This window comes from Erythrolamprus reginae, chromosome 6, assembly GCF_031021105.1.
Source record: "Erythrolamprus reginae isolate rEryReg1 chromosome 6, rEryReg1.hap1, whole genome shotgun sequence".
Classification (NCBI taxonomy): domain Eukaryota; kingdom Metazoa; phylum Chordata; class Lepidosauria; order Squamata; family Dipsadidae; genus Erythrolamprus; species Erythrolamprus reginae.
In genome coordinates, this window is record NC_091955.1 from 91,252,294 (window position 1) to 91,324,382 (window position 72,089).

Sequence of the window (72,089 nt, forward strand, 5' to 3'; positions counted from 1 at the left end):
AATTACCACAGCCCCACCCAACCACATGTGGCCTCATTTTCTTTGATAATAATCTCTCAGTTGTTGTTGCCTATGCATCGCTCTCTGCATGCGTGGCTGTATCATTAACTCTTGTTCTGAATCCAAGGAGGAGCTAGATCATTGATCTCCTTCTGAGCTGTCTGCCACACTCTCCTCCTCCCTGTCACTCATGTCTTCTTGGTCATAGGAACCTTCATCAGCAGATTCCACCGGGGGGCAAAACAGGCCTGCAGCATGTGGATGTCTCCCCCACATCCACAGTCCTTGGGGCAGGAGCTGGGCCAGAGCTAACCACAACAGACATGTCCTAAAGCCAAAATATACTGGAATATGATTGAGAAATTACTAAAAGAAATTGCAAAATGTGAAATAAAAATGACTCCAGAATTTTTCTTATGGGGTGTATTTTCCAAAAACTATACAAAAGAAATTCGACATTTGATAATACATATCCTAACGGCAGCTAGAATAATTTTTGCACAAAAATTGAAAGAAATCCCACAAGAAGAAGAATTAATTAAGAAAATTGTAGAATGTGCCAAAATGGACATGATGACGAGAAGGTTAAAAGATCCAGAAGAAACTGAATATTTTAAAGTCTGGGACAAGGTTTACAACTGGTTAGAACAAACGATTAAGGGAAAAATAAATAATGGTTAATCAATAGATAATTACAGAGAATATTCAAATAAATCGAACGTTTGTAAAAGAAGTAGTAGGTAAATAAGAGGATAGATTGTTTCTAGAAATTTTTTGTATGATAAAATTTTACTCTAAACAACTTCTAAAAAGAGCGGAGAGGATAAAAGCCCTTGTCTATGTTTTATGTTTGTTTTGTTTTGTGTATGTTTAATAATAATTTTTAAAAAGGTAAAATACTTTTTTCTGTGCCGTTGTAACTTCTAGCAGTCGTTACACAAAATTGCTGTAAATCGAGGATTATCTGTGCTTTGGGGGAGGGGGGGCTCCCACAATAATTTATTGGATTTGTTATTATGTATTGTTTTTATCTTGTTGTGAGCCGCCCCGAGTTTGCGGAGAGGGGCGGCATATAAATCCAATAAATCTAATCTAATCTAAATACTAAAGTGGAGATAACAACCGCAACAACAACAGCTTTGGAATTTGCAAATTGAAGTTTTTATTTATTTATTTTGTCCAATACACAATGAGGGTTTTAGTGGGTATATAGTTGAAGGACTTTAGAAGACAAATTTAGCAATCAAAGTTATGGAGGTCACACTAAAGAGATTCACAAATATTTTGACATGTTAAATGCGCTGAGCTTAACACTAGGGATTTAACAAAAACATGTTTTGTTTGGAGCTTTAGATATACTATGAAAACACCTCCACTGATCCTTGGTACAAATGTCAGAAAATACTTAAGAAAATGTCTAGACTAGTGTTCTTTGGATTGATAGACAATCATCATAGCATCCATAAGTAAAATAGCAAAATTGTCATTTAAAAACTATCTGGGTATTTGCAGATAGAAATGACATAGAAATGGCATTTGAATTGGATCAAGGAAAGGCACTGGCAATCAGAAACAGGGAAAGTGAGATAAAAGGTGTAAATTGTTCCGGTCAGTGTTTTCTCAACCTTGGTCCCTTTAATATGTGTGGACTTCAAATCCCCCATTCAACCATACCGTTAAATGGTATGATGACTTGTTACAGGAATTAGGTACATTTTAGCCTATTGAAGAGACGGGTTAGAAGGGACATGATAACTGTCATGTAGGGTTGGTGCAATGGTTAGAGTACAGCACTGCAGGCTACTTCAGCTAACTGTTACCGTGTTTCCCCGAAAATAAGACACTGTCTTATATTAATTTTTGCTCCAAAAGTTGTGCTACGTCTTATTTTTTGGGGGTGCCTTATAATTTCTCAAATAAGACAAATTCACAGGCAGAAAGACAAGGGGGGTGGGGGCCATTCTAATCTCCGGGGGGAGCTGATTCCAGAGGGCTGGGGCCGCCACAGAGAAGGCTCTTCCTTTGGGACCCGCCAGATGACATTGCTTAATCGACGGGACCCGGAGAAGGCCAACTCTGTGGGACCTTAATGGTCGTTGGGATTCGTGCGGCAGAAGGCAGTTCCGAAGGTATTCTGGTCCAATGCCATGTAGAGCTTTATAGGTCATTACCAACACTTTGAATTGTGACCAGAAACTGATCGGCAGCCAGTACAGGCCGCAGAGTGTTGACGAAACTTGGGCAAATGTGGGAAGTCCCACGATAGCTCTCGCAGCTGCATTCTGCACGATCTGAAGTTTCCGAACACTTTTCAAAGGTAGCCCCATGTAGAGAGCTATGTATACCAATAGTGTACATAGCAATGTTTATATACATGATACTAGTATGAGTCAAACATTAGGACAGGGGACGGAAGGGGACCAATACATACTTGACAAAAAATAAATAAAATAAGTAAATAAAACCATCTTGGCCACTTTAAGACGTGTGGACTTCAACTCCCAGAATTCCCCAGCTTCGAATGGTCACTAAGTGAATGGTTTTAAGTCTAGGGCTACCTATAGCTCAGGACAAAATGCTCCTGGAGATTTGTTTTGCTCACCTGCTGGTCTTCGCCAAACGACATGAACAGTGTCAGGTAAATTATTCAGCAACTTGTAGTGCCACATTTTTGTCACTCTGACTAAGAAACACGGGCCCTTTGTGTTTCGGGCCGAAGTTGAGAAGAAGGAATGCTTTGATATGATTCAATCTATCAGCAGCCATCGACTGCCAGGAGAAAGATTCGAAGCCGGAAGGTAGGAGCAGCTTGATCATGGGGGAAAATAACTGTAGAATTGTTCTTTCTTTTCTAACATACGTGATTGCCAAAACAGATTTCCCATTCATAAGGTCTTTGATTTCTTCAATTTCTCTCTGGCGGGGGAATACAATGGCATTTTGCTATCTCATAGGCCGTGCTCGGTTTCCAAATTGAAAAGCCAGCTCTTTTGCAGGACAAAATGAACGGTCCGAAAATTCTTCGTTCGTAAATCCACACCGTAACCTTAAGTGACCTCATATTTTTAGTTCCCTTTCTCCTAAATCCTGGAAGGATTATAACGATGACCAGTCCCCGAACACATGTATCCAAAATGCATGGGACAAATGACTTAGTTTTATGTTTAGTAAATACCTCGGTAAGTTCTTACACAAACTTCCTTTGCATGGGACATTCCATCTGGATCTAATGTATGGTTACATGGATAATGTAATTCCATGCTTAGGTCACTAGATGGCACTGTGTCTCAGTGCTGTCAGGCATTGTTTGTGCAGTCTAATGCTCTTTTTCAAGACCGTCAAAAATGTTTTCAATTACTTTCTTGACCAGTGTGCCTCCTCAAAGCCAGTTATAAGAAGAGGTCTGCAAAATTTGGGTTCATCATGCTAAACACACTTTAACTTAGGCATGAAAGCCAGCTGGGTGTCATTGAACCAATCACCAGGAGACTGTGAGTTCTAGTCCCGCCTTAGGCACGGAAGCCAGCTGGGTGTCATTGAACCAATCACCAGGAGACTGTGAGTTCTAGTCCCGCCTTAGGCACGGAAGCCAGCTGGGTGTCATTGAACCAATCACCAGGAGACTGTGAGTTCTAGTCCCGCCTTAGGCACGGAAGCCAGCTGGGTGTCATTGAACCAATCACCAGGAGACTGTGAGTTCTAGTCCCGCCTTAGGCACGGAAGCCAGCTGGGTGTCATTGAACCAGTCACCAGAAGCCTGTGAGTTCTAGCCCTGCCTTAGGCATGAAAGTTGGCTGGGTGTCATTGAACCAATCACCAGGAGACTGTGAGTTCTAGTCCTGCCTTAGGCATGAGAATTGGCTGGGTGTCATTGAACCAATCACCAGGAGACTGTGAGTTCTAGTCCCGCCTTAGGCATGAAAGTTGGCTGGGTGACTTTGGACCAATCACGTCACAGGATGATTGTCATTGTGTGGAATATAGGAGGAGGAAGAATTATTGTGTGTTTGCTGTTATTTGAGTTATTTATAAAAATAATATCGGAATAAAAAGAAAAGAAAAAAGAAAAGAGGGAGGGAGGGAGGGAGGGAGGGAAGGAAGGAGGGAGGGAAGGAGGATGGGAGGGAAGGAGGGAAGGAAGAAAGGAAAGAAGAAAGGAGGGAGGGGAGGAAGGAAGGAGGGAGGGAAGGAGGAAAGGAATAAAAGAAAGAAGAAAGGAGGGAGGGGAGGAAGGAAGGAGGGAGGGAAGGTAGGAAGGAAGGGAAGAAGAAAGGAGGGAGGGGAGGAAGGAAGGAGGGAAGGAAGGAAGGAAAATAGGAAGGAAGGAAGAAAGGAAAGAAGGAACTCTTGAAAGAATGTGGATTTTATTATATTTCTACCTTGCTGAATAAACTGGTATCTCAATTTCCTCTGGATGGGAGTGGGACAATCAGACAAATGTGTTGCTGAGGACAATTTGGGGAATTTGATTTTCACCAGAATCCCCACCAAATTTCCCAAAGGCTGTGAGAAAACCCATGTCCCCTCTCAAGCAGTCACAGCTGGAGCGTTAGGCTAGCACAAAACTGGGAAGCCATCAGTGCCAATGGCCCCATCTTCTCTTAGCTCTGCCTTTCTGGACGAACGCAGCTCAGACGAAAGGCAAAGAATATTGTTGCTCAAACAAAGCCTACTTAGAAGATAGGAAACGTCCTTTAATTTAATGAGTTTAAGGGACAGCCAAGCGGAAGGATTATGTTGGTGGCTCAATTTTCAAGCTCTAGTCTAACTTTTTCTGCCGGAAATTAGACCATGTTGCTAAATGTTTCCTCATGAAAGCTTTTAAATATAATCCAATTATATCATTTCCTTTGGGCTGAAATGGAAATGTCTCCCTGCCCCACCTTTCATCAAATTAATTCTCTTCTCTGTAAAAGTGTGGATGTTGATATTGGCAGTGTAGAATGTTAGCACCCGTCCCATTCCTAGAAGAATGAAATATTTTGAGAAATATTTTTAGAAAGGCCTCTTAACTCTGCCCACACAGGAACTGGTCATAGAAATACCAGCGTCAGTGGTGGGCTGCTGCCGGAACCGCTAAATGAGATCATTCAGGGGCATGGGGTGAGGTATCATCAGTATGCGGATGATACCCAGTTATACATCTCCACCCCATGTCCAGTCAATGAAGCAGTGGAAGTGATGTGCCGGTGCCTGGAGGCTGTTGGGGTCTGGATGGGTGTCAACAGACTCAAAATCAACCCAGATAAGACGGAGTGGCTGTGGGTTCTGCCTCCCAGGGACAATTCCATCTGTCCGTCCATAACCCTGGGGGGGGGGAATTATTGACCCCCTCAGAGAGGGTCCGCAACTTGGGCGTCCTCCTCGATCCACAGCTCACATTAGAGAAACATCTTTCAGCTGTGGCGAGGGGGGCGTTTGCCCAGGTTCGCCTGGTGCACCAGTTGCGGCCCTATCTGGATCGGGAGTCACTGCTCACAGTCACTCATGCCCTTATCACCTCGAGGCTCGACCTCTACATGGGGCTACCTTTGAAAAGTGTTCGGAAACTTCAGATCGTGCAGAATGCAGCTGCAAGAGCAATCATGGGCTTCTCTAAATATGCCCATGTTACTCCAACACTCTGCAGTCTGCATTGGTTGCCGATCAGTTTCCGGTCACAATTCAAAGTGTTGGTTATGACCTATAAAGCCCTTCATGGCATCGGGCCAGAATATCTCCGGGATCGCCTTCTGCCGCATGAATCCCAGCGACCGGTTAGGTCCCACAGAGTTGGCCTTCTCCGGGTCCCGTCGACTAAACAATGTCGTCTGGCGGGACCCAGGGGAAGAGCCTTCTCTGTGGTGGCTCCGACCCTCTGGAACCAGCTCCCCCCAGAGATTAGGATTGCCCCCACCCTCCTTGCCTTTCGGAAACTCCTTAAAACCCACCTCTGCCGTCAGGCATGGGGGAATTGAAACATCTCCCCCTTGCCCATGTAGTTTTTGTGTATGATTCGATTGTGTGCTTGTTTTTTTAATATATATTGGAGCTCTTTTGGATTTTTTAAATTTAAAACTGTAATTTAGATTGCGAAATATTATATTTGTTACTATGTTTTGTTTACCATTGTTGTGAGCCGCCCCGAGTCTACGGAGAGGGGCGGCATATAAATCCAATAAATCTAAATCTAAATCTTCATGTTTTAGCCTCCAGTCCACTAATCATCTTTGTGGCTCTTCTCTGCACTTTTTCTAGAGTCTCAACATCCTTTTTACATCATGGCGACCAAAACTGAATGCAGTCTTCCAAGTGTGGCCTTACCAAGTGGTTTTAACATTTCACGTGATCTTGATTCTATCCCTCTGTTAATGCGGCCTAGAACTGTGTTGGCTTTTTTGGCAGTTGGTATGTGTGTTTGTATGTATGTATATTGCTAAAAAAAAATAAAGGGAACACTTAAACAACAGAATATAACTCCAAGTAAACCAAACTTCTGTGGAATCAAACTGTCCACTTAGGAAGCAACACTGACCATCAATTTCACATGCTGTTGTGCCTAAACGTTTTCACCATTGAATTTCAATTTGTTAGATAGCGCCCTAGGATATAGTTCATAAAGGCAGTTTTCCAAACTCCCCAACAGAAAACATCACAAGACAATTCTGGCAACAGAAAGATGTTTATTCTACTGAAATCACAGGCGATGCTATTGCTTCAGCGTGAGATCAACTAGCTTACTTCTGGATTCGCAGGCCACCATACCACGTCGACTCAAGAGGGTTTGAGGCGAAACAAGAATTCACAGCATTGTCGCTACAATACAGGTAAAGGAGGGGACCGGGTCCCAGGAGAGGCTCTATTTCTTATCACGCAGGACAATTTCTGGGCTTCCTACCTTCCAGGGCTACTCACTGGAGTAAGAGTGTTGTGACCGCATCTCCAAGTTCCATAACGTCAGAACTGCCACCTCACATCTGTCATTTGGTACCAATCTGCCATGAACCCAGTTTGTATATGCAGAACCATAGTTCCCTCTAAGCTGAGCAGTGAGCAATCGCTCACTTAAAAATCATCATCAACTCAGAGTTTTCCAAACCTGCCCAGAAGCCGAGAGGGAAAGAGTGAGAGGGAAGGGGAGAGAGAGGAAGAGAGAGAAACAGATAGAAAAAAGAGAGGAAGGAAAAGAGAAAGAAAAAGAATGGGAGTAAGGAAGAGAGAAAGAAAATCAAAATCTAGTTTGAAACTAGCTCAACTATTTAAGTGGCATTTTGATATTGATAGAGTTGCCCTATTATGAGCTCACATAAACACACAGTACAGTATGCAAAACAAGGTGGGTTTTTTTATTTGTTTGTTTGTTTGTTTATTTATTTGTTTATTTGTTTGTTTATTTATTTATTTATTATTTCTGTGCCTCCCAGTCCCGAAGGGACTGCCGCTCAGACACTATACTTTTCCGCCCACCCCAAAAAAATATTAGAGGGAACATTGCTCTGGGTATGTTTTTCCTATGGCAGTAAATGAGATTGAATGTGTATAATTTTAGAAGAGCTGTGCGTGTGTGTAAACATACAGTTCATTATATAGTAGATAATGTATATTTTTGTGTGCCTGTGTGTAGTATGTATGTACACATATGGCATATATACCTAGAATTAAATAGTACATTTTGGATGTTCAGGAATAGTAAATAGAGAGGGAAATTGTATCTCTTTGAGGCGAGGAGAGGCCAGGCGCCCTTGACATGAGTGACGTCAAGTTGGCCATCTTTAAGCCAGTCACATGACCTTTAACCCACCTCCGGTCACATGATCGTCAAGCCACTCCCACATGATCACATGGACAGCAAGCCACACCCACAGTGTGGTAGTAAATTTTTTTACAGCCGTTCACTGCTGTGTGTGTGAGAGAGAAAGGAGGGGGGAGGGAGGCGGGAATGTGTCAATATTGGGTTCCTACCGGTGCACTTGACGCCATAGCACCGGTAGGGAAAATGGGGCTGCGTGCGCAGCTCCGCATGGCCGGTTGGCGTGCATGTATATGCGCAGGAATCCAAATCTCGCACTGGGACGCTCTCGAGTGCGAGATTCTGCCGATTTCCAGTGGGTTTTTTGCTTCCGAAATCACCAAAAATCGGCAAAATCTCTTGCACACATGCATCTTCATGTGAGATTTGGCTTCCTGCGCATGCTCAGAAGCCAAATCTCACGCGGGCGTGGGTGCCCGCCTGCTAGTCACGTGGAGATGCGCACGCAATCACATTGGTAGCAGTGGTGACAGGTACAAAAAAGAGAGCGTGCTTCTCCAATACATCGGTTCATCACCTCAAAGATGACCTACAATCAGAATTTTGAAAACTAACTTTTGGGAGATTGATTTGAGGATGGGTTGAGGCAGCAATGGGGATTGGCCAAGGGGGAAAAGTTTTCCCCTTGGGGAGTTGGCAGGTGAATTTACCGTGCACCTAGTTCCTAGGAATTACGTGAACCTTACCTGGACTTTAGCTCCCAGGGCATCTGGAACAGGTGGGGGTCCCTACTTACTGCCACTACCGGAACGATGCATGCACAGCTCTGCATCACGGTCATGTACATATGCGCGCCCCAGCGGGATTTTGCTTCTGCGCATGCGCAGGAATCAAAATCTCATGAGAGGATGCACGGGCACGTGACATTTCACGGTTTTTTTGCTTCCACGCATGCTGAAATCTCTCTCGTGCGCATGCGTTGTATCGCGAGATTTGGCTTCCTGTGCATGCACAGAACCAAAATCTCGCAGGGTCACGTGCGTGTGGGTGCCGAAATCTCTCACACACATGCGTCGCATCGCGAGATTTTGCTTCTTGTGCATGCGCAGAACCGAAATCTCACTGGGTCATGTGAATGTGGTTGCCAAAATCTCTCTCTCTCTCGAACGCGTTGTATCGTGAGATTTTGCTTCCTGTGCATGCGCAGAACCGAAATCTCGCTGGGTCCCATGCATGTGGGCGCGCACACCGGCGACACGGAACTGCACCCGCAACTCCATTTTCGCTACCGGTACACAATGTGGCCGTTACCGGCTAGCGCCCAATACTGATCTGGAAGGCACTCAGATTGGGACACGCTATTTAATACAGGTGGTAAAGGAATGAGTAGGACCTCATACCTTAACGTGAAGCCTAGGGAGTCAGAAAACTGGGGCGCCCAAGATTGCAATCCAGACTTATGATGTACTGGGGTCCCCCATCGTTTTTATACAACTGATTTTCAACAGCACAGGGGCCGGGTAGCTACAGGAAACGGAACAGTGGGCGCAATGGAGCCTTTTGTCAAATCCAGCAGGCCCGATAATTTTTTTTAAGCTATCAACCAAGCAGAAAAAGTTTGTTTCAAAAGCAATGATCTCCAGCCTGTGTGCGGTGTTAAATACTTCAGAGACAATCAGAGGTAGCAGGCTGATTACAGATTTTGAGCTGTCCAATAGGTGAGGGATATATACATTTATCCTTACAGAATTCCTTTGATACAGTCCTCTTGGGATCTTCTGGGTTTTATCCAAGAGATTCCGATGTACAGTGGTACCTCTACTTACGCACTTAATTCGTTCCGCGACCAGGTTCTTAAGTAGAAAAGTTTGTAAGAAGAAGCAATTTTTCCCATAGGAATCAATGTAAAAGCAAATAATGCATGCAATTGGGGAAACCGCAGGGAGCATGGAGGCCCTGTTTCCTCCCAGGAGATTCCTAGAGAGGACCCACGGAGGCTTCCCCCCGCCTTTTCTGGTTCTGTTTCCTCCCAGGAGATTACTAGAGAGGCCCCACAGAGGCTTCCCCCCGCCTTTTCCGGCCCTGTTTCCTCTCAGGAGATTCCTAGAGAGGCCCCACGGAGGCTTCTCCCTGCTTTTTCCGGTTACAGTTTCGGAGGCTTGGGTTTATAAATGGAAAATGGTTCTTGAGAAGAGGCAAAAAAATCTTGAACACCTGGTTCTTATCTAGAAAATTTGTAAGTAGAGGCGTTCTTAGGTAGAGGTACCACTGTATTTGGCCAGTGACACACACACACACACACACACGTCCTTCACACAGACTGCCCGTTGACCTTCATTTAGCTTGAAACTCTCACACGGGCTTTTATGAACTGAGTTTGAAGTCTTCGAGAAGCTCAGTGAGTTCACATCAAGGAATTCCATCCCGAATGCCAGCAGAGAACCGCGGAGTTCTAAAAAACTTAATATTTCCTTAAGCCTGCATGATAAATAAAGAATGGATGTCATTGGGAATCTGTCCTCGGGCACATAATGTTCTTTAGATGTTCTCCTCATTCTTTCAGAAGCCCCAGTTTTCGCAGAGCCTCTCTCCGGGCTTCTTCGGTTGATCCACGTCCGGAAAATTGTACCGTTACCCCCTTGGATTGGAGTCCCACAGGTCTGGGCAATGAGCTCAACTTTTTCTGTAGGTCCAGGATGTGGTCTTGTTGGGGTGGTCCAGAAATATTTGGCCAAGCGGACTTGCCGTCCACAAAGTCAGCATCTGGCTTGATAGTCCCGGTTTTGTTCAGGGTGGGGAACAAATTAGAATCTCTTTTCACGATTTCACGGATGCTGTGACAGTCATTTGGTGCGCCGCATCCTTCTTCGGGCCTCTCGTCCTTTATGGAAAGCACGTGGAGAGGGTGGATGAGATGGGCCCGAGCAAGAGTTTTCTCCACCAGGCTTAAACTATTCAAGGGTTCATGGCCGGTGGCTTCAGAAGGCAAACTTGGGCTGGGACCCAGAAGGCCACGTTTCTGCAGCCTCTCTTCCAACTCATTGATCAGCAAGGCCGAAGCGTTGACGTTGGCCAACACTTGAGCCTTGCGCTCTTGAACGTTGACAGCTGCCTTGGAGATGATTTTGCTGAATTCCCGCTCGCTGGCATTGGTGAAGCTGATGTTGCTCGGGAACCTCTGGGGCTTGGGAGCCGTTGGAGGCGGGGCACAAAGCTTGACCGGATCCCTACTGCACAGGGTAGAGGAAGTGGAAATGGTCCTCCTCTCGTTGGGTTGCCTTTCCTTCGGAGAGGGAAGCGCAGAAGAACTGCCTTGTGCCTGCTGCTCAGATAATTTCTCGGCAATCAGAAGCGGGGTAGGGATGGAGTGAAGGAACCTTGGATGCAGTACAGCGGGCTGAACCGGATACATCTCACAGACCGGCAACGGGGGTGGTGAAGGCGGCGTTGGCTGAAGAGAAGCTGGAACGACCTCTGATGGTTCAACATCTTCCAGCTTTGGCTCATCCAGCTTCCAAGTTTCCTCCGATGCTAGGAAGAAAAAAAGAAAAGGACCCATTAGATCTGAGTTCTGCCCCTAGTTACCAATGTAACCAACACACCGTTTGAACAAACTTAATTTAATCAATGAACCAATGCTAATAACTGGCTTATTTATTTATTGGATTTATATCCTTCCCCTCTCCGAGGACTCGAGGCGGCTTATAACATATAAAAACATTTTCCATTTTCTTCTCAGGTCTGTTTGATTGGCAGTAGAGAAGCACACACAAATCAAAAAGCAATTCTTTCTTGCAAAAAGGTCAGCTGCTAATTAATCTTCATTAGCAGTTGGCGTAAGTTCAGACAACCTTAACTCAAAGCAATACAATTACCCTATTTTTCTGAGTACAAGACACACTTTTTTCCTCCCTAAAATAGGCTGATAATTTGGGTGCGTCTTATACTCTGAATGTAGCTTTTTCTCCCCCCAGCCCTAACTAGCTGCTAACGATCTTCCCAACTCTTATCTTGCAGGCTCTTTCATTGTTTCTCTCTATAAAGAATGTTTTCCAAGCCCTAAGTCTGTCTTTAACTTGCTCTGAATACGTTTCTTTTCAGCCGTAACCAGGTGCTAACAATATTCCCAGCTCTTACCAGTTTGCAACCTCTTTCATTGTTACTCTCTGCAAATAATGTTTTCCAAGCCCTAAGTCTTTGCAGGGTTTCCCCCCCCCCCCATTGATCTAACTTGCTCCAAATGTTTGTTTCCAGCACTAACTAGGTGCTAATGATGTTCCCAGCTCTTACCAGCGTGCAAGCTCTTTCACTGTTACTCTCTGCGAATAATGTTTTTCAAGCCCTAAGTCTTTGCAGGGTTTTTTCCATTGCTCTACTTGTTCCAAATGTTTCTTTCCAGCCCTAACCAGGAGCTAACAATGTTCCCAGCTCTTACTGGCTTGCAAGCTCTTTCACTGTTACTCTCTGCAAAGAATGTTTTTTCAAGTCCTAAGCCTTTGCAGGGTTTTTCCCATTGCTTTACCTGCTCTGAATGTTTCTTTCCAGGTGCTAATGATGTTCCCAGCTCTTACTGGCTTGCAAGCTCTTTCATTGTTACTCTCTCCGAGTAAAGTTTTTTAAAGCCCTAACCAAGGGACAAAATAATGTGCTGGCTAAGGATGCCAGCCAGATGAATACCTGGTAAGCAGATTCTTTTCCCTATTTTCCTCCCCCAAAACTAAGGTGCGTCTTATACTCCGGTGCACCTTATACTGTATTCCCAAAATGTGGTAATCAAACTTGCGACACTTACTTTTAATTCAGTTTCAAACTAAAGCAAAGAAAATGTTGCCTTACCCTGATCTACCTTGGTCAATGCACCCCAGAACTAGGAGTATGTCATAACAAAGTCATAACAGTGTCAAAAGAATGAGTTATGAGTTAGCAGTCTCCAAATTGGCCCCTCTAAGACTTGTGGACTTCAACCCCCAGAATTCCTCAGTCAGCATGGAGAGTTGAATTCTGGGAGTTGAAGTCCACAAGTCTTAAGAGTCACCATATTTGGAGAGCTCTGATTTATGATATAAAAGCTTCACTTACGCAGTTGTAGGATATTTAGTTGTAGGACCGGGACTCACTGCTCACAGTCACTCACGCCCTCATCACCTCGAGGTTCGACTACTGTAACGCTCTCTACATGGGGCTACCTTTGAAAAGTGTTCGGAAATTTCAGATCGTGCAGAATGCAGCTGCGAGAGCAGTCATGGGCTTCCCCAGGTATGCCCATGTCACACCAACACTCAGCAGTCTGCATTGGTTGCCGATCAATTTCCGGTCACAATTCAAAGTGTTGGTTATGAACTTTAAAGCCCTTCATGGCATCGGACCAGAATATCTCCGGGACCGCCTTCTGCCGCACGAATCCCAGCGACTGATTAGGTCCCACAGAGTTGGCCTTCTCCGGGTCCCATCAACTAAACAATGTCGGTTGGCGGGCCCCAGGGGAAGAGCCTTCTCTGTGGCAGCCCCGACTCTCTGGAACCAGCTCCCCCCAGAGATTAGAACTGCCCCTATCCTCCTTGCCTTTCGTAAGCTCCTTAAAACCCACCTTTGTCGTCAGGCATGGGGGAACTGAGATATCTCCCCCGGGCCTATACAATTTATATATGGTATGCTTGTATGTATGTCTGCTTAATAATGGGGTTTTTTAAATACTTCAAATTGTAAATTATTAGATTTGTCATGAACTGTTTTATTGTGTTGTGAGCCGCCCCGAGTCTATGGAGAGGGGCGGCATACAAATCTAATAAATAAATAAATAAATAAAATATTTATACTCAGGACTGAAATGAGTGGTCCTTGGTAGTCATTTTTTTTGCAGACGTTTCATTAACAAACTTGGTAACATCATCAGTGCTAGGAAAGGAATAGGATTTGCTGAGCACTTACTAGCACTGTCTGAGTAATGAAATCTCTGCAAGAAAACAGCTAAGCTCAAAGACCCCCAAGAACCTATTTAACTGGGCAATCTTATTCCTTGGGAAGAATATTTTCCTGAACACAAATTCACACCTGTGCAAATAATTTCATTTTACCTGGTTCTGTGCTGTTCTCTGGTGCTGACGGGACCAATTCTATGAGCTCTTCAGACCCTGAGTGGTCAGGTGTGTTTTCTTCGACCAGCTTTGGAGAATTGCAGAAGACACCACTGTCGTGCAAGCCTTCTTCCTCCACATCATCCTCCAAAGAATCAATAGTTTCTTCGAAAAACAGTAGGACATCCTTTTCTTCGTGAGTCAGGTCTTTCAAACGTTCATCTTCCTCCTAAGATTTAATCGCAAAGGCAAACTCAGGATTTTGTTTATGAAAAGCTACAGATACGGGTCCAATGGTAACAAAGTCAGCCAATGAATAGACACAGCAACTAAGTCAGCCAATGGGAGCTTAACACACCTGAGTCTGTGCAGAGAATCGAAACTGGAGCTAGAAGGCTGGGTGTGCTCTGAACTTTGAAATGACACTAACTGTTCTCTCCTGCCTGTGTGTTTGCTTGTAACTGCTTGAAGAAGAATCTATGTTGGTATTGTACGAGAGTCGCCCAGAAAGTAATGCAGCACATTTTTTTCTTCAACAATTATTTATTGAACACAATGAAACTTACACACAAGAAAGATGTTTCTTCTACACTCTCTACACATATGCACCAAAGACAAATTCCTTGTGTGTCCGATCACACTTGGCCAATAAAGAATTCTATTCTATTGTATTCTATTCTATTCTACTCATCCATCCATCCATCCATCTATCTACAGTGTTCCCTTGACTTTCGCGGGTCCGACATTCGCAAAGAGTCTATGCCACGGTTTTTCAAAAAATATTAATTAAAAAATACTTCGTGGGTTTTTTTCTACACCACGTTTTTTCCTGCCCTTGACATCATACGTCATCGCCAAATTATTGTTAATAAATGATTAGGTTAATAAATATCAGGATCACTAAGTACCTTCTTCCATGGTGAGTACCAGTAATAATGGTGAGTAATAATCTAAAAGTTGTTAAGGGAATGGGAAATTGTAACTTAGGGGTTTAAAGGGTTAGGGGATGTCCTGCGATACTGTTCATAGCCAAAAATAGTGTATTTACTTCCGCATCTCTACTTCGCGGAAATTTGACTTTCGCGGGCGGTCTTGAAACGCATCCCCTGCGAAAGTCAAGGGAACACTGTACCTGTCTAGCTATCTAGTGGTGCTCATTTCTGTTAAGTGTCAAGCTCCATAAAACCAAGAAAGACATGCTGTTGATTCCTCCAAGGTTTTATTGTTTCTGACCCATAGACGGAATCTTGCCACACTAAAGCATGTGAACACTCCCCATAAACCATATACTCTGGGAACTATTTGGGAGGAGCTCTCGTCACCCTCATTCTCTCACACAAACTACCACAGCCCTTCCCTTTTGGGAATCCAGACTACATTCCATCACAGTTTCTGGGCATCTCGGAAGGATTCGCTTAATGATTGTGAAACTAGAAAGCGGGTTAAAATACTCCTAGATCACTCATGCCTGTAGGTCGTCGAATGCATGCTGCAACGTTTTTTTCCCACTAGTCTATTAGGTCGTTCAGATCCCCCCCCCCCCAAAGTAGCTATTCTCCAAAAACTTCAATTTCCAGAAATTCTCCCCCGTCACGGCCATTCTAAACATTTTGAAATCCAAAGGCCACGTATCGGGAAGGCATTCAAACTGGGAAATATTGATTTGACCTCCTAGTAGAGACATCCCATTGGCTGCGACTGAAAGGAAACTGCAATTCATTTGAATTTGTACTGTAATTTTATTTTATTTATCTTATTATTTATTTTTATCTTTATTTTAATAATAATATAATTTAATAATAACAATAATAATATAACATAATGTAATATAATATAATATAATATATAATATTATATTATAATATAATTTATTTTAGTAATAATATTTTAAATATTATTATTTATCTTAGAAACATAGAAACATAGAAGACTGACGGCAGAAAAAGACCTCATGGTCCATCTAGTCTGCCCTTATACTATTTTCTGTATTTTATCTTAGGATGGATATATGTTTATCCCAGGCATGTTTAAATTCAGTTACTGTGGATTTATCTACCACGTCTGCTGGAAGTTTGTTCCAAGGATCTACTACTCTTTCAGTAAAATAATATTTTCTCATGTTGCTTTTGATCTTTCCCCCAAGTAACTTCAGATTGTGTCCCCTTGTTCTTGTGTTCACTTTCCTATTAAAAACACTTCCCTCCTGGACCTTATTTAACCCTTTAACATATTTAAATGTTTCGATCATGTCCCCCCTTTTCCTTCTGTCCTCCAGACTACTGTATACCGATGGAGTTCATTAAGTCTTTCCTGATACGTTTTATGCTTAAGACCTTCCACCATTCTTGTAGCCCGTCTTTGGACCCGTTCAATTTTGTCAATATCTTTTTGTAGGTGAGGTCTCCAGAACTGAACACAGTATTCCAAATGTGGTCTCACCAGCGCTCTATATAAGGGGATCACAATCTCCCTCTTCCTGCTTGTTATACCTCTAGCTATGCAGCCAAGCATTCTGCTTGCCTTTCCTACCGCCCGACCACACTGCTCACCCATTTTGAGACTGTCAGAAATCACTACCCCTAAATCCTTTTGTTCTGAAGTTTTTGCTAACACAGAACTGCCAATACAATATCTTTATTATTTATTTTGTCCCCTGCTACAATGTCCTTCCTGTCAACGACTACTTCAGCTTCAACCACAGCAACACACAAGCACACAACAGATACAAACTTAAAGTAAACCGCTCCAAACTCGACTGCAGGAAATACGACTTTAGTAACCGAGTAGTTGATGCATGGAACTCACTACCAGACTCTGTAGTATTATCACCTAACCCCCCAAACTTTAGACTATCCACTGTTGACCTCTCCCGATTCCTAAGAGGTCAGTAAGGGGCGTGCATAAGTGCACCAGCGTGCCTTCCGTCCCCTGTCCTAATGTTTCTGTTTTACTAGTATGTAAATATTATATCTTTGTATACCACCAATACGTACTTGACAAAACAAACAAATAAAACAAATAAAATATTTTATTTTTTAGAGAGGAATGGAGAAGGCAACTTCTTTACCTGTCTCAGTCAAATTACTGGGCCAATTTACCACCAGAAATGGCTTAATTGCTGCTGAAACAGTACACCCCAGCAACTTGCTAAGCGCTGCTCCCTATTATATTGCTTCCACCCTGCCTTAAAACTCATAAAGCCCTTAACACAATTTATCCAAGCACAACTTCCAAAAGAGCAACTTAATTATAGAATTACAAGACTGGATGAACCAGCTTTTTCATCTTGGCAAGAGGCGACAGCTTTCATTTGGCAGTAGCGATTCGAGACAAAGCATCTCAAAATAACCATTCACATCCCAAGCAAAGGCTTAAAAAGCAATTTGAAGAAGATTGCAACAAGAAGAGTATAGAGGAAGGCAGCTTAGATTAGAACCACCTCCTGTTTTGCAGAGGAATAAGGATATTGAAAACCTAGAACCGCCCAATTTAGACAGCAGCAGTCCAGAACCACTCCTACCTAGAGTACTGCATTCAATTTTGGGCTCCACACTACAAAAAACATAGAAACATAGAAGACTGACAGCAGAAAAAGACCTCATGGTCCATCTAGTCTGCCCTTATACTATTTCCTGTATTTTATCTTACAATATTTTCTCACGTTGCTTTTGATCTTTCCCCCCAACTAACTTCAGATTGTGTCCCCTTGTTCTTGTGTTCACTTTCCTATTAAAAACACTTCCCTCCTGGACCTTATTTAACCCTTTAACATATTTAAATGTTTCGATCATGTCCCCCCTTCCTTCTGTCCTCCAGACTATACAGATTGAGTTCATTAAGTCTTTCCTGATACGTTTTATGCTTACGACCTCCCACCATTCTTGTGGCCCGTCTTTGGACCCGTTCAATTTTGTCAATATCTTTTTGTAGGTGAGGTCTCCAGAACTGAACACAGTATTCCAAATGTGGTCTCACCAGCATTCTATATAGCGGGATCATAATCTCCCTCTTCCTGCTTGTTATACCTCTAGCTATGCAGCCAAGCATCCTACTTGCTTTTCCTACTGCCCGACCACACTGCTCACCCATTATGAGACTGTCAGAAGTCACTACCCCTAAATCCTTCTCTTCTGAAGTTTTTGCTAACACAGAACTACCAATGCAATACTCAGATTGAGGATTCCTTTTCCCCAAGTGCATTATTTTACATTTGGAAACATTAAACTGCAGTTTCCATTGCTTTGACCATTTATCTAGTAAAGCTAAATCATTTACCATATTACAGACTCCTCCAGGAATATCAACCCTATTGCACGGCAAAAAGACATTGAAACTTTGGAAAAAGTACAGAAGAGAGCAACCAGACTGATAAAGGGACAGGAAACCAAAACATACAAGGAAAGGTTGCAGGAACTGGGCGCATCTATAGTCTAGTGAAGAGGAACTCCAGGGGGGACATGATAGCAGTCTTCAGATACTTGAGGGGCTGCCACAGTGGGGACGTGGGGGTTACACTGTTTTCCAAAGCACCAGAAGGCCAGACAAGGAGCAACAGATGGAAACTGACCAAGGAGAGATTCAACCTGGAAATAAGGAGGAACTTTCTGACGGTGAGAGCGATCAACCAGTAGAATGGCCTGTCAGCAGAGGTTGTGAATGCTCCAACATTGGAGACCTTCAAAAAGAGGCTGGATTGCTACATGTCTGGGATGGCATAGGGCAGTGATGGCAAACCTTTTTTTCCTTGGGTGCCAAAAGAGCTTGTGTGTATGGTTGCCCACACCCCTAATTCAATCCCTGGGGTGGGCAAAAACAGCTTCCACCTGCCCTCGGAAGCCCTCTGGAGGCCAGAAATGGTCTGTTTCCCAACTTCTGGTGGGCCCAGAAGGCTCATGTTTAGAACATAAGAACATAAGAAGAGCCCTGCTGAATCAGGCCAAAGCCCTTCGAGGCCAGCATTCTGTGTCACACAGTGGCCCACCAATTGACCATGGGGATCTTGAGCAGAAAGAGAAGGCGAAACCTTCCGTTTCCCTTGACCCCCAAGAAATGGGACCCAAGGGAATCCTGCCTGCCTCAACCAATATAGAGGCGGCACATGGACATCCGTTTCAATAACCACCAATACACTTGGCATCCATGAATCTGTCTAATCCTGCCCTGAAGCTATCAAGAGTGACAGCTGTCATGATCTCTTCTGGAAGTGAATTCTATAAACCAATGACCCTCTGGGTGAAGAAATATTCTGTTTGTTTGTTTGTTTGTTCGTTCGTTCATTCATTCATTCATTTTTTATGCCGCCCTTCTCCTTAGACTCAGGGCGGCTTACAACATGTTAGCAATAGCACTTTTTTAACAGAGCCAGCCTATTGCCCCCACAATCCGGGTCCTCATTTACCCACCTCGGAAGGATGGAAGGCTGAGTCAACCTTGAGCCGGTGATGAGATTTGAACCACTGACCTTCAGATCTACAGTCAGCTTCAGTGGCCTGCAGTACAGCACTCTACCTGCTGCGCCACCCCGGCTCAATAGCTCTATAGCTGCTCACTTCTAGAATGTGGGTGAATTCGATGGCCTGCTTGTTTTGAGTCCATTGAGATGGGTATTGTTTTGAGGATCTTGGAAAATCCCTGGTCAAGTCACATGATTGTCAAGCCACTCCCACGGTGGTCACATGGCACAAAATAAGCCACACCCACAAAATAAGCCATGCCAACAGTGTGGTAGCAAAAAGTTTGGTAGCCCTTCACTGCGACACGTCACAACTCTACAACCATCCATTTTCCAGACGAACAGACAAGCAACTGCTCACTATTTACTCTCTCCAGACAATCTGGAGAAAATAGCCACGGGCCGAGAGTGTGGACACCAAACTGTTGAAGATCGGACTGTTCAACTCTGAAATCTAATTTATAGCATGACGTGCTTATTATTATTTATTATTATTATTTATTAGATTTGTATGCCACCCCTCTCCGTAGACTCGGGGCGTCTTTTTGTGGCCCCGTCCCGTCTAGAGCCCCGAGCAACCACAGCCAGCTTCGATGCTCCATGCTCACATGCCTATTAGGCATGTTGAAGCATCACCCAGCCCTCCTTATGTCAATTCATGAAGTCATCCAAAAACACCAAAAGCCGAAGAGTAAATTAGCCACCACGGAGCAAGCAAGGAAGCTAGGTGATATTATAAGAGTGGTGCAATTTGTGTAGCTCTGAGCAATATCCTCACCCTTCTGGGTGCACGCTTGAGGATGGAACAGGCATGGCCATGCAGCTAAGCTGACAATTAAATGCACAGAGCGAGACTCAGCTCCGCTTTGACGTCAAACGTTTTTGCTCAAACGCTCCGGGACTTACAGGCCCCCAAACAAAGAATGACATATAAAGATATTTCCAAGCTGAGGTCTTTATTTTTTCACACCTACTGACGGACTCTTGCTAGACCAGTGGTTCTCAACCTTTTTAATGCCGCGACTCCTTAATACAGTTCCTCATCTTGTGGTGACACGCAACTATAAGTTTAGCGCCAATTCTTCCAACAGATCTTTAAGCTGATTGGCAAGAGGGTCAGAGGGACAACGCCTGATGGGTTGGATTATAAAAATATGTTCCAAGATGACAGAATAGAAGCTTTAGTTGCTAATACCAGTGGAAATTTGTCTTTTCCCATGGTCTTAAGCGACCCCTGTGAAATTGATTGATTGATTGGTTTGTTTGTTTGTTTTATTTTATTTTATTTATTTTATTTATTTTATTTATTTTATTTATTTTATTTATTTTATTTATTTTATTTATTTTATTTATTTTATTTATTTTATTTATTTTATTTATTTTATTTATTTTATTTATTTTATTTATTTTATTTATTTTATTTATTTTATTTATTTTATTTATTTTATTTATTTTATTTATTTTATTTATTTTATTTGTATGCCGCCCCTATCCGTAGACTTGGGGCAGCTAACAACAATGATAAAAACAGCATGTAACAATCCAATCCAATACTAAAATAACTAAAAAAAACCTTATTATAAAAACAAAACATACATACAGACATACCATGCATAAAATTGTAAAGGCCTAGGGGGAAAGAATATCTCAATTCCCCCATGCCTGACGACAGAGGTGGGTTTTAAGGAGCTTACGAAAGGCAAGGAGGGTGGGGGCAACTCTGATATCTGGGGGGGAGTTGGTTCCAAAGGGTTGGGGCCGCCACAGAGAAGGCTCTTCCCCTGGGTCCCGCCAAACGACATTGTTTAGTCGACGGGACCCAGAGAAGGCCAACTCTGTGGGACCTAACTGGTCGCTGGGATTTGTATGGCAGAAGGCGGTCCCGTAGATATTCTGGTCCGATGCCATGAAGGGCTTTAAAGGTCATAACCAACACTTTGAATTGTGTTTAGCGCCAATTCTTCCAACAGATCTTTAAGCTGATTGGCAAGAGGTCAGAGGGACACCCCCCTGTAAACGCCTGATTGGCTGGATTATAAAAATATGTTCCGAGATGCCACAATAGAAGCTTTAGTTGCTAACACCACTGGAAATTTGTCTTTTCCCATGGTCTTAAGCGACCCCTGTGAAATGGTCGTTCGACCCCCAAAGGGGTCCCGACCCCAAAGGTTGAGAACCACTGTGCTAGACTGAAGCAGCTTATTATCTACTTCAGTGGCCCTCGACTTACAACCGTTCCTTTGTGTCGGTTTCAAATGGGAAAAAAGTGACTTATGATTGTTTCCCCCCTCTTACAATCCCATGCAGCGTTCCCACGATTAAAATTCGGACTTCGGGCAACCGACTCCTCTTTACGACGGGTGAGGCATCCTGGAGTCACGCAATCTTGTCTTGCAAAGTTCGGACAAGCGACGTCAACGGGGAAGGCTGATTTCATTTAACTACCATGTGTGGGCCCTACGTTCACCATCACTGAGATAGCTCAAAAACAGGGGTGGAATGCTCCCAGTTCGCCCATGCCTGTCAATCATCGGAGAGCTGGTAGCGATGATGACGATCGAAACATTTAAATATGTTAAAGGGTTAAATAAGGTTCAGGAGAGAAGTGTTTTTAATAGGGAAGCAAACGCAAGAACAAGGGGGCATAATCTGAGGTTCGTTGGGGGAAAGATTAGAAGTAACGTGAGAAAAGATTATTTGACTGAAAGAGTAGTAGATGCTTGGAACAAACTTCCAGCAGACGTGGTTGGTAAATCCACAGTCGCTGAATTTAAACATGCCTGGGATAAACATCCATCCATCCTAAGATAAAATATAGGAACTAGGATAAGGGCAGACTAGATGGGCCATGAGGTCTTTTTCTGCCGTCAATCTTCTATGTTTCCATGACGACACTGTGAGGCTCCGCCCATCCGCCTGGACACTGCCATTTGGATTCTTTTACCCTCTACACATGCGCAAAGCGTTCTGTGCAAGAGCAGAGGGAAAAGGACTGAAATGGCGGTGTCTGGGATTGTGGGTGGAGCCTCGCGCTCCCTTTGCGACCGGCTATTCGACGACTGACCGACACGAGCGAACCGGGAGCATTTCACCCTTGTTCATAAAGGAGAGAGAGCACTCTACATCTTGAAAGAGTGGGCAACAGCCCAAGAACCATATTTTCTCTCCGCCACCTTCTTCTCCCTTCCCTCCGCCACCCCAAAAAACTTTGGATGAATTCTCAAAGCCTTTACAAATGTTGACGCTGCTCTGCAATTTACTCAATGATCAAACCACATGAATCAAACCCGTTGCAACACGAGGAGTAATGCAAAAGTAGCACAACCTGTCTCTTAGCAAAGGCGACCTGGCTGGAGTATCTTTTGAGGTAATGTGAAGATTTCGCAAGGGTAAAAAAGGCCTCCTGCGAGAGGAATTCTGGATGCGTGCAAGCATTCTACGGGAACGGTCAGGAACGCAGTTCCAATAGCAAAATTTGAGGCTCCACCCCAGAGCACCCAATTTGCACTGAAAGATGTTGAAACAAAATGCATAAGCCACGCCCATAGTGTAGTAGTAAAAATTTTAGTAGCCCATCACTGATGCAAGCCATCCTTGTGGGGCCAAAGCCCATTGCAACGACATCGCCAAGAAGGCTTTAAGAGTTGTTAATCTAATCCTACGTAGCTTCCGCTCTGGCAAACTCACACTACTTATCAGAGCTTATAAAACTTTCGCCAGACCCATCCTACAATATAGCTCATCTGTTTGGAACCCATACCACATTTCTGACATTAATAGCCAGAGATACTTCACCGGAAGAGCTCTTCTTCACTCCTCTACCCGTAACCGAACACCATACGAAACTAGACTTACAATCCTGGGTCTAGAAAGCTTAGAACTAAGACGCCTCAAACATGATCTAAGTATTGCCCACAAGATCATATGCTGCAATGTCCTGCCTGTCAAAGACTACTTCAGCTTCAACCACAACAACACAAGAGCCCACAACAGATACAAGCTTAATATTAACCGCTCCAAACTTAACTGTAAAAAATACAACTTTAGTAATCAAGTTATCGAAGCATGGAACTCATTACTGGACTCTGTAGTGTCATCCCCTAACCTCCAACACTTTACCCTTAGACTATCCACGGTCGACCTCTCCAGATTCCTAAGAGGTCAGTAAGGGGCGTGCATAAGCGAACCAGCATGCCTTCCGTCCCTGTCCTATTGTCACTCACTATATTGGGTATGATTGTGGGTATGATTGAATAAATTGACTGTTTTTTAAATTAATGGGTTTTTAGCAATATTTTTAATTATTAGATTTGTATACTTATTGTTTGCATTGTATGTTGTGAGCCGCCCCAGGTCCCCGGAGAGGGGCTGCATACAAGTATAATAAATAATAATAGTAATAATAATAATAATAATAATAATAATAATAATAATAATAATCCTTATACAGTGGTACCTCGTGATACGAACCCCTCGTGATATGAACTTTCCGAGATACGAACCCGGGGTTCGGAATTTTTTTGCCTCTTCTTCCAAACTTTTTCCGTCTTATGAACCTGCCGCCCGAACGCCGAACTCGGAAGTTCGGCAAAAGTTCGGGTTTGGGTGGCCACCCAGAAATCCCGCCGCCCGGCTGTCACCTTTTGAAACAGCCTGGGGGCTTCTCGGCGTCCTCCCGAACCGGAATGCCAAACCCAAATTCCGGGCTCGGCGTTTGGGAGGCCGCCAAGAAGCCCTGCCGCCCGGCTGTCGCCTTTTGAAACAGCCGGGAGGCTTCTCGGCGTTCTCCCAAACGCCGAACCCGGAAGTTCGACAAAAGTTCGGGTTCGGCGTTTAGGTTCAAGAGAACGCTGAGAAGCCCCGCCGCCCGGCTGTCAGCTTTGCAAAAGAGCCGCGGAGCTGTCGGCCAGTCGGGAGGCTCAAACGGAGGTGGGGAGTCCGAATAGGGAATTCCATGGGCGGAGCCTTGACGTCACGAAGGCGTCCTTCCTGAAGTCCACGTTTCCCGACCTTCTGGGAGCAGCCCATTACTGGTGACGTCACCAGCAGGTCGTTACCAGTACGGTCTGAACTGGGAGGAACCCACTCCTGCTCCTGATGATTGGTCCAAATCACCTAGCTTGCTTTGCACCAATCACAACGAGACTGTGAGTTTTACTCCCACCCTAACCACAAAAGTTGGCTGGGCGGTTTTGACTTTGGATCAGTTACCCTCTCTTTCTCCCTCCCTCCCTCCCTCTCTCTCTCTCTCTCTCTCAGCTAACCCATCTCCCAGGGCTGCTATTGTGGGAAAAGAGGAGAAGGAAGGAGAATTATGTATGCACCACTGCCTGCAGCTATTTATAAAGCATTAAAGATGGATAGAAATCTAATAAATCATAAAATATTTTTTTTCAAAGCAAGCCACCAACAGTCTTCGAGTCTTCGGAGAGGGGCGGCATACAAATCCAAATAATAAATAAATAAAATAAATAAATAAATAAATGACAAATTATCCATAAGTTGTCATCCCTTTGCCCAACGACTGCAACTCAAAACTTACACATTCTAGCCATACAATACGAAAGTTAAAAAATTATCTCCAGACTACTTACCAAAATTGAATGTTTTCGATCCGGGGAATTTTTCCCAACTTCAGGATGGTGTGTTTTTTCCAAGTTTCCAAACTGGGCGTCCGAAGGAATTTCATACCCCATTGTTGAGTAGTCTGACACCATGTTCCTTGGCATCCCACCTAGAAAACGTGTCCTGTTTTGTAAAAGAGTCTCTTTCTCATATGATGTGAAGCACTCGCGGATCGCCAGCAGAGTTTTTCAATTTCCACGCGCCCCCCACAAACCGTTCTGCAAGGAAAAAAAAAAAAGGTGGGAAGAAAAGTCATTCAATTGAAAACAAAAAATCCGGACATGTATTTTATTTAAATAAATAAATAAATAAAAATAAATAAATAAAATATCTCATATTTCTTCTCTACTATATCCTCTATAACCTTCATTGTGTATTATTGTGTATTGGACAAAATAAATAAATAAAGCTATCAGACTGAAACACCATCCGAAGCCGGAACAGTTTGTACTAATCACTCCCCACCACTAAAAAAAATACAACAAAAAAACCCCCCAGCAATTGGGCAAAGCCAAAACGGTCATTGCACAATGAGGAAATTCAGTCTTTATGGAAGTAGATAATCAAAACAAAGGCCTTCTTTATTTGTCGTTTAATTAATGGCTCCCAACCAAAGACATTATAATAGATGCAATAGATGCCCAAGAGATAAGAAGAGTTGATAGTTAAAGGGTTGATTTGGGTATGTTTATTTTAACCCCCACTGGTTGATTGCAACACTTCGGCTGATGACTTGCAGGTTTGAAACAGGCCCCTCGCAAATCTTAAACCGCCAATAAAACCTGCATTATTTCTAGGGCAGCCAGCTAAAATTAAATGTATCTCAAGGTTTTCAGGTGCTGCGAAAACTGGGGAATAAGACAAGTAAAGGAGAAAAGGAGCTCATTAAAAAAAAAAGATAAATAGGAACGCCTGAACAAGAAGTCGCTAAGGGACGAGACGCATTTGCTACCAAAGAATTCATCTATTCCAAAATGCATTTCTAGGGCAAGATGACTTTGTGGGATTTTAATCTCAGCTGCCGTTTAGAAATGTTATTACGATGTCGCCTGGCGGGACCTAGGGGAAGAGCCTTCTCTGTGGGGGCCCTGGCCCTCTGGAATCAGCTCCCTCCGGTGATTCACACTGCCCCCACCCTCCTCGCCTTTCGAAAGAGTTTAAAAACTCATCTTTGTCGCCAGGCTTGGAGCTTTCAGATCTTCCCCCTGACTAATGAATGTTTTCAGTATTATTGTTGAATGATTGGTTTGATAGGTTTTCTTTTAATTTAATTTATCTGGACAGTGTTTTGAGCAATAGTTTAATTTAATTTAGTTTTATTGGATTTATATGCCGCCCCTTTCCGAGGACTGGGGGCAGCTTACAATATATAAAAAAGACAATATACATCAAGATCCAATTAATTAAAATTAAAAGTTACATCTAAAAACTAAAGAACCAATTAAAATACACACATATCCATTCAATCAACAGACCCACTATACACTCGTCGGTCAGGGAGCAGAATCTAATGACCCTAAGCTTGGCACCAAAGGTGAGTCTTGAGACTCTTGCAAAAGGTGAGGAGTGTGGCGGTAATACGAATCTCCAGGGGGAGCTGATTCCAGAGGTCTGGGGCCCCAACAGAGAAGGCTCTTCCCCTAGGCCCTGCCAAACGACATTGTCTAATTGACGGGACCTGGAGAAGGCCGACCGGTTGCTGGGATTCATACGGCAGGAGGCAGTCCCATAATAGAAATATATACTTAGCCTTAGGCCAAAAACAGAAGATATTTGCTGTTTGGTAAAAAGAGGGCAGAGTAAGGCTGGGGGAACGTACAAGCCACACTTTGGACCCCAGAAAAGCAGGGGGGGAAACCATTAGCAAAGAGAATCTTATCTTTTCAACGCTCCTTCTGCGACCGCTTCCTCAAACTGGGCTAGGTTATTTTTGTTTTGAAGGAAAAGGTGTAAGCGGGCACCCTTTTCCACTGACTTCAGCTATCTGTCCCATCCCAGCTGCAGGGACGGGACAACAACAGACAGACTTGCATCACTGCTGGTTTGCTTCCTGATGCACTGCTACTTTGCAAATGAAGTGCTTAAAAACCAGTCTCTGCACATGCGCAGAAACAAAAAAACCCAGCTCCTGCGCATGCTCTGAAGCAAAAAACCCCAAATGGTGCTGTTTATGGCACCACCGAGCGAGGCAGTTAGGTAGGCCTGGGTCGTTGCCAGTTCTAGCGACCCAGGCCGCTAAGTTACTACCGGTTCTGTAGAACCAGTCCGAACCGGCCGGAACCGACCTCTGCCCTGCTGTCTTGCTAAAACAGTTTTTATCAAGAGTAAACAAGTGACTTGCGAGAGACCTTGGTGTACCAGAGTTCAGAAATAACAGGATTGATCGCCCTGATAGTTATTGCATGAAACATAAGGGGGAGGGGGAGGATTCTAGTCTATTCCACCTTAAAAAAAGGACTATAATTACAGGGAAGAGGAAAAGAAGGAAGGAAGGAAGGAAGGAAGGAAGGAAGGAAAAAGAAAGAAGGGAGGGAGGGAGGGAGGAGGGAAAAGGGAGGGAAGGAAGGAAAGAAAGAGAAAGAAGGAAGGAAGGAGGGAAGGAAGTAAAGGAGGGAGGGAGGAAAGGAGGATGGATGGCTGAGTCAACCTTCAGCCTGGTGAGATTCGATCTGCCAAACTGCTGGCAGCTGGTGATCAGCAGAAGTAGCCTGGATTTCTGCACTCTAACTCCTGCGCCACCATGGCTCTTTAAATCTGGCCCACCGGGCTGGCCTGGAAATATCAAAGGACTGGCCTACAAATTTCAAAGGACTGGCCCACTCTGCCTATACAGGCCAAAATGAGCTGCAGGGGGGCCCATGTGTGGCCCTTCCCGCAGGCTGTTTTTGGCCTCCTACAGTACTCTGCCATCTGAAAACGGCCAGTTTTCAGCCAGCAGGGTGCTGCAGGAGGCCAAAAATGAGGTGCAGAGGGGTCCATGGCCCCCCCGTGCCCTGTTTTGGCCAGCAAAGTGCTGCAGGAGGCTGTCCAGGCCAAAAACAGGGAATGGGAGGGCTGCACACAACCCCCCCAGCCCATTTTGGCCGGCAGGGTGCTGCAGGAGGTGTTTGTCCTGTCTCCCTGCCCCCAACCGGCCTGCAGAACAGAATTACAATGTTGATTCGGCCTTCGGAGAAATCCAGTTTGACACCCCCTGATCTAAAAGTACCAACCTCTTTTTCTACTTTGAGTTTGGAAGTTTGCATGGTCAAGGCCCATCTCTTCATCACTAGGAGTGATAGTTATCACTATTATTCTACTCATTTAATATGGATCTCCTGAGTTTGATGGCCATTAGGACACTGCTATTTATTTATTTATTTATTTTTTGTCCAATACACAATTAGGGTTTCAGTGCGTATATATCTATATACACATAGTAAAATACATGATGAAGGTTATAGAGGAGATACTCATAGTAAAATATATCTAAGAAATAATAGAAAAGAAGATATAGGAATAGAACATATCAATGAAAGAATAGAAGAAGAGATATAGGAATAGAAGAAAGGTATAGGAGATATAGGAGAGCAATAGGACAGGGGACGGAAGGCACTCTAGTGCACTTGTACTCGCCCCTTACTGACCTCTTAGGAATCTGGATAGGTCAACCGTAGATAATATAAGGGTAAAGTGTTGGGGGTTTGGGGATGACACTATGGAGTCCGGTAATGAGTTCCACGCTTTGACAACTCGGTTACTGAAGTCATATTTTTTACAGTCAAGTTTGGAGCGGTTAATATTAAGTTTAAATCTGTTGTGTGCTCTTGTGTTGTTGTGGTTGAAGCTGAAGTAGTCACCGACAGGCAGGACGTTGCAGCATATGATCTTGTGGGCAATACTTAGATCTTGTTTAAGGCGTCTTAGTTCTAAACTTTCTAGGCCCAGGATTGAAAGTCTAGTCTCGTAGGGCATTCTATTTAGTTTTGAGTCGCACAATTACTTTGCTTTTTCAAGCAAAGCTAGCTGAGAAGACCACGACAAAGCCACGAAATGATGACCGTGATCTGAGAGATGACTCCAAAATTATATTTTAAAGTCACAAGGTAGCCCCCACCTCAAGGCTTAACTTCTGTCACGCCAGAGGCATGAACAGTACCTGTTAATTATTAAGCGAACCACAAATTTTTGTGGTAGGCCCGTAATTTAATTTTAACTGGTCGTCATCCTTTTGCGTTGAGACTAAGCAGCGTGACAGGAAACGAGGAAGCAACCTGCAATTTTAACACTTCCTGGCGGCTTTGAAATGAGCTGGAATGACATTCCCCAGAATTCCAAGGGAGCTTTGGAATTCTGGGAGTTGTTCCTTTGGAATTCTTTGGTGTTCTGGGAGTTGTGAGTACCCAGCACATTTGAAGAAAAAACCAAACATACATACAGGCATACCATGCATACAATTGTAAAGGCCTAGGGGGAAATAGTATCTCAATTCCCCCATGCCTGGCGGAAGAGGTGGGTTTTAAGTAGCTTACGAAAGGCAAGGAGGGTGGGAGCAATTCTAATCGCTGGGGGGAGTTGGTTCCAGAGGGCCGGGGCCGCCACAGAGAAGGCTCTTCCCCTGGGCATTGTTTAGTTGACGGGACCCGGAGAAGACCCACTCTGTGGGACCTAACTGGTCGCGTTATTAGTTGGGAGGACATCTTCCACCTACTCTCCATACTTAACATAGGTTTCCTTCTCCATAGATATATATTTCAAAAATGTCCTTGCAGCCAGATATGCAAATATATATGCAAAAGAAATTTCTAAGCTGCATTCCTGCAAAGGATAGGCATGTAGATAAGGAAACACCCTTAGGAAAAATGGTTTATCAAGTCTCTTGAAAATGATGCTGACTTTTAATTCCTAGCATTTTTCTCTGATTACTTTACTGGTTGCATATTCCAGCATTGCTGGCTGGAGATTTCTGGGAGTTGAAATCCACAAGTCTTAAAGTTGCTAAGTTTGGGGACCCCTGTCCTAGAAACACGTCAATACCTGAAACTGCCTTCCTACCAAAGCTCCAGAAGCACAGAATCAAAGACCTCTTTGGTTGGACCATTGGTCCAAAGCACTGCTGAAGAACCAATTCCATTTTGAAGTTGAATGGTAGATGGTTCAAAGGATTGTTGAAATGCCTTTGTAGGAATGCACCTTAGAAATTTCCTTTGCATATATGTTTGCATATCTGGCTACAAACACATTTTTGAAATGTATATCTATGGAGAAGGAAACCTACGTTAAGTATGGAGAGTAGGCGGAAGATGTAAATAACATTAACAACAACAACAGAGTTGGAAGGGACATTGGAGATCTTTTAGAACAACATTGATAAATGTTGTACTAAAAACATGATAGGGTTTTTAGTTTTTTAATATTAGATTTGTGCCATTATAATATTGTTTTTATCGTTGTTGTGAGCCGCCCTGAGTCTTCGGAGAGGGGCGACATACAAATCTAATAAATTATTATTATTATTATTATTATTATTATTATTATTATTATTATTATTATTATGGTTGTTGTTGTTATTATTATTATTATTATTATTATGGTTATTATTATTATTATTATTATTATTATTATTATTATTATTATTATTATTAACACCCTTGAAAATGTCCAAAGATACTTCACCAGAAGAGCCCTTCACTCCTCCACCCGAAACAGAATACCCTATGAGACTAGACAGAGACTAGAAAATACAGAAAATAGTATAAGGGCAGACTAGATGGACCATGGGGTCTTTTTCTGCCGTCAGACTTCTATGTTTCTATGTTAGACTTTCAATCCTGGGCCTAGAAAGCCTAGAACTAAGACGCCTTAAACAAGATCTAAGTATTGCCCACAAGATCAAATGCTGCAACGTCCTGCCTGTCGGTGACTACTTCAGCATCAACCACAACAACACAAGAGCACACAACAGATTTAAACTTAATATTAACCGCTCCAAACTTGACTGTAAAAAATATGACTTCAGTAACCGAGTTGTCGAAGTGTGGAACTCATTACCGGACTCCATAGTGTCATCCCCAAACCCCCAACACTTTACCCTTAGATTATCTACGGTTGACCTATCCAGATTCCTAAGAGGTCAGTAAGGGGCGAGTACAAGTGCACTAGTGTGCCTTCCGTCCCCTGTCCTATTTCTCCCCTATATCTCCTATACCTTTCTTCTATTCCTATATCTCTTCTTCTATTCTTTCATTGATATGTTCTATTCCTCTATTCTTTCATAGATATATTTTACTATGAGTATCTCCTCTATAACCTTCATCATGTATTTTACTATGCGTATACCCACTAAAACCCTCATTGTGTATTGGACAAAATAAATAAATAAAATAACTAAAAACTCCCTGCTTAGGCAGGAAACCCTACACTACTTCAGACAAATGGGTTGCCCAACATCTTCTTAAAAACGTCCCATGCTGGAGCAGCATTCACAACTTTCCTGAGGCAAGCCATTCCACTGATCAATTATTCTAATTGTCAGGAATTTTCTCCTTAGTTCTGAGTTACTTCTCTCCTTGTTTAGTTCCCACCCATTGCTTCTTGTTCTACCCTCAGTGTTTTGGAGAATAGGTTGACTCCTTCTTCTTTGGGGCAACCCCTGAGATATTGGAACACTGCTATCATGTGTCCCCTGGTCCTTCTTTTCATTAAACTAGCCATGCCCAGTTCCTGCAACCATTCTTCATATGTTTTAGCCACCAGTCCCCTGATCATCTTTATCGCTCTTCTCTGCACTCTTTCTAGAGTTTCATGGCAATCAAAACTAGACGCTATATTCCAAGTGTGTTATCAAGGCCTTATAAAGTGGTATTAATACTTCATGTGATCATGATCTGTTAATGCAGCCTAGAATTGTGTTGGCTTTTTTGGCAGCTGCTGCACACGGCTGGCTCATATTTAAATGGTTGTCCACTAGGACTCCAAGATCCCTGTTGGAGTTACTACTGTTGAACAATGTACCACATGTTGGTCATCACCTATAAAGCCCTTCATAGCACTTCTGCCGCACGAATCCCAGTGACTGGTTAAGTCTCACAGAGTTGGTCTCCTCCGGGTCCCGTCAACTAAACAATGTCGTTTGGCGGGACCCAGGGGAAGAGCCTTCTCTGTGGCGGCTCCAACCCCCTGGAATCAGCTCCCTCCAGAGATTAGAACTGCCCCCACTCTCTTTGCCTTTCGTAAACTCCTTAAAACCTACCTCTGTCGTCAGGCGTGGGGGAACTAAAACGTCTCCCCCTGCCTATGTAGTTTTTTGTGTATGATATGATTGTATGTATGTTTTCATATATTGGGGTTTCTTGTTTGTTTTTAGAATTGTTAAATGTATTATTGTTATTTTAGATTCTAACTATTAGATTTGTCATTATATATTATTTTTTATCATTGCTGTAAGCCGCCCCGAGTCTACGGAGAGGGGCGGCATATAAATCTAATCAATAATAATAATAATAATAATAATAATAATAATAATAATAATAATAATAATAACAACAACATATACTGTATCTGTACATTTTGTTTTTCTTGCCTAAATGTAGAACTTTACTTTTTTCACCATTGAATTTCATTTTTTTTAGATAATGCCCAATTCCTCCCCAGCGCCCAAGATGTTGCAGAGTTGCACAACAGGTAGCAATCTAAACACACCTTTCTTTCCAGAACATAGAACACTTATTTGGTTGCCTCCTTTAAATATTAGAGAGGGGGGGAAACTATTAAAAGAAAGAAAATAGGGCAGTATTACAAATGGAAGGGTTTGGTGTCGGGACAATCCACCCATCCCATTTTGCAAATAGAAGGTTATCTCTACAGGTCGCTACTTGCACAATAAAAGCACCTAACACTCTGGATGATGGTGTACCTATCCGACACACAATTCTGCAACTCAAGTTCAAAACTTCAAGCGCCCTTTCCCATACTTCCAAGGGAGGGATTAAAATGGATTGCACACCATTTAAATACTGCCTTGTAATGTTGTTTCGCCAATAAGAGGTTCATGAATGAAAGACATCGTACCTAGATTGATTCCGAGTGAGATAACGTCTGTCGTTCCCTCCTTAAGTCAAATGTTATTGTCTGGAATTGTGCACAATTCGTGCAGGAGGGGAAAAAAACCATTTCCTTCAGGAGCTGCTGATGGAACTAATGCAATCTTCCTGCCTGAATCGCTTTCTCCTTATCAAACCTGGCTCTTTCTATCGTACGTTATACAAGAATTTTAGCAGTCAGCAACACTGAGAGAAGAAGAAAAAATAGGCCGACACATTTTAAGTAACCTAGTTTTTTAAAAATGGTTTGCAAGTCATAATGAACTGAGTTCATGCATTGGGCTAAATTATAAGCAATGTGACTGTTCTGCCGAGCTCTCTGGTAGAATCCTCCCGAAAATGCACAAATACAATTTCAAACACACACACGTTTGAAAATTCAAAACAATGTTCTTTACTGTATACCGAAAATGCAAATAAACGGAGTATTCTTTTTGTATAGCAAAGAGCACTCATCTCCAAACAAACTGGTAATTTGTACAAGTCCCTTATCAGTTCTGTGATACTTAGCTTGCAGCTGTGAGGCAATTCACAGTCCTTCTTCTTTCACAAAGTGAAACACACTTGGCTCTGGTTTAGTTTCAAAGTGGGGAAAAATCAGCACACAAAGGTCAAAGTCGGCAAGGCAAGCACGAAACACAACGATCAGATAATCCTCCACAATGGCCAAACCCACAGGCTGCTATTTATAGCAGCCTCACTAATTACCACAGCCCCACCCAACCACAGGTGGCCTCATTTTCTTTGATAATAATCTCTCAGTTGTTGCTGCCTATGCATCGCTCTCCGCATGCGTGGCTGTATCATTAACTCTTGTTCCGAATCCAAGGAGGAGCTAGATAATTGATCTCCTTCTGAGCTGGCTGCCACACTCTCCTCCTCCCTGTCACTCATGTCTTCTTGGTCAGAGGAGCCTTCATCATCAGATTCCACTGGGAGCAAAACAGGCCTGCAGCATGTGGATGTCTCCCCCACATCCACAGTCCTTGGGGCAGGAGCTGGGCCAGAGCTAACCACAACAGTGACTAAACTTATTATAGAAAACCTTAGGATTAATTGAACAAGGTAAAGGGAAGCTCAACTCATGGGAGCCCTTCCACAATGGTCATAAGTTACGATGGTCGTAAAGCAAGTCACTTATGTGACCGACCTGATTTTATGACCTTTTTTTGGGAAGCAATTGTCAAATGAATGCTGCTTGGTTCGTTTCCATCCGTTGCTTCTTGTTTTACCTTCCGGTGCTTTGGAGAATTGCTCGACACCCTCTTCTTTGTGGCAGCCCCTCAAATTTTGGACTACTGCTATCACGTCACCCCTAGTCCTTCTTTTCATAAAAACAGACATGCCCAGTTCCTGCTACTGTTCTTCGTATGTCTTAGCCCCTTAGTCCCCTAATCATCTTTGATGCTCTTCTCCACACTCTTTCTAGAATCTCAATATTATTTGACTGAAAGAGTAGCAGATGCTTGGAACAAATATCCAGCAGACGTGGTTGGTAAATCCACAGTAACTGAATTTAAACATGCCTGGGATAAACATATATCCATCCTAAGATAAAGTACAGGAAATAGTATAAGGGCAGACTGGATGGACCAGGATATCTTTTTCTGCCGTCAATCTTCTATGTTTCGGCTGGCCCAATCAAAACTAGATGGAGTATTAACCAAGACATTATAAAGTGCTCCTACCACCTTGCGTGATCATGTTTCTATACTTCTAGTAGGCACTAGGACATGTTGCTTTTTATTTTTAACAGTTGCAGCACACTACTGGCTCATATTTAAGTGATTATTCACTACTGTTTTTTGTAATAAAAAAAGAAAAAAGCCCATGGGTTTGTTTATTTATCTACCAGGTGTCAATCTGGGGTTGTATTTATTTTTTTAAAAGCCACCTCTTCATTTTGTAGAAGCAAGTGACTCTGTTCAATCATGTCAGAGTCTTATTGGCAAGGCTGGGGGAAAAAAATAATTCCTGGATATTTGACTTCACTTTTAGGTGAGGTAAAACCAAAGCAAAAAAAAAAAGAAAAGATTTAAATTCTTGGCATCTCAATTTTTCCTAGCCCTTCCTTACAAACCGAATCAGCACAGTGACTTACTGTTACATCCTCTCTTCTGCTATAAAGCTACCACTGTAAAAGCAAAACTGAAAATTATATCTCAGATTAGGAGTTGCCAGAAATATTTTTTTTTTTAATGTCTGCAAACCTACAACAAACCCAGTCGCGAAAGCTAGAAAGCAAACATAATTCTGGAAACAGACAAGAAGGGCTGTGCTCTGGCTTTGAATTCGTGCTACTCCCTTCATACATAGAAAATAATAGGTGTGGTAACCCAACATACTTCAACAACCCAAAAGGAATTCTCTACCAAAGGATAATACAGAAATAAGGAACGGGGCCCAAAACCCGAAACGGCATTGCTGAAGAAAGAAATGCACAATTTTTTAAAGAAGAGTGAATGTAAATCCAAGGAAGGAAGGAAGGAAGGAAGGAAGGAAGGAAGGAAGGAAGGAAGGAAGGAAGGAAGGAAGGAAGGAAGGAAGGAAGGAAGGAAGGAAGGAAGGAAGGAAGGAAGGAAGGAAGGAATAACAACCAGAAGATAAGAAAGACATTGGACTGCCATCTGTCTGAGGTGGTATAGGGTCTTCTGTTTTAGTAGGGGGTTGGACTAGATGACCTGTAAGGTCTCTTTCAACTCTAATAATAAATGAATGAATGAATGAATAAAAAATATTAAATAAAATTGAAATAAAATAAAATAAAAATAAAGAAATAACAGGGGGGGAAAAAACCAAGAGAAAACAACTTCCTACAAGCAGTAGTAGAATAATGAATGCCTCACAGAAAGCTCAGAGGATAATAAATCGATTAACATCATAATGATAAATGTGTTCGCATTTACATATTAAAATATTTCAATACCTGTACAGTGTAAGCATAAAAAATAAATTTTAAATTTTAAAAAGGAGGGTAAAAGGTTGAATTTTGATTTCTGACCTTTTTATCAAGTAACTTCCATCTTACTCTTTGTGTTCCTTCTTACACTCTTTTAATCTCCAAATTCTTTCTTTCTTTCTTTCTTTCTTTCTTTCTTTCTTTCTTCCTCCTTCCTTCCTTCCTTCCTTCCTTCTTCCTTCCTTCCTTTCTCTCTCTCTCTCTTTATTACTTTCACAAATAGCTCGAGGCAGCCAATATCTCTAACAGGTTTGCTTCCTCCCCAAATTATAAAATAATCAATTCAGCCTTTTTTTTTTTTTTTTTTCAAAAAATATTTATCTTTTTTTTCCTGGCCAAACCGATCATCTCCACCATCTCCATGAATTCTATCAATCCACTGATGGCGAACTTTTTGGCACCGAGGAATAAAATCTTGTTATGCGAGTTACACAAAGGAGCAATTGCCTCAGAGAACTGCTATTTTACTTCTGCGTCCAAAAAACGCCTTGCTTGTGCAAATTGGTAACTACACCCTAGAGTTTCAGTTAGTAAAAACAGGCAAAGTGGCCTGTTCACAAGGATTGATGCGAGCTGGATTGCCTGTTTTCAAACAACACTACTACTACTCTCCCAGGGGTGTTAAACTCAAGGCCCAGGGCTCAGATCTGGCCCACAAGGTGCTTAGTATGGAACCCATATCACATCTCAGACATCAACACCCTTGAAAATGTCCAAAGATATTTCACCAGAAGAGCCCTTCACTCCTCCACTCGAAACAGAATATCCTACGAAAATAGACTAACAATCCTGGGCCTAGAAAGCTTAGAACTACGGCGCCTAAAACACGATTTGAGTATTGCCCACAAGATCATATGCTGCAACGTCCTACCGGTCAATGACTACTTCAGCTTCAACCACAATAACACAAGAGCACACAACAGATTCAAACTTAATACAAACTGCTCCAAACTTGACTGTAAAAAATATGATTTCAACAATTGAGTTATCGAAGTATGGAACTCATTACCGGACTCAATTGTGTCAATCCCTAACCCCCAACACTTCTCCCTTAGACTCTCCACGATTGACCTCTCCAGGTTCCTAAGAGGCCAGTAAGGGGCGTATGTAAGTGCACTGGTGTGCCTTTCGTCCCCTGTCCAATTGTCTTTCCTTTCTTTCTCCTATCTTATATATTCTCTTCCTTTCATATATCCTCTCCTCTAAGTTCACTTTCACCCTCATCTATATTACCACATGTCTATTTTTCTTCCTATGTATTTGTGTACATCAGGGGCACATCGAGGGCACATAGCTGAGATCGCATCCCAGAATTTCCTACCAGGACGGAGACCCTGATCACACCAGCTGCTGCCCACCACTGGTGATAGCTGTCCATACCCATCTAATAAAATCTCATCGATGAAAATAGATAGATAGATAGATAGATAGATAGATAGATAGATAGATAGATAGATAGATAGATTAGACAGACAGACAGACAGACAGACAGACAGATAGATAGTAGATAGATAGATAGATAGAAGATAGATAGATAGATAGAAGATAGATAGAAGATAGATAGATAGATATAGATAGAAGATAGATAGATAGATAGATAGATAGATAGAAGATAGATAGATAGATAGAAGATAGATAGATAGATAGATAGATAGAAGATAGATAGAAGATAGATAGAAGATAGATAGATAGATATAGATAGAAGATAGATAGATAGATAGATAGATAGAAGACAGACAGACAGATAGATAGACAGACACATCACAACATTGTGATACAACCCCAGCTCTTCCTGTTTGACTCCTGAATCCGATGCGAGTCGCTTAAGCCTTATGGTTTGTGTGGTGAGCTTGTCACTGTCTTCCCATCCCTCCTCCCCATGATCCAATCCAACCTCTCTTAAGCCTTCTGAGTCAGTAGCTATTACGGCGTCTGGTGGCAATGAATTCCACAGGGGAACAATCAGCACTCTGAGGGACATTTCTTCAAGATGAGGGTTGCTTTGTTTTTTGTTTTTGCTAAACCTGAAGGCTGAATCTGCGCCTTGACATCTGGCAACTCCAAATCTCAACCAAAAAAATGCTCTGTCCTACACATTGGCAAAAAGAATCAGAACACCAAATACAAGCTGAATAAACATGACCTTACAGACAACCCTCACTCCATAAAAGACCTTGGAATACACATATCAGATGAGTGCCAAAGCCCACTGCAACAACATCGCCAAAAAGGCTACAAAAGTTGTTAACCCAATCCTACGTATTTTTATTTATTTATTTGTTTGTTTGTTTGTTTGTTTGTCCAATACACAATACATATGGAAGAGAATAGACATGAAGTAATATATATAAAGATAATATGTAAAAATAGAGGAGAAGATATATGAAAGGAAGAAAATATATATGATATATGAGATAAGGGGAGACAATTGGACAGGGGACAAAAGGCGGCACACTAGTGCACTTATGTACACCCCTTACTGACCTCTTAGGAACCTGGAGAGGTCAATCGTGGATAGTCTAAGGGAGAAATGTTGGGGGTTAGGGGTTGACACAATTGAGTCCGGTAATGAGTTCCATGCTTCGACAACTCGATTGTTAAAGTCATATCTTTTTACAGTCAAGTTTGGAGCGGTTAATATTAAGTTTGAATCTCTTGTGTGCTCTTGTGTTGTTGCAGTTGAAGCTGAAGTGGTCATTGACCGGTAGGACGTTGCAGCATATGATCTTGTGGGCAATACTTAAATCGTGTTTTAGGCGCCGTAGTTCTAAGCTTTCTAGACCCAGGATTGTTAGTCTATTTTCGTAGGGTATTCTGTTTCGAGTGGAGGAGTGGAGGGCTCTTCTGGTGCAATATCTTTGGACGTTTTCAAGGATGTTGATGTCCAAGATGTGGTATGGGTTCCAGACAGATGAGCTGTATTCAAGGATGGGTCTGGCAAAAGTTTTGTAGGCTCTTGTGAGTAGTGTGAGATTGCCGGAGCAGAAGCTACATAGGATCAGGTTAACGTAGCGTCTGCTCTGGTAATCTCACACTACTAACCAGAGCATGCAAAACATTCGTCAGACCAATCCTTGAATACAGCTCATCTGTCTGGAACCCACACTGCATTTCGGACATAAACACTTTAGAAAATGTCCAGAGATACTTTACTAGAAGAGCCCCTCCACTCCTCCACTCGCAACAGAATTCTCTGTGCAACTAGACTTAAAATAGTTTGGAAAGCTTAGAACTACGTCACCTTAATCACGACTTAAGGATAGTCTATAAAATCATCTGCTACAATGTCCTTTGTCAACGACTACTTCAGCTTCAACCACAACAACACACGAGCACACAACAGATATAAACTTCAAGTAAATCGCGCCAAACTCGACTGCGGGAAATACGACTTTAGTAACTGAGTAGTTGATGCATGAAACTTACTACCAAACTCTGTAGTATCATCACCTAACGCCCAAAATTTTGCCCTTAGTCTATCCATTGTTGACCTCTCCCGATTCCTAAGAGGTCAGTAAGAGGCGAGCATAAGTGCACCAGAGTGCCTTCTGCCCCATGTCCGGTTTCTCTCTTACTAGTATCATATATATAAACATTGCTATATTTTTGTATACCACCAATATGTACTTGACAAAACAAATAAATAAAACAAATAAACTTCTGAAAGGCACGTCATACATATTCGTTTGCTCACCCCCAGAAACAATCTTCTTTCAATCCCATCAGACCTTAAACGGAAGCCAGACTACTTTACAACTAGGACTACTAAAAAGATTCTGGTGATCATATTTACAAGGGTGGTAGTGTCCCAGGTCATGGAACCTTTGGTAATGACCTTTAAAGCCCTACATGGCATTGGGCCAGAATACATCCGGAACCGCCTTCTACCACACGAATCCCAGCGGCCGATAAGGTCCCACAGAGTTGGCCTTCTCCGGGTCCCGTCGACCAAACAATCTCGTTTGGCGGGCCCCAGGAGAAGAGCCTTCTCTATGGTGGCCCCGGCCCTCTGGAATCAACTCCCCCCAGAGATTAGAACGGCCCCCACCCTCCTTGTCTTTCGCAAATTACTCAAGACCCACCTTTGTCACCAGGCATGGGGGAGTTAGGATATTCCTTCCCTTAGGCCATTACAAGTTATGTATGGCATGTTTGTGTGTATGTTTGGTTCTTATAATAAGGGTTTTTAGTTGTTTTATTAAATTGGATTGTTACATGTTGTTTTTTATCATTGTTGTTAGCCGCCCCGAGTCTGCGGAGAGGGGCGGCATACAAATCCAATAAATAGTAATAATAATAACCGCCATTCGTGGCCTTCCCAACTAATTTCCAACCAGCAAAGTCGACGGGGGGGAAGGCGGATTATCTCCGCGGCTGCAGGATTCAGCGATTTGCTTAAACGCCACGATAGGTAAAAATCAGTTATGGCTCATTTAACAGCTGCCTTGTTAAACGGGAATCTTGATCCTAACTGTACTCAAAACGTCGCTACAGAGCACTGCACACCAAGACAACTAGACACAAGAACATTTTTTTTCCGAACGCCATCACTCTACTAAACAAATAATTCCCTCAACACTGTCAGACTTTCTACTAAATCTGCACTTCTGTTCTACTAGTTTTTCTCATCATTCCTTTCACCCATTTCCTCCCATGTTGACTGTATGACTGTAACTTGTTGCGTATATCCTAAGATTTTTATCAATATTGCTTCTTCATTGCTTATTTGACCCCTATAACAATCATTAAGTGTTGTACCACATGATTCTTGACAAATGTATATTTTATTTTATGGACGCTGAGAGCATATTATTATTATTATTATTATTATTATTATTATTATTAATTGGATTTGTATGCCGCCCCTCTCCGCAGACTCGGGGCGGCTAACAACAGCAGTAAAACAGTACAACAAAATCCAATACAGTACTAAAAAAACAGTTAAAAATCCATTATATAAAAAACCAATCATACATACAAACATACCATACATAAAATTGTAAAGGCCTAGGGGGAAAGTGTATCTTAGTTCCCCCATGCCTGGCGGCAGAGGTGGGTTTTAAGCAGCTTACGAAAGGCAAGGAAGGTGGGGGCAATTCTAATCTCTGGGGGGAGTTGGTTCCAGAGGGTCAGGGCCGCCACAGAGAAGGCTCTTCCTCTGGGTCCCGCCAAGCAACATTGTTTGGTTGACGGGATCTGGAGAAGACCCACTCTGTGGGACCTAACTGGTCGCTGGGATCAGGGATATGCACCAAGACAAATTCCTTGTGTGTCCAATCACACTTGGCCAATAAAATTCTATTCTATTCATGTCGAGGATAACCCGTAACGTACCGGAAAGGCAGAATAGAACAACATAGGATTGGAAATTTCATTTAATCCGCTGGTTGGTTAAAAAAAATTACAACTGGGGGGGTGCGAGTATTATCCGTCCAGAGAAGACAAGGATGTCTCTCTGCCTTTGAATAACCCAGTTTGCAAAAACACCAAGGACAAAATACACAAAAGTGTCATTTTTATGTACGATAGGTCTCTTTCCTATGCGGTCAACCTTCGACTTTGCTGTTTGAGCCACCGGTAAAATCAATAAAGAAATGCTTGTTTTGATGAACAGAGGGCAAAACTGCAGAAATCTAGTTTCTTTGTCTATGAATGCAAATTTCCCTGTCGGAAGGAACCCGTAGAGGGCTGGAAGAAATTTAGAAATGTATATAAAAAGGAATTATTAGGGTTTTTTTTAATGCTATATAAATAGTGTGAATCCCAGCTGCCAGATCTTAAGCTGGTGTTGGCTTTAGAAACATAGAAACATAGAAGATGTTGGGCCTAGAAAGCCTAGAACTACGGTGCCTAAAACACGATTTGAGTATTGCCCACAAGATCATATGCTGCAACGTCCTACCGGTCAATGACTACTTCAGCTTCAACCGCAACAACACAAGAGCACGCAAGCACGCAACAGATTCAAACTTAATACGAACCGCTCCAAACTTGACTGTAAAAAATATGATTTCAACAATCGAGTTATCGAACTGTGGAACTCATTACCGGACTCAATTGTGTCAACCCCTAGCCCCCAACATTTCTCCCTTAGACTCTCCACGATTGACCTCTCCAGGTTCCTAAGAGGCCAGTAAGGGGCGTACATAAGTGCACTGGTGTGCCTTTCATCCCCTGTCCAATTGTCTTTCCTCTCTTTCACCTATCATATATATTCTTTTCCTTTCATATATCCTCTCCTCTACGTTCACTTTTACCCTCATATATATTAGCACATGTCTATTTTTCTTCCTATGTATTTGTGTATTGGACAAATGAATAAATAAAAATAAAAATAAAGGTTGATGCCCTTATTCTAGATGGACCATGAGATCTTTTTCTGCTGTCAATGCCTCCATATGCATTATTCTGAACTACAACAACAACAATAATAACAGTAGTAATAGTAGTAATAATAATATCTAGAACTAAATTCACATCTAATACTGGTGGGAGCTTGATAATCCAAGTCTTAAACAAGGATTAAGACTGGTTCATATAGTATCTGAGAATACAACTAGCAAGGTGTGGGGTTTGTTTTTAGTATGGGGTAAAATTGGAGTGTTAAAATCCCATAAATTCAAAATTTCCAAATATTGAAGAAGTCCTTTAGGTATTGCTAAGAGGGCTCCAATCACAACTGAAAAATAGTTATTATTTTGAATTTATAAATTGCACAACCACTGCCTATTTGTCAATATCAGTTCAGTTTGGAGACTTTCTCTCCACAATAATCTTTACGTAAAATCCAGCACATTTTAAACGGCTGTTATTACATTATTAGTGACATTGTTGTTCTATTATTCCTAAGGGGGCTCCGATGCCACAACTGAAATTATTATTATTATTATTAATTTATTAGCTGCACCAGTCCAGTTTGGAGACTTTTATTTCCACAGTAAACTTTACACACCAATAGGATTCTTGACATTTTAAATGTGTCATTCAATTATTATTGCTGTAAATATTATTCCGAAATTAAACGGTGTGCTGTCGGAACGGACCGCTGAGTTTCCAAACACGGTGTTATTATATATGATAAAAAGAGAACAAGAACTGAGTGAAAAAAGGAGGCAGCTGGTTAAAAGAATGACTTCAGCAACAGAGGCAACTTCATCAAATCCATCCTGTATGTTTTTTTTGTTATTGTTGGTTTAAATTGTTTCCAATTGCTTTTTCTTAGATTTCATATACCGTATTATACTGCTCAAAAAGATAAAGGGAACACTCAAGGAACACACCCTAGATCTGAATGAATGAAACATTCTCATTGAATATTTCATTTGCACAACTATTCCATTTGCACAACAGCATGTGAAATTGACAGTCAGTCAGCGTTGCTTCCTAAGTGGACAGTTTGATTTCACCGAAGTTTGATTTGCTTGGAGTTATATTGTGTTGTTTAAGTGTTTCCTTTATTTTTTTTTGAGCGGTGTATATTGTATGTTTTGCTTTTTTGTATGTTGCGAGCCGCCCAGAGTCCTTAGGGGGAAGTTGGCCGGCGTACAAACCGAATTAAATAAAAATAAATAAATAAATAAATCCTCATGTGGCAGATGTGGCTACATCATCAATTCCATCCTGCATGGTTTTTCTTTATTATTGGTTTTAAATTGTTTTAAATTGCTTTTTCTTACATGGCCTAAATTATAGAAACATAGAAGATGGACGGCAGAAAAAGACCTCATGGTCCATCTAGTCTGCCCTTATACTATTTCCTGTATTTTATCTTAGGATGGATATACATATATATGTATGTTTATCCCAGGCATGTTTAAATTCAGTGACTGTGGATTTCCCAACCACGTCTGCTGGAAGTTTGTTCCAAACATCTACTACTCTTTCAGTAAAATAATATTTTCTCACGTTGCTTCTGATCTTTCCCCCAACTAACTTCAGATTGTGTCCCCTTGTTCTTGGGTTCGCTTTCCTATTAGAAAACACTTCCCTCCTGAACCTGGAGTTGAGCGCCATACAAATTGAATTAAATAAATAATAAATAAATAAATGAATCCTCATGTGGCAGATTATTATGTCTATAAAACATAATCCACTACATGGAATTAAACAGGGACTGAATAAAACACCAGGCAGCCAAGAACGGGATCACGAAAAGCAAGACTTCACATGGATTATTTGGTGCTTTCCCAGAAATCAGAAAACACCCCCCCCCACACACACACACTCCATTAGAAATAGTTGGAAAATCCATTTATTTTCATATTAAATATATGCACATATATTCATAATTGTTACATTATAGCCGCTCAGAGTCCGTTTGGAGTGAGCGTCATATAAATACAGTACAATCAATCAATCAATCCAGATTCTCAAGCAATATTTCAGGAATACTGTATATATATGGACTTTATTTACTGACTATTTACTATTTACTGATCCTTCACATCCTAGACATAAACTGTTTCAACTCCTACCCTCAAAACGTCGCTAGCGAGCACTGCACACCAAGACAACTAGACACAAGAACAGTTTTTTCCCCGAACGCCATCACTCTGCTAAACAAATAATTCCCTCAACACTGTCAAACTTTTTACTAAGACTGCACTTCTATTTTTACTAGTTCTTTTCTCATCATTCCTATCACTCATTTCCTCCCACCTAGGACTGTATGACTGTAACTTGTTGCTTATATCCTAAGATTTTTATTAATATTGTTTCCTCATTGCTTATTTGACCCCTGTGACAATCATTAAGTGTTGTACCCCATGATTCTTCACAAATCTATATTTTCTTTCATGAACACTGAGAGCATCTGCACCAAGACAATTCCTTGTGTGTCCAATCACACAACAAATAAAGAATTCTATTCTATTCTATTCTACATAAAGTTCCCAGCAGGGAAATCCAATCTATATGTTGGATCACATAAGGTATGTGGACCAGAACCAGCTCTTTTGCCATCCACGCTGGATAAGTAAGGGAGAGAAAAATGTAAACACTCAGCAAACGGGAAGGATAAAAAAAAGCAAACAGGACAAAAGGTTCCGACGGGCTAAACAAGTTGCTAGTCCTCAAAGTTAGCCCCCGTCCCTTTAACCTGGGGGAATCTCCTCTGCGCGCCCCAAACTCGTTCCCTCCTCTAACCGTTAGAACCTCTCCAAAAACGCCTTCTTTTGTGCGTAAAGTTCGTCCCGACGAGGAATGCGGCTCAAAGAAATCCGGGGGATCGCGCCTGGTTTTTCCTCCGAGGAAATCAACGCAGGATCAGGATCGAGGGATCCACTGAACCCGGAGCGCTGCGATCGCTTACCTGGAGGGGAGGGGAAATAAATTAATCTTGCCTTGCCGCGCAGGTGGGAGTCCTCGGACGCGCGTGGCAACCTTGCGCGCAAAGTTCGAGGGGGAGGGATCCCGAAGCGACGGGAGGGGATCGCGCGCAGGGGGAACGCCGGACGGATCGCGGCTCCCTTTGGGGCGGACAGGTGCGAGCAGCCAGCAACAAAGCGACGCGCTGAGCCGGAATAAACGCCACCGCTCCTCTCCGCCTGGTCTGGCCGGGACGGGGCGGATTCCTGCGTTGATTCATCCCCGCCTTCTCCACGCGATCCTCCCGCCCACTGGGCAGCTCTCTGCCTTGCAGGGCTGGTCCAGATCCCGGAGCGCACAAATAGTCCTCGACTTGTAAGTTAGAGCAGTGTTTCCCAACCTTGGCAACTTGGAGATATCTGGACTTCAACTCCCAGAATTCCCCAGCCAGCGAATGCTTAAAAACCTACAGTGTTGGGGCATTCACAACTTCTGGAGGCAAGTTGTTCCACTGGTTAATTGTTCTAACTTAACTTCATAAGTAAGTCTTGTCATTTCAGGACAAGCCATCAATTTTGAAGTTTTTGCGAATGATAGTCTGCCAACAGTTAAAATATGAATAATGAGATAATAATTGGCTTTGGTGTGATGCCCCATAATAATCCCTTATAGGTATGTCTCAGGTGTTAATTCTATTTTGCAGTCTCTCATTTCTTTTATCCAGGTCCTAATCTTATTCCAATAACTTCTTGCCACTGGGCAGGCCCACCGTAGGCGATCGTATGTACCATGAACGTTTTTGCATTTCCAACATAATGGAGCTACACTGATGTACCATATTACAGACTCCTGGAGGCGTCTGTAATATGGTAAATGATTTAGCTTTACTAGATAAATGGTCAAAGCAATGGAAACTGCAGTTTAATGTTTCCAAATGTAAAATAATGCACTTGGGGAAAAGGAATCCTCAATCTGAGTATTGTATTGGCAGTTCTGTGTTAGCAAATGTACTTCAAAAGAAAAGGATTTAGGGGTAGTGATTTCTGATAGTCTCAAAACGGGTGAACAGTGCAGTCAGGCGGTAGGGAAAGCAAGTAGGATGCTTGGCTGCATAGCTAGAGGTATAACAAGCAGGAAGAGGGAGATTATGATCCCGCTATATAGAATGCTGGTGAGACCACATTTGGAATACTGTGTTCAGTTCTGGAGACCTCACCTACAAGAAGATATTGACAAAATTGAACGGGTCCAAAGACGGGCTACAAGAATGGTGGACGGTCTTAAGCATGAAACGTATCAGGAAAGACTTAATGAACTCAATCTGTTTAGTCTGGAGGACAGAAGGGAAAGTGGGGAAATGATCGAAACATTTAAATATATTAAAGGGTTAAATAAGGTTCAGGAGGGAAGTGTTTTTAATAGGAAAGTGAACACAAGAACAAGGGGACACAATCTAAAGTTAGTTGGGAGAAAGATCAAAAGCAACATGAGAAAATATTATTTTACTGAAAGAGTAGTAGATCCTTGGAACAAACTTCCAGCAGACGTGGTAGATAAATCCACAGTAACTGAATTTAAACATGCCTGGGATAAACATATATCCATCCTAAGATAAAATACAGAAAATAGTATAAGGGCAGACTAGATGGACCATGAGGTCTTTTTCTGCCGTCAGACTTCCATGTTTCTATGTTTCTGTGTAAGTTTTAGGAAGTCTGGCCAGGGAGAAATGCCAGTGATAAAACATTTTATATAAATTTTCAAGGAGGCAACATTAAGATAGTAATAGTAATTTATGAATGGTATGTTTGTATGTATGTGTGTTTAGAATATGGGGTCTTTTAAATATTTTTAAACAGTAATTTAGATTTGTTGTAGATTATTTTTTCACTTGTGGTGAGCCGCCCCGAGTCTGCGGAGAGGGGCGGCATACAAATCTAAATAATAAATAAATAAATAAATAAAATAAATACAGTGATCCCTCGTTTTTCGAGGGGATGCTTTCCAAGACCACCTGTGAAAAATGAATTTCCGTGAAGTAGAGGAAAGATATTTTTTTAATGTATTTAATGAGTATTTGAACTTTTAAAACCCACCCTTTGCATTACAGTCATTCTATAATGTTTCTCAGCTGGAACTACATGTGATATCCTACCAGTTTCTTTAATAGAGTACAGGATTACTATAGAAGAATTTTATGAATTTTTAATGGATTTAAAAATTTTAATGGATTTAAGCCCCCTTTGAAAACCCGTGAAGTAGTGAATCCGTAAAAGATGACCTGCGAAGTAGCGAGGAATTACTGTGTAAACCATCAAAGAAGAAAATAGAGAATAAAATGGTGGTAGACCCAGGTGACAAAGTTAGATTTTTGAGGAGGTGGCATTAGATTAATAGCATTAAGAGCCGGGGTGGCGCAGCAGGTAGAGTGCTGTACTGCAGGCCACTGAAGCTGACTGTAGATCTGTAGGTCAGCGGTTCAAATCTCATCACCGGCTCAAGGTTGACTCAGCCTTCCATCCTTCGGAGGTGGGTAAAATGAGGACCCGGATTGTGGGGGCAATAGGCTGGCTCTGTTAAAAAAGTGCTATTGCTAACATGTTGTAAGCCGCCCTGAGTCTAAGGAGAAGGGCGGCATAAAAATTGAATGAATGAATGAATGAATGAATGAATGAATGAATGAATGAATGAATGAATGCATGCATGAATGAATGAATGAATGCATGAATGAATGATTGATTGATTGATTGATTGATTGATTGATTGATTGATTGATTGATTGATTGAATGAATGAATAAATATAGCCAAAATAAAGAATTACATATATAGAAATGATATTAAAAATAATGAATTTAGAAGAGATAGTTTGAAAATGTATGGGAATATATTATCAGTCTGTTGAATATGAGATAAACTAGGATAAGAGTCACTCAGGGAAAGGTAAAGAGGAAGAAAGAGGAAGTAGAAAAGTGAAAGGAGAAAAGAAGCAGTGGAGGGAAGTAGGAAGCGGGGAGAGAAAGAGCAAGAAAGGAAGAGATGGAGACGGAGGGAGGGGAGTGAAAAGAAAAGAAGAAAAACAGATTGATAAATAACAGCATAAAGTAGGTGCAAAACAGTATATTGTTTCATAATTCATTGGATAAAAAACAGAATTATGTATGTTATTGATATATTTTAAGGTACTACATATGTATTGAGATATATATACATATATCATGTGTACAGGCCAGCTGATATCTTCATGCATGTATGCGCGCCAGAAACCAGAAGACCCATTGACTGGTCGGCATGTGTGTGCCCGAAACCAGAAGATCATCTTCCCAGTATGCACATTATTATTTATTTATTATTATTTATTTATTTTTATTTGTCATACAAATATAATATTGTATTGTAGTATGTTTAACATAATATAAGGATAAAGTAGAGATAGAAAAGATAAAAACACATTAGGACAGGAACAGTAGGCACAAAGTTTATTTGTTTGTTTGTTCGTTCGTTCGTTCATTCATTCATTCATTTATTAAATTTGTATGCTGCCCCTCTCCAGGGCGGCTCAAAACAGTAATAGAAAAAACAATGTACAATACAAATCTAATAATTAAAACTAAAAACCCATAATTTAAAAACATACCATACATAAACAATATAGGCCTGGGGAAGTTATCTCAGTTCCCCCATGCCTGACGGCAGAGGTGGGTTTTAAGGAGTTTATGAAAGGCAAGGAGGGTGGGGGCAGTTCTAATCTCAGGGGGGGAGCTGGTTCCAGAGGGTCGGGGCCGCCACAGAGAAGGCTCTTCCCCTGGGACCCGCCAGACGACATTGTTTAGTCGACGGGACCCGGAGAAGGCCAACTCTGTGGGACCTAACCGGTCGCTGGGATTCATGTGGCAGAAGGCAGTCCCGGAGATATTCTGGTCCGATGCCATGAAGGACTTTATAGGTCCGATGCCATTATAGGTCATAACCAACACTTTGTGTTGTTTGTGACCTTTATTGTGACCGGAAATTGATCGGCAACCAATGCAGACTGCGGACTGTTGGTGTAAAATGGGCATACCTTGGGAAGCCCATGATTGCTCTCGTATTTGTGACAGTCACAAGTTACAGTAGTCATCACCTCAAGATTCGACTACTGTAACGCTCTCTACATGGGGCTACCTTTGAAAAGTGTTCAGAAACTTCAGATCGTGCAGAATGCAGCTGCGAGAGCAATCATGGGCTTTCCCAAAAATGCCCATGTCACACCAACACTCCGCAGTCTGCATTGGTTGCCGATCAGTTTCCGGTCACAATTCAAAGTGTTGGTCATCACCTATAAAGCCTTTCATGGCACCGGACCAGGGTATCTACGAGACCACCTTCTGCCGCACAAATCCCAGCGACCGGTTAGGTCCCACAGAGTGGGCCTTCTCCAGGTCCTGTCAACAAAACAATGTTGTTTGGCGGGGCCCAGGGGAAGAGCCTTCTCTGTGGCGGCCCCAGCCCTCTGGAACCAACTCCCCTCGGAGATTAGAATTGCCCCCACTCTCCTCGCCTTTCGTAAGCTCCTTAGAACTGAGATATTCTTTCCCCCAAGGCCTTTATAATTTATGCATGGTATGTTTGTTTGTATGTACGTTTGGTTTTACAAATAAGGGTTTTTTAGCTGTTTTAGTATTGGATTTACATGCTGTTTTTTACTACTGTTGTTAGCCGCCCCGAGTCTACGGAGAAGGGCGGCATACAAATCCAACCAGCCAATCAATCAATCAATCAATCAATCAACCAAGCAACCAACCAACCAAGCAACCAAGCAACCAAGCAACCAGCCAACCAACCAACCAACCAATAAATAAACAAATAAACAAATAAACAAATAAATATCCCATGACATTTCTGGCATAGACGGAAACATTGAACACAAGAGAATAGAAAAAAAACCCTCCCATCCTTTCATGAACTGAGAATGTATTCAACACCTGATTGTGGTTTGTAAAACTTTCAGTTTGTATCACCACCTCTTTTTTGGTAAGAGCGACTCACCCAATTACGCCATTATGAGAAGCAATCATCATCACATGAAGCTCAATGTGTGATTGACTCAACTCTTAAAGGAAAGCTGTGTGATCATGCAATCCAGAGATTATTTCTGATAACATACCAAGGAGCTGCTATGTTCACAAGACATGCTTATTACAGTTAAGGATGGTTCGCTGAAACCAGTTTTGGGGCTGTGTGAGTAATGTTGTGTGTCATGGGTTATTTTTAAAGTCAGATATATGCAACTTGCTTGAGCTAAATTGGACTCTTTCAATTTATCACTCTGAGGGTTGTGTGAATGTAAACTGGAATTAACTTGTATGAAACCAAGTACATTCCGTTTTCTGTTTTCCACCTCTCTGTGGTGAGGTTCATTCGTTCTGCTAAGCCATGGTTTGTTTCATCCGTAACATATTTATTTATTTATTTAATTTATTTATTGGATTTGTATGCTGCCCCTCTCCGTAGACTCGGGGCGGCTAACAACAGTAATAAAAACAGTATATAACAATCCAATATTAAAACAGTTAAAAACCCTTATTATAAAACCAAACATACATATAGACATACCATACATAAAATTGTAAAGGCCTAGGGGGAAAGAGTATCTCAGTTCCTCCATGCCTGGCGGAAGAGGTGGGTTTTAAGAAGCTTACGAAAGGCAAGGAGGGTGGGGGCAATTCTAATCTCTGGGGGGAGTTGGTTCCAGAGGGCCGGGGCCGCCACAGAGAAGACATTGTTTAGTTTGTTTAGTTGACAGGACCCGGAGAAGACCCACTCTGTGGGACCTACCTGGTCGCTGGGATTCGTGCAGCAGAAGGCAGTCCCTGAGATAATCTGGTCCGGTGCCATGAGGAACTGTATTAAGGGGCCGCGGCACTAGAAAGGTTGAGACCCATTGATTTAGCATAATGTGTGAACCAAGCCACTACGGTTTCTACACCTTAGGGGAAGGTTACATTAGTAAGGCTTCTCAGGTCACACTGAAATTTTACAAAATCTTGAAATGCACCGTGTTGTCAGAGAAAAGTCACAAGATTGGAACATTCTTTCCCGATGCCTTGTAAATCTGCTCTTGGGAAATATCGGTGAGATTTCAGGATCTTGCAAGGGTTTGTTTTTTAAAGAAATAATATCACACGATGAAGCAGTAAAGAGCCACCAGCTCAGCTACTACCAAAGCTGATTATCTGTGTACTCGGCCTTTGTAACTATTTGGAAGCTATAGTAAGACAAAATATGGCTCAGTGCAAAGTAGGAGCCCACGAGTAACAGAATAATAGAGTTGAAAGGGACCTTGGAGGTCTTCTAGTCCAGTGTTTCCCAACCTTGGCAACTTGAAGATATCTGGACTTCAACTCCCAGAATTCCCCAGCCAGCACCCGTGCCATAGGTTTGCCATCACTGTACTACAGTGTTCCCTTGACTTTTACGGGTCCGACATTCGCGAAAAGTCTATACCACGGTTTTTCAAAAATATTAATTAAAAAATACTTCGAGGGTTTTTTTCTACACCATGGTTTTTCCCGCCTGTGATGTCATCGCCAAACTTTCGTCCGCCATTGCTGATTGGCCGAAATCATAACATAACATAAATGATTATGTTAATAAATATCAGGATCATTAAGTATCTTCTTCAATGGTGAGTACCAGTAATAATGGTGAGTAATAATCTAAAGCAGTGGTTCTCAACCTGGGGGTCAGGACACCTTTGGGGGTCAAACAACTATTTCACAGGGGTCACCTAAGACCTTTAGAAAAGACAAATTTCTCATGGTGTTAGGAACTAAAGCTTCTGTCCTGGATCCTTGGAACATATTTTTACAATTGGACCAATCAGGTGTTTACAGTGGGGTTGTCCCTCTGATCTTCCTGCCAATCAGCTTAAAGCTCTGTTGGGAGAATTGGTGCTAGACTTATGGTTGGGGGTCACCACAACATGAGGAACCGCAGCATTAGCAAGGTTGAGAACCACTGATCTAAAGGTTATTAAGGGAATGTGAAATTGTAATTTAGGGGTTTAAAGTGTTAGGAGATGTCCCGCGATACTGTTCATAGCCAAAAATAGTGTAATTACTTCCGTATCTCTACTTCGTGGAAATTTGACTTTCGCGGGTCGTCTGTATATGATTGTATATTACCGGTATGTGTAGGTGTGTAGCCTGGGTACACATTTTGTATAGATTTGCTAAAGTAAATTTTTCCCCCGTGCAAAAATTACAAGAGCTGCATTAAATGACTGGAACCTACTGACGATCCGTTGAGCTAACTCATTACCTTCGTGTTAATTGTAACGCCTGGAAGATTATTTCTCGTTCCCTAATTTTTTTTCCCTCTACACATTTCACAGCTCTCTAACCCTTGATCACACTTGGGTAAAAATGCTTAGTGCTTTATGAGGGAAGCCGTTCCAGAGCCAAGTTTCTTTCAGTCTCTCTTCAATCCTTTCTTGCCAGCCTCGAGTGTTCTTTTGCAAGAGAGAAGAAACCGTGTTGGCAGAATATCTCCTTCTTTTTTGGAACGGTTCCACCTGCTTATAAACACACTCCAAAAGCTCATTATGAAGAGTTCAGGAACAACTCGATGGTGCCCCTAGGCCTACCAGCAATCTCCGGGACAGGAAGAACGGACATTCCACGCATGGTTTTAAAAACCAGTTGGGCAGGTCCTGGTGGCTGTGTGTTCGTTCTTTGCTCTTTTTTCCCCTCTTGTTTTCTCTCCTTTCCTTTCTCTATTTTCCTTCTTCCTCCTCCTTTCCTTTCCTCTCCATTTCCGTTACCGGAGCCCCAATCCCAGCCGTACCGGTTGCAACCTATTACTGATGCCCACAGAACCGGTAGGGAACAAAATTGAATTTCACCCCTGCTCTTGAGCCGTACTGGCTGAGGAATTCTGGGAGTTGAAGTCCACAAGCCTTAAAGTGACTGGGGTTGAACACCCCAATTCAAAGAAAATACAGTGATACCTCGTCTTACAAACGCCTCGTCATACAAACTTTTCGAGATACAACCCGGGGTTTAAGATTTTTTTGCCTCTTCTTACAAACTATTTTCACCTTACATATCCACCGCCGCTGCTGGGATGCCCCGTCTCTGGACTTCTGTTGCCAGCGAAGCACCCGTTTTTGCGCTGCTGGGATTCCTCTGAGGCTCCCTTCCATGGGAAACCCCACCTCCAGACTTCCATGTTTTTGTGATGCTGCAGGGGAATCCCAGCAGGGGAATCCAGCAGCGCAAAAATGGGTGCTTCACTGGCAACGGAAGTCCGGAGGTGGGGTTTCCCTGCGAGGGGAGCCTCAGTGAAATCGCAGCATCACAAAAACACAAAGGTCCGGAGGTGGGGATTCGAGGACTTTGGTGTTTTTGCAATGCTGCGATTTCACTGATGCTCCCTTCACTGGGAAACCCCACCTCCAGACTTCCGTTGCCAGCAAAGCGCTCGTTTTTGCGATGCTGGGATTCCCCTGCTGGGATTGCCCTGTAGCATCTCGAAAACACAGAAGTCCAGAGGTGGGGTTTCCCATGGAGGGCAGCCTCAGGGGAATCCCAGCAGTGCAAAAGCGGGCGCTTCGGCTGGCAAAAGGGGTGAATTTTGGGCTTGCATGCATTAATCGCTTTTCCATTGATTCCTGTGGGAAACATTGTTTCGTCTTACAAACTTTTCACCTTAAGAACCTCGTCCCGGAACCAATTAAGTTTGTAAAATAAGGTATCGCTGTATTAGACAACACTTCACTTGCAGTTTCCATCTGGGTTCCTGAGCCCATCGTCCACATCTCCAATTCTGGAAACAATGCACTATTTGGACAGAGTTTGCTTTTCAGAAAGTGCTTGGTTCGCCTGTTAAATATAAATTGCTGAACTGAGCTATGGTTTCTCTTCTTTTTTCCCCAGACAAGAAAAGAAATGAGAATAATAATGATGTGCTACATTTTTACTCCTATCTGAAAAATGAGGGCTAGACACTTTTCAGAGCTAAACCTAAATATAGATCAACGAAGAGCCAAGTGGCCTAATTATTAGATTTAGCATCTCTATTAATCGCTGTCAGATTTTTCCTTAAAAGGATTTCAGTAAAGTTCTATGAGGCTAAAGTTAATCAGGAAATGGGCCATTTAAAATTTGTGTTCCATTATATTGAGTGTTGCTTAAATGTTAGGTTTGAGAAACACTATTATTATTATTATTATTATTATTATTATTATTATTATTATTATTTATTTATTTATTTATTTATTTATTGGATTTGTATGCCGCCCCTCTCCACAGACTCGGGGCAGCTAACAACAATGATAAAAACAACAACATGTAACAATCCAATTTAATAAAACAACTAAAAACCCTTATTATAAAAAATCAAACATACACACAAACATACCATACATAACTTGTAATGGCCTATGGGAAGGAATATCCTAACTCCCCCATGCCTGGCGACAAAGGTGGGTCTTGAGTAATTTGCGAAAGGCAAGGAGGGAGGGGGCCGTTCTAATCTCTGGGGGGAGTTGATTCCAGAGGGCCAGGGCCACCACAGAGAAGGCTCTTCTCCAGGGGCCCGCCAAACGACATTGTTTGGTCGATGGGACCCGGAGAAGGCCAACTCTGTGGGACCTTATCGGCCGCTGGGATTCGTGCGGTAGAAGGCGGTTCCGGATGTATTCTGGCCCAATGCCATGTAGGGCTTTAAAGGTCATTACCAACACTTTGAATTGTGACTGGAAACCGATCGGCAGCCAGTGCAGGCCGCGGAGTGTTGCAGAAACGTGGGCGAATCTAGGAAGCCCCACAATGGCTCTCGCAGCCGCATTCTACACGATCTGAAGTTTCCAAACACTTTTCAAAGGTAGCCCCATGTAGAGAGCGTTGTAGTAATTATTGGAGAAGTCAACGGAATGTGGACTTTTTGCAGCAAAATGATGGTTTATTTATGATTGACTGACATGTTTGACCCCAGAGATCGTATCTTTTAAGGTTTTTATTTTCTTGGTGGATTGTTCATTTTGATTAAAACAGCCTGGTTGGTCTAATTAAGCTGAAAATTGAAAAGGATTACAGTGAGCACACGAAGACAGCTGTCTATTTGCAAGCAAATCTTAGCAACCAGGAATTGTTTGAAGATTTGATAAAACTTTTATATTATCCTTGCAAATTCTGACCAAAAAACCCAAAACTACACAAAATGGAGCCTAAGTGGTGTGCTTTCAATTAATGTGTTTATTTTCTTTCTTTCTTCAAATCAAGAATATAGATTTTAAATGACACTTATGTAGAGCAGAGTTTCTCAAGCAACAAAATGATTAGAAGAGCAACAAAGATGATTAAGGAACTGAAGGCTAAAACATGAAGAAGGGTTGCAAGAATTAGGTATGTCTATTTTAATGAAAAGAAGGACTGGGGTGATATAACAACAACAACAATAACAACAACAACAGAGTTGGAAGGGACCTTGGAGGTCTTTGAGTACAACCCAGTGGTGGGTAGTAAGTTTATGCACTATTTATTGAATACTTAATAGTTTTTTTTAATTGTCCTTCCTTCTCTAGTACCTTAGTATGATCCTTAATTACTTTAAAAATAGGAAAAGATTAAATAGTATGTTGTTACCCATAAACTCTTTAATCATTTTAATTGTTATCTAGAACGGAACTTTTATAGCAATGAAAGAAAATTGAGCTAGTTGTCTAATCTGTTATCATACTGAATCTTGTGGGTCCAGTAAAAAACCTTAACATTTTACTGTGCTCCTCAACAAATAATGCAGTCTGTCATTTGTCCTTTTTGTGGCTATTCAAATAATGTGACAATCAACTGAAAAAGAGTCCAAGCACCTATTTGAAAACTTATCTTGGTCGGTAAGCCACTCCCACCCAATCATGTGACCTTTAAGCCGGCCCAGTCACATGATTGTCAAGGCACTCCCATCTGGTCACATGGCTGGCAAGCCACACCCACAAAATAAGCCATGCCCACAATGTGGCAGTAAAAATTTTGGAAGTCCATCACTGAACATGGGGGTGTATGCGCGCCTGTGGGGCAGTGTGGGGATTATGCGCATGTGTGTGTGTGGAGGGCATTGCATTATGGGTGTGGGAAGGCGCGCACACCTATTTGGTACTCGAGCCAAAAAAAAGCATCGCCATCACTGATGTAGGGTTTTCTGCTTGAACATGGGGTTACACTAGAAAACCTCTAAGGTCCCTTCGAATTCTGTTATTCTGTTAAGCCTGAAAACGTGTGGACTTCAGCTTCCAGAATGCCTCTGATAGCATGGCTTACTGGGGGATTCTGGGAATTGAAGTCTGCCCGTTTTCTAGTGGGCAAGCTTGAGAAACCCCACTATGAAATAAAAGACAATAACCCAGATGTGGAACCCATACCACATCTCGGACATCAACACCCTTGAAAACGTCCAAAGATATTTCACCAGAAGAGCCCTTCATTCCTCCACTCGAAACAGAACATCCTACGAAAATAGACTAACTATCCTGGGCCTAGAAAGCCTAGAACTACGGCGCCTAAAACATGATTTAAGTATTGCCCACAAGATCATATGCTGCAACGTCCTACCAGTCAATGACTACTTCAGCTTCAACCGCAACAACACAAGAGCATGCAACAGATTCAAACTTAATACGAACCGCTCCAAACTTGACTGTAAAAAATATGACTTTAACAATCGAGTTGTCGAAGCGTGGAACTCATTACCGGACTCAATAGTGTCAACCCCTAACCCCCAACATTTCTCCCTTAGACTATCCACGATTGACCTCTCCAGGTTCCTAAGAGGCCAGTAAGGGGTGTACATAAGTGCACTAGTGTGCCTTTTGTCCCTTGTCCAATTGTCTTTCCTTTATGTCATATATCATATATATTTTCTTCCTTTCATATATCTTCTCCTCTATTTTTACATATTATCTTTATATATATTAGTTCATGTCTATTCTCTTCCATATGTATTGTGTATTGGACAAATGAATAAATGAATAAATAAATGAATAAAGCTTCTATTTCAGTTGGATTTGCTAAAAGGAAGTTTTATTCTTGTGGATTTACGCTGTAACCTGAATCTAACAGCCCTGATCAGGAATCCAAGATAAATACACTTTTAGGTTTTGACTATCAAGTACAATAATAGTTTCAAACTCAGGAAATAGTGAAGCAATGAGCATCCTGGTATTAAGAGATCTGCTATTATAATTCCATCCAGGTGTCTTTACTGCAGTGTTTCCCAACCTTGGCAAGTTGAAGATATTTGGACTTCAACTCCCAGAAATCCCCAGCCAGCGTGCGCTGGCTGGGGAATTCTGGGAGTTGAAGTCCAAATATCTTCAACTTGCCAAGGTTGGGAAACACTGCTCTACTGGACAGAATTTCTCAGCCTTAACAACTGTAAGCAGTATGGATTTCAACTCCTGGCTGAGGAATTCTGGGAGTTGAAGTCCACCAGTCTTAAAAGTTGAAGACTTCTGGACTATAACGAGAGAACAAAATAATAATGAAAGGAGAGAGTGGGTTGTGCAGAAATGTTGAGCCTCTTAATGTTGCTAAGGTTCAGAAATACTGAGGCAGAAGGTTCCAGTTTTATCGACTAAACAATGTCGTCTGGCGGGACCCAGGGGAAGAGCCTTCTCTGTGGTGGCTCCGACCCTCTGGAACCAGCTCCCCCCTGAGATTAGGATTGCCCCCACCCTCCTTGCCTTTCGTAAACTCCTTAAAACCCACCTCTGCCGTCAGGCATGGGGGAACTAAAACATCTCCCCCTTTCCCATGTTGTTTTGCTGTTGGATTGATTGTGTGCTTGTTTTTTATGTACAGTATATTGGGATTGTTTTATGAATTTCTTAACTTAAAATTGTAATTGGATTGGTGGGCATTAGATTTGTCACTATGTACTGTTTTTTGCTATTATTGTGAGCCGCCCCGAATCTGCGGAGAGGGGCGGCATATAAATCCAATAAATCTAATTTAATCTAATCTTATCCACAGATAAACACAATCAGTGGGGATAGTAAGTTTATGCACTATTTATTGAGTACTTAATAGTTTTTTTATTGTCCTTCCCTCTCTACTACCTTAGTATGATCCTTAATTACTTTTAATATAGGAAATAATTAAATAGTATGTTTTTACCCATAAATGCTTTAATCATTTTAATCATTATCTAGAACTGAACTTTTACAGCAATGAAAGAAAATTGAGCTACTTTCCTGATCTGTTATCACACTGAACCTTATCGGTTCAGTACAAAATCTGAAAATGTTACTGTGCTCCTCAACAAATAATACTGTCTATCATTTGTCCTTTGTGTGACTATTCAAATAATGTGACTTAATCAACTGAAAAAGAGTCCAAGCACCTAGTTGAAAACTTACTTTCATCATCAAGCCACTCCCACCCAGTCACATGACCTTGAAGCCATCTCCCAGTCACATGATTGTTAAGCCACTTCCACCTGGTCGTATGGCTAGCAAGCCACGCCTACTGAGTCACATGACCATCAAGCCACACCCACAAAATAAGCCATGCCCATAGTGTGGCAGTAAAAATTTTGGTAGTCCATCACTGGTTACTGTTCTGTCTGGGTGCCCCCAGACTTCAACACCAACTGGAAAAAGCAGCCAGACACGCTGGTAAAAGCAAAAGCACTTTATAGTTTGAAAAATAAACACAGAGAAAAACCTGTTCTTCCCAACAGGCAGGCTATGAGACTTCACAGCAGAGTCCTGATGGCCAGACAATACAGCAGACTTCTTGCTGGTACACCCACCACTGTAGAGAATAAGACCCACACCTTTTCCCCCCAAGGTTTCAGTATTCAAAGTCACAAACCAGAATTCCAAGACGCCAAAGATCACAGCCAGGTCCCAGGACTCCCAAAGATAATACTCCACAATACAGGAAGGGTGGGTCTGCCTTTTCAGCCTTTCCAGAGAGCACCACACCCAAACCCAGCTGTTGCCTCTTTAGTGCTGAAAGTACTTGGCTAATTGTCCCCTTCGTTGTGTTGCTCTTCTCTGCCGGAGATCGATTATTGCTTGTGCATTTTCATCTAAGGAATCCAGGCTGCTTGCTGGGGAGAGCTCCCCCGAGGGGGACTCTGGCTGTCCTCCCTCTCCCTCAGCCTGAGATTCCTCCTCCCCGTCTGCCTGAACCTCCTGTTCCTCATCCTCCCCCTCTGAGCAGGAAGCTGGCAGAGGATCAGCTGTTCCCTGAGGGGCCTCAGACGGAATCTCAACAGTTACCAGGTATCTGAACATGCAAAGGAGGACATGAACAGTTAGAGAGGAAGGCAAATAGTGGAGAAAGTAAGACACAAGAGTTTGACTTCTTGATAATGTAGAAGTCACAGGATCAACAGACTCCACGGGGGAGCGATTTAAAGAGTCTGGACTGAAGCCAATAGCTGGAATCAGGAAATAAATAATGTAAATTTAAACCGCTGAGCCTGGAGGCAATTTATAAGGTCACAACCCATGAAAGTTGGATGGACTACTGTTGTGAAAACAGTCCAAGAAACAAAACAAGGCACTCAAAAAAGCTGGACGATAATTGATTTTAAGCCCATGATTGCTAAACAAAGGACAAAACAAAGGGCATCTGATTTTTCTGAGTATTTGTCCATCTTCACCAGCATTTTTCAATCTCAAAAATCTTAAAGGTGCTTTTTTGGAAGGCAGCTGGATTGTTTTTATTTCAGGAAGAAGTAAAAAAAATGCAGTAATATCTTGGGGGTGGGGGAAATCAAGTTTTCTTCTTCTTCTTTTCCCCCAAAGTCCAGTTGCCTTTTGAAAAAGCATCCTTTGAGTCAACTTATAAAGGCCTTGGTAAGACCACACTTGGAATACTGCATGCAGTTTTGGTCGCCATGATACAAAAAGGATGTTGAGACTCTAGAAAAAGTGCAGAGAAGAGCAACAAAAATGATTAGAGGACTAGAGGCTAGTTTAAAGAAAAGAAGGACCAGGGGAGACAGGATAGCAGTCTTCCAATATCTCAGGGGTTGCCAGAAAGAAGAAAGAGTCAACCTATTCTCCAAAGCACCTGAAGGTAGAACAAGAAGCAATGGGTGGAAAATAAACAAGGACAGAAGCAACTTAGAACCAAGGAGAAATTTCCTGACAGTTAGAACCAGTGGAACAGCTGGCCTCCAGAAGTTGTGAATGCTCCAACACTAGAGGTTTTAAAGAAGATGTTAGATAACCATCTGTCTGAAGTAGTATAGGGTTTCCTGCCTAAACAGGGGGTTGGATTAGAAGACCTCCAAAGTCTGTTGTTGTTGTTGTTGTTGTTGTTGTTGTTGTTGTTCTTCTTCTTCTTCTTCTTCTTCTTCTTCTTCTTCTTCTTCTTCTTCTTCTTCTTCTTCATCATCATCATCATCATTATTATTACTATGTTACTGTTACTATTATTATTATTATCATCATCATCATTATTTATTTATTTATTGGATTTGTATGCCGCCCCTCTCCGTAGACTCGGGGCAGCTAACAACAGTAATAAAAACAGCATATAACAATCCAATATTAAAACAGTTAAAAACCCTTATTATAAAAACCAAACATACATACAGACATACCGTGCATAAAATTGTAAAGGCCTAGGGGGAAAGAGTATCTCAGTTCCCCCGTAGCCTGGTGGCAGAGATGGGTTTTAAGAAGCTTACAAAAGGCAAGGAGGGTGGGGGCAATTCTAATCTCTGGGGGGAGTTGGTTCCAGAGGGCCGGGGCCGCCACAGAGAAGGCTCTTCCCCTGGGTCCCGCCAATCATCATCATCACATGGATGATTGAGAATCTCCAGACATTCAACTTCAGCAACTTCTTGATGTGTGGACTTCCCAGGATTCCCTAGTGTTTTTAGCCCTCTTATTTTTTGGTTCTTGTAGCAAAGTTCAGAGAGGATACACTCTGTTCTGTGGTTACGGGGGATAAGTCTGTGTTCCTCCCGCTGTCCTTACCACTTTCTATAGACTGGGACGATTGAGAACATCCTGTCCTATTGCATTACTGCCTGGTGTTTGGAAGCATTACTGCTTCGGATAGGAAAGTGGTGCAGAGTGGTGAGGATGGCAGAAAAAATAATTGGTAGTTCACTTCCTTCTATCCAGGGCACGGGATATAAGCAATGCTTGATAAGAGTCTGCAGGATTGTTTGAGATGCTGCACATCCTCTTTGCGACCTTTTCCTTCTTACCTTCTGGGAAGGGGGTTCTTGGTACCCTAAACAGAACATCCAGGATTGAGCCACAGTTAGACTATCCACGATTGACCCCTCCAGGTTCCTAAGAGGTCAGTAAAGGGCGGGCATAAGTGCACTAATGTGCCTTCCGTCCCCTGTCCAATTGTCTCTCCTTTATCTCATATATCTTTTCTTCCTTTCATATATCGTCTCCTCTATTTTTATATCTTTTCTTCTATCCTTTTCTTTATATATATATTATTACCTGTCTATTCTCTTCAATGTGTATTGTGTATTGGACAAAATAAATAAATAAATAACGTTTTATTCCAGAAAACATCAACCTTGTGACTTCTCAAGCTTCCTCTTTCCGCTACGTATTCAAGATGGAATGATTGATATTTATATCTGTTTATATTTCAGGGTGTAGGTATTGACACATGTATGTATATAGCCTATCTATATGTGTGTTACGTATGTGTATGCTTTTTCAGAACAGGAAATAATTTCATTTTTAATGTATGCCAGTGTGCCCCACAAGGGAAAAAAATAACAGTAAAGGTTATCTTGGTTATTGGTTGGTTATTACCTATAAAGCCCTGCATTGCTTAGGACCAGGCTATTTACGGGACTGTCTCCTGCCACATACCTCACAGAGGCCTATTAGATCACACAGGGTTGGCCTTCTCTGGGTCCCGTCGACTAAGCAATGCAGGTTGACGGGCCTGTGGGGAAGAGCCTTCTCTGTGGTGGCCCCGGCCATTTGGAACCAACTACCCCCTGATGTCCGTACTGCTCCCACGCTACTGGCCTTCCAAAAAGCTGTGAAGACCTGGATTTGCCGGCAGGCCTTGGGAGCCATGACTGTTGTTGTTGTTGTTGTTGTTGTTGTTGTTGTCGTCGTCGTCATCATCATCATCATCATCAATTGGATTTATATGCCGCCCCTCTCCAAGGACTCGGGGCTGATTTTATTGGGGATTTTACAACATATAAAAAAGAAAACAATACAATATAGCAGCCTAAATCCAATTAATTTAAAACTAAATATACTAAATTTAATTTAAAAAACCAATCATACCCACTCAGACAATAACCACATATGACATTCATTAGTCAGGGAACTAGAGTCTAATTGCCCCAAGCCTGGCGGCATAGATGAGTCTTAAGACTCTTGTGGAAGGCGGGGAGGGTGGGGCCAGTACGAATCTCTGGAGGGAGCTGATTCCAGAGGGCCGGGGCCCCCACAGAGAAGGCTCTTCCCCTAGTTCCCGCCAAGGGACATTGTCTAGTTGATGGAACCTGTAGAAAGTAGAGTCTGTGGGATCTAACCGGTTGCTGGGACTCAGTGTCTAATCACGGCTGAACTATGAGTGATTGGTATATGTGAGTGTTTGGTTGGTATTATTTTTAAAGGGTTTATTAATAGTTAGTTTAATGAGGTTTTTAAGGGTTCATTCATTGTTAGTTTAACAGGGTTTTTTAAAACTATTCTTACTATTTATATTTGACTTTTTAAATATTGTATTGTAAAATTACAGTGGTACCTCTACTTACGAACTTAATTTGTTCCGTGACCAGGTTCTTAAGTAGAAAAGTTTGTAAGAAGAAGCCATTTTTCCCATAGGAATCAATATAAAAGCAAATAATACATGTGATTGGGGAAACCACAGGGAGGGTGGAGGCCCTGTTTCCTCCCAGAAGATTCCTAGAGAGGCCCCATGGAGGCTTCTCCCCGTCTTTACCAGCCGTTTCCTCCCAGGAGATTCCTAGAAAGACCCCACGGAGGCTTCTCACTGCCCTTTCTGGCCCTGTTTCCTCCCAGGAGATTCCTAGAGAGGCCCTATGGAGGCTTCTCTCCACCTTTTCCTGCCCTGTTTCCTCCCAGGAGATTCCTAGAGAGGCCCCACGGAGGCTTCTCCCTGCCTTTTCCGGTTACTGTTTCGGAGGCTTGGTTTTATAAGTGGAAAATGGTTGTTGAGAAGAGGCGAAAAAATCTTGAACACCCGGTTCTTATCTAGAAAAGTTCGTAAGTAGAGGCGTTTGTAGGTAGAGGTACCACTGTATTGTTGTAAGCTGCCCCGAATCCCCACGGGATTGGGTGGCATAGAAGTCAAAATAAATAAAATAAATAAATCTTACTCCATACTAAACCTCCTCATGGTCTTCTGCATTCTGCCTCTTAACAAAAGGAGTAAAGATACCCAGCCTTTTCTGATAGAGCTGGTGTTAAAACAGTCGGGCAAAGCACCATTTGTTCCTTAACAAATCTTTTCTGTAGAATGAAGGAGATCTGTATACCCCAGTTCTCCAAAAATGTAATTTTGATCTAAAAGGAACAGCGTTTGCTTTCAGCAACAGAACAATCCATGCTTAGAACAGCCCAGCTTAACAAACGGTGCCCAGCTAGTTTGCACAGAGCTCCTTTTATTTATTTATTTATTTTATTTATTTATTCATTTGTCCAATACACAAATATATAGGAAGAAAAATAGACATGTGATAATATAAAAGAGGGTGAAAGTGAACTTAGAGGAGAGGATATATGAAAGGAAGAGAATATATAAGATAGGAGAAAGAAAGGAAAGACAATTGGACAGGGGACGAAAGGCACACTAGTGCAATTATGTATGCCCCTTACTGGCCTCTTAGGAACCTGGAGAGGTCAATCGTGGAGAGTCTAAGGGAGAAATGTTGGGGGTTAGGGGTTGACACAATTGAGTCCGGCAATGAGTTCCACTCTTCAATAACTCTATTGTTGAAATCATATTTTTTACAGTCAAGTTTGGAGCGGTTCGTATTAAGTTTGAATCTGTTACGTGCTCTTGTGTTATTGCGGTTGAAGCTGAAGTAGTCATTGACCGGTACGATGTTGCAGCATATGATCTTGTGGGCAATGCTCAAATCGTGTTTTAGGCGCCGTAGTTCTAGGCTTTCTAGGCCCAGGATTGTTAGTCTATTTTAGTAGGATATTCTGTTTCGAGTGGAGGAGTGAAGGGCTCTTCTGGTGAAATATCTTTGGACATTTTCAAGGGTGTTGATGTCTGAAATGTGGTATGGGTTCCAGACATATGAGCAGTAGTCTAGTATAGGTCTGGCAAAAGTTTTGTAGGCTCTTGTGAGTAGTGTGAGATTGCCTGAGCAGAAGCTGCGTAGGATCAGGTTAACAACTCTAGAAGCTTTTTTGGCGATTTTGTTGCAGTGGGCTTTAGCACTTAGGTCATTTAATATTAGTACTCCAAGGTCTTTTACAGAATGTGGGTTAGCAGTGAGAGATTGTTTATTCAGTTCGTATGTGCGGTTAGGATTCTTTTTGCCAATGTGGAGGGTAGAGCATTTGTTGGTTGATATTTGAAGTTGCCAGGTGTTAGACCAGTCTGAGACAAAGTTCAGATCTTTTTGGAGAGTGAGTGTGTTATCAGTGGTGTTGAAAAGTTTCACATCGTCGGCAAAAAGAACACAGTTGCTTTCAATATGGTCACAGAGGTCATTGATGTAGAGGATGAAGAGAGTAGGGCCTAGTACGCTTCCCTGGGGAACACCGCTTATGATGGGCGGGGGTGGAGTTAAACAATGTTAAACAGGTTAAACAATGCTGTGGTTCAGGGTTACTCAGCCACAGCAATTTTAAGATGTGGAGATTTCAACTCCCAGAATTCCCCAACCGGCCGTCGGGATTTGCAAACCGGATCTTGCAAGCCAACTGTGATTGCAAGAAGTAGCATAGTGGTTAGAATGCAGTATTGCAGCCTGATTCTGCCAAATGCCAGCAGTTCGATTCTCACCAGGCTAAGGTTGACTCAACCTGCCATCCTGCCGAGGTTGGTAAAATGAGAATCCAGATTCTCATTACGCTGACTCTATAAACCACGTAGAATAGAATAGAATAGAATAGAATAGATATTGGAATGTAGAATAGAATAGAATTCTTTATTGGCCAAGTGTGATTGGGCACACAAGGAATTTCAGCTTCCCCGAGTCCTCGGAGAAGCTCGGCATACAAATTTATTAATAAAATAAATCTAATTAATAAATGTGTCTTTGGTGCATATGCTCTCAGTGTACATAAAAGAACATATACATTTGCAGGAATCATGAGGTACAACACTTAATGATTGTCATAGGGGTCAAATAAGCAATGAGGAAACAATATTAATAAGAATCTTAAGGATACAAACAACAAGTTACAGTCATGCAGTCATAAGTGGGAGGAAATGGGTGATAGGAATGATGGGGGAAAACTAATAGTAATAGTAGTGCAGACTTAGTAAATAGTTTAACAGTGTGGAGGGAATTATTTGTTTAGCAGAGTGATGGCGTTCGGGGGAAAATGTTCTTGTGTTTAGTTGTCTTGGTGTGCAGTGCTCTAAACCACTTAGACAGGGCTGTAAAGCACTATGAAGCGATACATAAGTATAAGTGCTAATGCTATTATTCAATACATAAATTAAACAATGGTTTAATTTACTTGATGGCTTCGTCAGGTTACCCTGTTGCAAACTTTAGGACCCCTTCCGTCCCTTTATTGTAAGTCAACATTGTCATTGTTGACTTACAGTAACACCTGGGAAAATAACTTTCAACCTACACTTGCTCCTCCTACTTACAATCACGGCAGCATTTCGCACAGTCACGACTGTCAATTAATTGACAATCAATTTCACATGCTGTTGTGCACATTCAACTTTGTACAGAACAAAGTATTCAATGAGAATATTTCATTCATTCAGATCTAGGATGTGTTCTTTGAGTGTTCCCTTTATTTTTTTGAACAGTATATATATATACTTCTCAATATATATCATACAATATTGAAACTTGCCAAAGCGATTATATTTACAAAGGGAACAACAGTATCTAATCTCCCCAGTCAATGTATACCACAGTTCTTGGGAACTCCAACATGTTAAATGCTTAAAGTATCCAATCTTTAGAAAACAAAGGTGTGTCTAATCGCTGTTTGTACTTAGCAAAAAATCTTAGCGCTAGGCTGTTCACTGGATTGTAAAAACAAAATAAAACTTTTCACTAGAGCAGTTTAAAAATAGAAAAACCAAGTGATTTCTTTTAATGGAATTATGGGATTGATTAGGGATGCTTTTACCCTGAAAAGGTAAAACTTTCTCTGTTCAGTCGTGTCCGATTCTAGGGCTTGGTGCTCATCTCTGTTTGTTTGTTTATTTATTTATTTATTTATTATTTTCTTTTACAAATTCAATATACAGTGATACCTTGTCTTACAAACTTAATTGGTTCTGGGACGAGGTTCTTAAGGTGAAAAGTTTGTAAGACGAAACAATGTTTTCCATAGGAATCAATGGAAAAGCAATTAATGCATGCAAGCCCAAAATTCACCCCTTTGCCAGCCGAAGCGCCCGTTTTTACACTGCTGGGTTTCCCCTGAGGCTCCCCTCCATGGGAAACCTTACCTCTGGACTTCTGTGTTTTTGCGATGCTGCAATTTCACTGAGGCTCCCCTCGCTGGGAAAGCCCACCTCCAGACTTCCTTGCCAGTGAAGCGCCTGTTTTTGCGCTGCTGGTATTCCCCTGCTGGTATTCCCCTGCAACATCGCAAAAACACAGAAGTCTGGAGGTGGTGTTTCCCATGGAGGGGAGCTCAGGGGAATCCCAGCAGCGCAAAAATGGGTGCTTTGCTGGCAATGGAAGTCCGGAGACGGTGCATCACAGTGGTGGCGGTGGGTTTGTAAGGTGAAAATAGTTTGTAAGAAGAAGCAAAAAAATCTTAAACCCTGGGTTTGTATCTCGAAAAGTTTGTATGACGAGGCGTTTGTAAGACGAGGTATCACTGTACACATACCTTGAAATAATCACTGATATACATATACATACTTTTAAAACAATCAATCATAAATCAGTATCCTGCTTTGCACCAATTTTCCATTTCATTTCTTCAGTCTCTTTTGTACTCCCCGCCTCTACCTTTCTCTCCTCTTCCTACTTTCTTACTCCTCTCCTCCTCCTCTTCTTTCCCTCCAGCCATCTATCTTCTCTTCCTCTTCTGCTTTCTTCCACTTCTTCTCTTCCTTCTCTTCTGCTCTCCCTTCACTTCATCTCTGTCTATTGGCCAAGGGAGCCAGCGTTGTCTGAAGACAATTTTCGTGGTTACGTGGTGACTATACGCAAAAGTGCATGGAACACTGTTCCCTTCCCACCGAAATGGTACCTATTTATCTGCTCGCATTTGCATGCTTTCGAACTGCTAGGTGAGGGGTAGCTGGAGCAAGGAGCCTCAGGTCTCAAACCCGGGCTGTCAGTTTTCCAACTGACAGGCTCATGTCTTTAACCGCTGAACCATGACACACAAGTGTTTGTTAGTACAGTGGTACCTCTTCTTACGAACTTAATTTGTATGTATGTTTGGTTTTATAATAAGGGGGGGTGATTGTTTTTTGTTTAGTTGTTTTAGTATTGGATTGTTAGATGCTGTTTTTTTATCACTGTTAGCCTCCCTGAGTCTACGGCGGCATACAAATTCAATAAATAAATAAATAAATAAATAAATAAATAAATAAATAAATAAATAAATAAATAAATAGTTCGTTCGTTCGTTCGTTCGTTCGTTCGTTCGTTCATTCATTCATTCATTCATTCATTCATTCATTCATTCCGTGATCAGGTTTGTAAGTAGAAAGGTTCATAAGAAGAAGCAATTTTCCCCACAGGAATCAATGTAAAAGCAAATAATGCTTTTACATTCACCCCTTTTGCCTTGCACTGCTGGGAATCTCCGCCTCTGGACTTCCGTTGAAAGGCCGAAGCGTCCGTTCTTGCGTTGCTGGGATTTCCCTAAGCCTCCCCCCACTGGGAAACCCCACCTCCGGACTTCCGTTGCCAGCCGAAGCACCCGTTCTTGCATTGCTGGGATTTCCCTAAGCCTCCCCCCACTGGGAAACCCCACATCCGGACTTCCGTTGCCAACCGAAGCACCCGTTCTTGCGTTGCTGGGATTTCCCTAAGCCTCCCCCCACTGGAAAACCCCACCTCCGGACTTCCGTTGCCAGCTGAAGCGTCCGTTCTTGCGTTGCTGGGATTTCCCTGAGCCTCCTCCCACTGGGAAACCCCACCTCCGGACTTCCGTTGCCAACCGAAGCACCCGTTCTTGCGTTGCTGGGATTTCCCTAAGCCTCCCCCCACTGGGAAACCCCACCTCCGGACTTCCGTTGCCAGCCGAAGCGTCCGTTCTTGCGTTGCTGGGATTTCCCTGAGCCTCCCCTCGCTGGGATTCAAAGCAGCACCAGCAAAAATGAAGGGGATCCCAAAAACCATCCCAATTCCTCAAGCGGCCCCATGGCAAAATTAATTGCCTGCCCCTGCTCCAGCGGCTTCCCTGGAGCCTGCATAGGGCAAAAATGCCCTCCTCCATCCCCAGAGACCCTCCAGAAGCCAAAAATGCCCTCCCAGAGCCTCCATGCAAGGCAAAAATCAGCTGGCTGGGTGCGCACGTGTGCTGGAGCTGAGCTAGGGCAACGTCTTGCATGCCAGCAGATATGGCTCCATGTGCCACCTGTGGCACCCGTGCTATAGGTTCGCCATCACTGCCCTAACCCTAACCCTAGTTTCCAGGTGACATTGTTTGCATACTTTGGAATTTGAGTAATGCACTGAAAATTAACTGAATTAAGTTTAATAGGGACAATCTTGATAATGTTGGACTTCCTAAGGATGCCTCTTGAGTTAGTGTAGTGCCGATTTGCGGACAATAAATGATGGACTGGATTTAGAGACTTTGAAAACCGGGCAGTGAAAATGAATTTCCGAATTCTTTTGCCTTCTTTTCTTCCTGCCTGGTTCGTGGGTCCCAGAAACATTGTCTGAATTCCTTCTGCAGCAAAGAATTCAGGAAGATGCTGGCGGTTTAGAATGTGAACATCGCCCCCTGGTGTTCATCCTTAGAATAGCTCGATATCTTCGGAACAATGTTCAAATCCACCTAGCAGTTTTCAACCTGTGGGTCACGACCCCTTTGGGAGAGCCAATGACCCTTTCACAGGAGTCGCCTAAGACCACCGGAAAGGAAAACACATATTTGCAATGGTCTTAGGAACCGAGACACCGCTTCTCTGGACACAAACTGTTTCACCCTCAAGACGCTGCAATAGAGCAGTGTTTCCCAACCTTGGCAACTTGAAGATATCTGGACTTCAACTCCCAGAATTCCCAAGCCAGCATTCGCTGGCTGGGGAATTCTGGGAGTTGAAGTCCAAATATATTTGAGTTGCCATGGTTAGGAAACGCTGCAAGAGCATCACACACCAAGGCAACTAGACACAAGAGCAGTTTTTCCCCAAACGCCATCACTCTGCTAAACAAAAAAATTCCCTTAACACTGTCAAACTATTTACTAAGTCTGTACTACTATTACTACTGATTTTTTCTCATCATTCCTATCACCCATCTGCTCCAGATTAGGACTGTATGACTGTAACTTGTTGCTTGTATCCTTAAGATTTTTATTAATATTGATTGTTTCCTGATTTCTTATTTGACCCCTATGACAATCATTAAGTGTTGTACCTGATGATTCTGGACAAATGTATCTTTTCTTTTATGTACACTGAGAGCATCTGCACCAAAGACAAATTCCTTGTGTGTCCAATCACACTTGGCCAATAAAGAATTCTATTCTATTCTATTCTATTCCTATCCGTCTCCAGGCGGATCCACCTACATGTAAATACACTGGAAAAAAAGGGAACCTCTAAGCATGCGCAGAAGCTGAATTTACAGGACTGCGCATGCATCGCTATCTTGTTTTCAGCTTTTTTTGTTTGCAATTTTTTTAAAAAAAAATCAGCATTGCACATACATAGGTGTGAAAGGCACATGTGTACCTGTTAGCTTGTCTCGGTTAGCTAGAAACATAGAAACATAGAAGACTGAAGGCAGAAAAAGACCTCATGGTCCATCTAGTCTGCCCTTATACTATTTCCTGTATTTTATCTTAGGATGTATATGTTTATCCCAGGCATGTTTAAATTCAGTTACTGTGGATTTACCAACCACGTCTGCTGGAAGTTTGTTCCAAGGATCTACTACTCTTTCAGTAAAATAATATTTTCTCATGTTGCTTTTGATCTTTCCCCCAACTAACTTCAGATTATGTCCCCTTGTTCTTGTGTTCACTTTCCTATTAAAAACACTTCCCTCCTGAACCTTATTTAACCCTTTAACATGTTTAAATGTTTCGATCATGTCCCCCCTTTCCCTTCTGTCCTCCAGACTCTACAGATGGAGTTCATGAAGTCTTTCCTGATACGTTTCATGCTTAAGACCTTCCACCATAGCTAGGCTATGAAACCTTTGACAACACCGAGCAGAGAATTTTAACAGAGCGTGGATGTGTGATAAAGCCAAGACACAGAGTTAAATAAGTACATTAACTCTTTAAATGCAAGTTTGGTACAAGTGTACAATATGTAGTTTACAATGACAATCTCTAACAACCATGTACCCTGTACTAACAGTACCCATGAGGCACAGCCACACAGCACAGCAAACCAGCAGCGAGGTAAATTAGAACCCACGCCTGAATTTGCTAATAATTTTATTATTTTATGCTTGGGGGTCACCACAACATGAGGAACTGTAATAAAGAGGTCAGGACAATAGAAAGGTTGAGAACACTTGACCTACCGTGTTTCCCCGATAGTAAGCCCCCCCCGATTGTAAGACATATGCGGGGTTTCAGGGGGGTCGGCTAATATAAGTCATACCCCGAAAGTAAGACATATGTCTTACTTTCGGGGAAACACGGTACGATATGCCGGAGAGCCGGAGAAGGGGGCGTCCGGACCCCCCCACCCCCAGCAGAAGCCAAGGGGGGGTTCCTTTCAAGCGGCGTTGGGCGAAAGAGGGCGGGCAGCCAGCAGCAGAAGGCGAGAGGTGCCTCCTTCTCCGGCTCTCCGGCAGATCGAGCGCGCGAAGAGGCACCTCTCAACTTCCGCCGCTGCTGGCCGCCCTCTTTCGCCCAGCGTCGCTTCGGAAGCCGCCGAATGCCGTCAGGGGGGCGCTTGGCGACCGCCTCTCCGTTCGCCAAGTGCCGCTCGCCAAGCGCCCCCCTGACGGCGTTCGGCGGCTTCCGAAGCGACGCTGGGCGAAAGAGGGCGGTCAGCAGCGGCGGAAGGTGAGAGGTGCCTCTTCGATATGCCGGAGAGCCGGAGAAGGGGGCACCTCTCGCCTTCTGCTGCTGGCCGCCCACCCTCTTTCGCCCAGCGCCGCTTGAAAGGACCCCCCCCTTGGCTTCTGCTGAGGGTGGGGGGGTCCGGATGCCCCCTTCTCCGGCTCTCCGGCATATCTCAGAAGCCAAGGGGGGGGTCCTTTCAAGCGACGTTGGGCGAAAGGGCGGGCGGCCAGCAGCAGAAGGCGAGAGGTGCCTCCTTCTCCGGCTCTCTGGCAGATCGAGCGCGCGAAGAGGCACCTCTCACCTTCCGCCGCTGCTGGCCGCCCTCTTTCGCCCAGCGTCGCTTCGGAAGCCGCCGAATGCCGTCAGGGGGGCGCTTGGTGACCGCCTCTCCGTTCGCCAAGTGCCGCTCGCCAAGCACCCCCCTGACGGCGTTCGGCGGCTTCCGAAGCGACGCTGGGCGAAAGAGGGCGGCCAGCAGCGGCGGAAGGTGAGAGGTGCCTCTTCGATATGCCGGAGAGCCG

The 72,089-nt window shown here is 42.6% G+C and overlaps 1 protein-coding gene across 2 annotated transcripts; it reads right to left on the reverse strand.

The window, feature by feature from the left end:
* Nucleotides 1–6,642: 6,642 nt before the first annotated feature.
* Nucleotides 6,643–45,521, reverse strand: PROSER2 (proline and serine rich 2). 2 transcript variants are annotated; one of them, XM_070754383.1, is made up of 4 exons: nt 45,231–45,521; nt 24,850–25,098; nt 13,804–14,032; nt 6,643–11,260 (listed from the first exon to the last, which is right to left on the reverse strand). In XM_070754383.1, the coding sequence occupies exons 2-4, from the start codon at nt 24,982–24,984 to the stop codon at nt 10,281–10,283; spliced, it is 1,344 nt and encodes a 447-aa protein (XP_070610484.1). In that variant the 5' UTR covers nt 24,985–25,098; nt 45,231–45,521; the 3' UTR covers nt 6,643–10,280. The 2 variants fall into 2 exon arrangements, with proteins under 2 accessions (XP_070610484.1, XP_070610485.1); XM_070754384.1 differs by lacking the exon at nt 45,231–45,521 and adding an exon at nt 39,615–39,639.
* Nucleotides 45,522–72,089: the final 26,568 nt, after the last annotated feature.

What these genes read in the sequence shown, in the direction of transcription:
- PROSER2 (XM_070754383.1), bottom strand. Translation starts at nt 24,984, where the DNA reads ATGCCAAGGAACATGGTGTCAGACTACTCAACAATGGGGTATGAAATT. An exon ending in ATCGAAAACATTCAATTTTG is followed by an intron (nt 14,033 to 24,849) that starts GTAAGTAGTCTG and finishes ATTAAATCTTAG; the next exon opens with GAGGAAGATGAACGTTTGAA. An exon ending in AGAGAACAGCACAGAACCAG is followed by an intron (nt 11,261 to 13,803) that starts GTAAAATGAAAT and finishes TTTTCTTCCTAG; the next exon opens with CATCGGAGGAAACTTGGAAG.